The sequence below is a fragment of the Salmo salar genome, chromosome ssa29 (genome assembly GCF_905237065.1).
Source record: "Salmo salar chromosome ssa29, Ssal_v3.1, whole genome shotgun sequence".
Lineage (NCBI taxonomy): Eukaryota > Metazoa > Chordata > Actinopteri > Salmoniformes > Salmonidae > Salmo > Salmo salar.
The window spans coordinates 41,478,281-41,550,369 of NC_059470.1; the positions used below are offsets into that span (position 1 = coordinate 41,478,281).

The window sequence follows — 72,089 nt, forward strand, 5'->3', positions numbered from 1 at the left end:
ACTGTAGAAGATGTTATCGGGCTCCAGAGGGGCGCAGCGGTCTAAGGTACTCAGTGCTAGAGGCGTCACTACAGACCCTGGTTCGATTCCAGACTGTATCACAACCGGCCGTGATTGGGAGTCCCATAGAGCGGTGCACAATTGGCCCAGCGTCGTCCAGGTTAGGGTTTGGCCGAGGTAGGCTGTCATTGTAAGTAAGAATTTGTTCTTAACTGACTTGCCTAGTTAAATAAAGGTTAAATATCATTTATCATTTGGTTTTCAATGGAGAGGCTTGTCTTTTTGATAGAGAATCAACAGTATTTGTTTGATACTGAACATATTATCACTGCAGGAAAAGAAATCCCTTCGTTCATCCTATTGTTTCCTTGTTCTCAGCTAACCTCAGTAAGGACTGGCTTTACATGGACGTTACGCCCTCTGCTGGTTATAATGAGCCATTACATTTTATTAAAGGCAAACGGGACATTTTATTTCACCTTTATTTACCAGGTAGGCAAGTTGAGAAGAGGTTCTCATTTACATCAACACAGAGTTACACATGGAGTAAAACAAACATACAGTAGAAAAATAAGTCCATATACAATGTGAGCAAAGGAGGGATATCAACATTTACATTTTAGTCATTTAGCAGACGCTCTTATCCAGAGCGACTTACAGTTGTGAATGCATACATTTAATAAATTTCTCCGTACGGGTCCCCCGTGAGAATCGAACCCACAACCCTGGCGTTGCAAACACCATGCTCTACCAACTGAGCCACACGGGACCATGCAGGCATGCAGAGGAGACAAACGCATTCATCTGTTCTCTACCACTGCCTAGAGGCAGGGGAGGAGAAGAAAGGGGTAGGGACGGGGTATTATGGTGAGAGGAGGAGTAGGCAAGCGGACCGCTGTGAAGCAAGCAAGAATAACTCAGTTCTTATGGGTCATGGATTTTTGGAGTCTTTTCAGAATAAGACTCCCATCCCCTAAGCTTTGTAAATGAATAATTAGGGCAAAAGTGATGGGAAATGTGCAGAATTATCCATATATTTATACTATTTATATTTTTCACTGGACGTGCTACCTGTCCCAGAGCTGCTGTTTTCAACTCTCTAGAGACAGCAGGAGCGGTAGAGATACTCTCAAAGATCGGCTATGAAAAAGCCAACTGACACTTACTCTTGAGGTGCTGACTTGTTGCACCCTCTACAACCACTGTGATTATTATTATTTGACCCTGCTGGTCATTTATGAACATTTGAACATCTAGGCCATGTGCTGTTATAATCTCCACCCGGCACAGCCAGAAGAGGACTGGCCACCCCTCATAGCCTGGTTCCTCTCTAGGTTTCTTCCTAGGTTCTGGCCTTTCTAGGGAGTTTTTCCTAGCCACCGTGCTTCTACACCTGCATTGCTTGCTGTTTGGGGTTTTAGGCTGGGTTTCTGTACAGCACTTTGAGATATCAGCTGATGTAAGAAGGGCTATATAAATACATTTGATTTTGATTTGATTTTTGATACTAGTTATCATACAAAGAATAATTCAAGTATTTCTATAAAATATAATATGCATTTATTGCGCCGTATATAATTGTCTGTACGTTGTGTCACAGAAATAAAACAAAAATAAATTAAAAAAGAGAGAAGGGGGGGTCCATTCTACCCAGGAGCACTTCTAGTTCACACCCAGAATAAACTCGAAATAAACATCATCCTGTCAGTTTGGTGAAAGCCAATGTTCTATCAGTGATCAAATGTTTTCCCATGATTTAAAACCAAATGGTTCTGTCATAAAATAAGTCGTACTCGTCACGGAAAATGTCGTACTGGAGAGAAGAGGACCAAGGCGCAGCGAGACTGTGAATACTCATACTTTAATAGACTCAAGTAAGGCATCCACAGGAAAACAATAACACGACAGCAGCAACAGTTTGCAGGCTAAAAAAACGCAGTGCAAAACAACCACCCACAAACCCCAGTGACAAACAACTCCTACATATATGACTCCCAATCAGGAACCAACGATTCCCAGCTGTTCCTGATCAGGAGTCACAAGACACACACAAGACTGCGACGTCCTGACCCCCAAACTACTACACCAGCTCCATCTGCTGGTCAGGACGTGACAGTACCCCCCCCTCAAGGTGCAGACCCCGGAATGCACCTAACAACAACAACAAAAAACCACCAACAAAACAAAATCCCCAACAAAACCCATAAACAGTAACCCTAAACCATAAGGGAGGGAAGGGAGGGTGGCTGCCGTCAATGACGGCACTGTGCTACACCCTCCCTCCCCAACCCACCTATCCTGGAGGCGGCTCAGGCTCTGGCCGTTCCAGGCAGTCAGGCCACTCTGGCAGCTCGGGGCAGTCGGGGCAGTCTGGCAGCACGGGACAGTCGGGGCAGTCTGGCAGCTCGGGGCAGTCTGGCCACTCCGGCAGTTCGGGGCAGTCTGGCCACTCCGGCAGTTCGGGGCAGTCTGGCCACTCCGGCAGTTCGGGGCAGTCTGGCCACTCCGGCAGTTCGGGGCAGTCTGGCCACTCCGGCAGTTCGGGGCAGTCTGACCTCTCTGGCGACTGTTGACTGGCGGGCAGCTCTGACGACTGTTGACTGGCGGGCAGCTCTGACGACTGTTGACTGGCGGGCAGCTCTGACGACTGTTGACTGGCGGGCAGCTCTGACGACTGTTGACTGGCGGGCAGCTCTGGCGACTGTTGACTGGCGGGCAGCTCTGGCGACTGTTGACTGGCGGGCAGCTCTGACGACTGTTGACTGGCGGGCAGCTCTGACGACTGTTGACTGGCGGGCAGCTCTGGCGACTGTTGACTGGCGGGCAGCTCTGGCGACTGTTGACTGGCGGGCAGCTCCTGCCCCGTCAAACAGCCCTTGTGCCCCCCCCTAAAAAAATCTTGGGGGTGCCTCTCGGTCTCCCTTACCCGTCGTGTCTCCCAGTCCTCGCCAGCCTTCTTCCGCTGCTTGGTCCTGTGTTGGTGGGTGGTTCTGTCATAAAATAAGTCGTACTCGTCACGGAAAATGTCATACTGGAGAGAAGAGGACCAAGGCGCAGCGAGACTGTGAATACTCATACTTTAATAGACTCAAGTAAGGCATCCACAGGAAAACAATAACACGACAGCAGCAACAGTTTGCAGGCTAAAAAACGCAGTGCAAAACAACCACCCACAAACCCCAGTGACAAACAACTCCTACATATATGACTCCCAATCAGGAACAACGATTCCCAGCTGTTCCTGATCAGGAGTCACAAGACACACACAAGACTGCCACGTCCTGACCCCCAAACTACTACACCAGCTCCATCTGCTGGTCAGGACGTGACAGTTTCCCCGTGATTTAAATCAAATGTGGTGGAATTTATTTAATTAAATATGTGACTTCTGAAGGTAATTGGTTGCACCAGATCTTTTTTAGGGGCTTCATAGCAAAGGGGGTGAATATATATGCACCCACCACTTTCAGTTTTTTATTATTTTTTTTAAGTTATTTTTTTCACTTCACTACACCAATTTGGACTATTTTGTGCATGTCCATCATATGAAATCCAAATATATATTTTTTAAATTACAGGTTGTAATGCAACAAAATAGGAAAAACGCCAAGGTGGTGAATACTTTTGCAAGTCGGAAGTTTACATACACTAAGTTGACTGTGTCTTTAAACAGCTTGGAAAATTCCAGAAAATGATGTCATGGCTTTAGAAGCTTCTGATAGGCTAATTAACATCATTTGAGTCAATTGGAGGTGTACCTGTGGATGTATTTCAAGGCCTACCTTCAAACTCAGTGCCTCTTTGCTTGACATCATGGGAAAATCAAAAGAAATCAGCCAAGACCTCAGAAAAGAAATTCAGACTTCCACAAGTCTGGTTCATCCTTGGGAGCAATTTCCAAACGCCTGAAGGTACCACGTTCATCTGTACAAACAATAGTACGCAGGTATAAACACCATGGGACCACGCAGCCGTCATACCGCTCAGGAAGGAGAGGCGTTCTGTCTCCTAGAGATGAACGTACTTTGGTGCGAAAAGTGCAAATCAATCCCAGAACAACAGCAAAGGACCTTGTGAAGATGGAGGAAACAGGTACAAAAGTATCTATATCCACAGTAAAACGAGTCCTATATCGACATAATCTGAAAGGCCGCTCAGCAAGGAAGAAGCCACTGCTCCAAAACCGCCATAAAAAAGCCAGACTACGGTTTGCAACTGCACATGGGGACAAAGATGGTACTTTTTGGAGAAATGTCCTCTGGTCTGATGAAACAAAAATAGAAATGTTTGGCCATAATGACCATCATTATGTTTTGAGGGAAAAGGGGGAGGCTTGCAAGCCGAAGAACACCATCCCAACCGTGAAGCACGGGGGTGGCAGCATCATGTTGTGGGGGTGCTTTGCCGCAGGAGGGACTGGTGCACTTCACACAATAGATGGCATCATGAGGATGGAAAATTATGTGGATATATTGAAGCAACATCTCAAGACATCAGTCAGGAAGTTAAAGCTTGGTTGCAAATGGGTCTTCCAAATAGACAATGACCCCAAGCATACTTCCAAAGTTGTGGCAAAATGGCTTAAAGACAACAAAGTCAAGGTATTAGAACGGCCATCACAAAGCCTTGACCTCAATCCTATAGAAAATTTGTGGACAGAACTGAAAAAGCATGTGTAAGCAAGGAGGCCTACAAACCTGACTCAGTTACACCAGCTCTGTCAGGAGGAATGGGCCAAAATTCACCCAACTTATTGTGGGAAGCTTGTGGAAGGCTACCTGAAACGTTTGACCCAAGTTAAACAATTTAAAGGCAATGCTACCAAATACTAATTGAGTGTATGTAAACTTCTGACCCACTGGGAATGTGATGAAAGAAATAAAAGCTGAAATAAATAATTCTCTCTACTATTATTCTGACATTTCACATTCTTCAAATGAAGTGGTGATCCTAACTGACCTAAGACAGGGATTTTTTTTACTAGGATTAAATGTCAGGAATTGTGAAAAAAAAGTGAGTTTAAATGTATTTGGCTAAGGTGTATGTAAACTTCAGACTTTAACTGTATATTTAGGTTGCCCAAGTTTCAGGAGAGTGATTGAATTACACCTTGAAATATGACGAACTGTTGTGTCGATTAATAATCCTAGTGTCTGTATGTCAACATCCGAGCAGACTAAGGAGTGGAGAATGTATCGGAAGATGCATGTTTCATGTCCGTGGTCGAGGGAAGCTTTATCTCTACTAAAAGTTTTAAAAGTTTTAAAATTCTAAACCAACATTAATTTCCACATATTACGATTATTAATATATTATTAATAAATTGAAACATGTTATTGAAATGTCAACGGTACAATACTTTCTGGAGTATTATTTAGGCAGGTGGCCTAAATTATAATCCACTGAGTAGAGAAGACAAGCTGTGCTGATTCATGTATTACTGATATTTAAATGCTTTTGCAAAAGAGTGCCTTATAGACACTGTCCCCATTCGGTTTTTAGGCAAGTATGTCACGACTTCTACCGAAGTCGATTCCCCTCCTTGTTTGGGCGGTGCTCGGCGGTCGACGTCACCGGTCTTCTAAGCCATCACCGATCCATTTTTCATTATCCATTGGTTTTGTCTTGTTTCTTTTCACACCTGGTTCCAAATCCCATTCATTACCTGTTGTGTATTTAACCCTCTGGTTCCCCTCAGGGGCCTGTTGCACAAAACTAGGATAAGGGATTAAGCCAGGATATCTTGGTGATCCTGGCTCAATTGATCCGTAATCCGGTTGCACTAAAGATGGATAGGGGGCAGGAGGATATGTTATGGTATAAATTACCATGGAGATTTATTCTGTGGAGCTAGCCTGCTCCAGACCAGGCTAAATTCCAGGATCTATTTAATCTCATCCCTAATGTCAGTCAGCAGTCACCACAAATGGAAACCAATAGTTATTTCACTGCTCACTATACATTGTTATCACATAACTAGACCCACTGTCATTATTTAAACGTTTGTGATCATTAATTTCAATGATTTTGGATAAAAAATAATTTTTAGATTATGTTGCTATCATTAGATAATTTACAGTTTCCCATAGACTATAAGGCTATATATAAAATGATAGAATATTAGGGCCACAGAGGGGAAAAAAACACAAGTAATAATATTGTAACCGGTTGTTTTAAAGGAGGACAGTTGTTAAAATGACAGATGTGGGGCATTTCGTGAAATTGTACTTCAGTATGGTTTCATAAACAAAGACATGCTGATGTGCCAGAATATTAAGTATCACATTGTCATAAGTATCAAAACTGTAAAAACAATATGTAGCTTTTCTGCAGAAAGAACCAGCCTCATAAATTTATGACTTTATCCTTTTTCTTCAGTGTGGCCCTAGTACTCTGTCATATAAACAAATACACATTCCATATGAATATAAAAACACAATGTGTAACATTATGTTCCTTTATTGAATAAGGACAAAACAAAGCAGGTAAACCATCAGCTCCTTTCGAAACTGAAGTCACAGTGACTACAAGATGGAAAGCACAGAATCCAAGCATATTATACAAAATGATACATACACATTCAAAGGTCTGTATATAACACACCCTGCATGTCTGCACACTAAAATAAATGCAGGACAAATCCATACACATCAACTGAACAGACAAATGAATGGATGCAGTAGCCTCCCTGCAGCCTTGTATTACACACAGTATACCGCACAAACATCATAAGAGGCCAAATTCGTAAAAAAACGAACCCAAAAAAACCCAATTCCTCTGCCACCGCAGGACATATTTAACCAAAATTGAAAGCACACATACTAACTAAAATAATTCAACACATATTGGTCCCTCAGCAGCCGACCACTGTCGTCATCAGGGAAGATTGCCGGATTGTCCCAGTCCATGGCTGGTGGCACTCTGGGGGCCCTCTCCTTCCTCAGGCAGGCCACATTGTGGAGGACAGCACAAGCCACAGTAATATCACATGCCCTAACAGGGCTGACCCTTAATTTGTGAAGGCAGTGAAAGCGTGCCTTCAGGAGGCCAAAGGTCATTTCAACTCTGGCCCTGGTCCTGGCATGGGCATGGTTGTAGGCCTGCTGTGCTTCCTGGGGGTCTGTGAAAGGTGTCAGGAGAAAAGGCTGGCAGCCATACCCCCTGTCTCCCAGCAGCACACCAGAGAATTCACCTGTCAACACAAAATCTCATCATTACTACCTCATAAACACAGTGATATTCTTGACACAGCCATGATGGTTATAAATAGGGGTTGTGTGGCTTACCTTGTGATAGGCACTGATAGATTTCAGAGGCCCGAAAGATTCTGGAGTCATGGACTGAGCCAGGCCATTTTGCCACAACATTGCTGATCACACAGTCAGCATTGCAGACCATCTGAAATCATAAGATGAGGAATATTACACCAATCAATGCACATCACTGGCAATGCAGAGTGTTCGTCAATGGACAATATCAAAAAGTTATGTTCACCTGAACATTAATGCTGTGAAAGGATTTCCTATTCACAAAATCGGCCTCATGGGCACCTGAGGGGGCTTTTATCCTTATGTGTGTGCAGTCCACTGCACCAATGACATTGGGGAAACCTGTCACACAAAGTAATGAGTATCCTACTATGTGTTAACAGTTGTCCTGTAATTTGTAGATCCTCTTACCTGCAATCCTATAGAACTCCTCTTTGATGTCACAGAGTCTTCTGTGGCCAGGGAAGGAGATGAAGACATCTGCTAATGCTTGTTCCCATTCATTACCTGCTGTGTATTTAACCCTCTGTTTCCCCTCAGGTCTGAGATTGTTTGGTGTTATTGTGTTCGTGTTGTTTATTTAGGTGTGCGACGGGGTATGTGTACCCATGTTGATTTTTTTAATGTATTCTATTGTTGGAGTTTGTTTGAAAGTTTATTAAACTACTCCGCGCTTATATGAAGTTTGTTTCTCCTGCGCCTGACTTCCCTGCCACCTAAACACATGACCTTGACTAAGTAATGTATTAAAATGATGACAGCTGTGATGGAAACAGGAAGTTTCGGTACAATTTGATAAATGCAGACAGATCGTTTGTTGGACATGGTGCCATCTTCTTGCCGGTAAAATGTATTGTGCGAGAAATGGCGGTGGAAATGAATTCATGCGTAAATATTGATATAATAATCATCATATGGAAGTAAACTTGGAGTCACGTGATGTTTCAGTGTTGTGTGGTCCTCCCACAATGCCTCTGGAAAACCATGCTGTTTATTAGACTACAGATTAAATAAGTGATGAACTTCACAGGGTGATGAAAGTGCAGCGTTGGGGGTTGAAACAGGTCAATTCAACTGTGAGACTGTGAAGTAGAAATGCAAAGTACCTTAGAATACTTTAACCAATTACATCTCCTTATGCTCAGAAAGGTTAACGTGATGAGTTGTATAGGACAGAGGACTGGGTATGATGTTGAATCTTTCATCATGTTGCTTCAAATGTTCTCTCATATATACGCTTTCAGGTTTGAACAGTTACGGCGAGATGTGTGGATCGCTGTGTCAAACATATTTTACAATGTCCTACAGTTTGGAAGATGAGGGCTCCTGTAACAGTCTAGCTTCCGTCCCTCTTCCTCGCCCCAACCTGGGCTCGAACCAGGGACCCTCTGCACACATCAACAACTGACACTCCACGAAGCATCGTTACCCATCGCGCCACAAAAGCCGCGGCAGAGAAAAGGGGAACAACTACTTCAAGGTCTCAGAGCGAGTGACGTCACCGATTGAAACGCTATTAGCGCGCATCACCGCTAACTAGCTAGCCATTTCACTTCGATTCCCACGGGGGGCCAGTACGACAACAAAAAATAATATGCATGAAATGAAATGTATGCATTCACTACTGTAAGTCGCTCTGGATAAGAGCGTCTGCTAAATGACTAAAATGTAAAATGTACATTTTAGTAACCAATCAATGTTGTGGAAAACTTGATCCAAAGATTCAGGAAGACTATTTAATTGTATAATAGAAACATCTTTAAATGAAGGAGCTGCAGGGAAGAACTGGCAGTGTAAATGGTTACATGTCTCTTATAGCGAGAGGTTAATAATACAATCCGTTTGTTACAAGTTATTTATACAAGCAACGGTTCCAGAACACAATGGCAGTGTGTTAATAAGGTGCAAAGATATGCACGTTTCTGGACGATCCACCAATGCTGCTTTGTCGACACTTCCTGGGCCGTAGACCGGCGATCTGCGTCTCAGCATAATTTAGGACGCGCCACTGCTGAACGAGGTCAAGAAAAAAAAAGGAGGTCAAATATTGGGTGTTATTATACAGTGGAGTGTCTAAGGCCTACATTAAAAAAAAATATTTGTATAAAATACTTCACCTCATTTCTTATGTGCCCCTGACCCATCAGCCCATGGCATAACTTTAGGGGAAAAGGGTTGGACTGGATGGCCCCACTAGTCCATCTTGTTTCTCTCTCCTACTAGTTCACCATGCACTGTCGCTTCCTTTTCCTCCTGAAACATTTACCGGTGTGTGTTTGATGGTGACAATGTAAATGTGAAAAGCAATGCTGTGTTCATAGCATGTTTGTTCTATGGCTTTTGAAGGCAAAGTAATTGGACTGTTACTCGGTGAGTAATTCAATAGATATTGCCATTATAAACTGGTAATCAGCAACTGAACACATTGAACAATGTGGTCCCACCAGTGGAGTGGTGGGACAATACATTTTTTTATAATAATTTATAAATAAATGTATTAATTTATTCATTTAAAATAAAAAAAATGTTTTCAATTATTTGTCATAGAGTTTTGCTCTCGCTTTAAAAATGATTTATTTACAAGTTTTGGCGTTTTGATTTTGAAATCTTATTGTTGTTTATATTTCTATACATTTTGCTTTCAATTGTTTGGTTTTTGATTTCAGCATGCCTTATTTCACCCGTCCTCGAAAATATAATATTTACATTCTCGACTTTATTTTTCATGTTCACGATTTATTTTTATTTTGAATTTAATACATATGGCTTGAAATTGACCCCATAGACTTGCCTAGTTAAATAAAGGTTAGAAAGGGAGTACAGGAGGGGACTAAGAAGGCAACCCTGAGGGACCCACGTGTTGAGGACCAGCGTGATGGATGTGTTGTTGTCTACACAATCAGCTTAAATCCAATTTTGGACATACAAATTGCAGAGTACACAATTGTCTGTACAAATGCTAGTTACAGAGACTAGAGAGTCTACACCATAGGAGTGGTAGTTACAGAGACTAGAGAGTCTACACCATAGGAGTGGTAGTTACAGTCTACACCATAGGAGTGGTAGTTACAGTCTACACCATAGGAGTGGTAGTTACAGTCTACACCATAGGAGTGGTAGTTACAGAGACTAGATAGTCTACACCATAGGAGTGGTAGCTACAGTCTACACCATAGGAGTGGTAGTTACAGTCTACACCATAGGAGTGGTAGTTACAGTCTACACCATAGGAGTGGTAGTTACAGAGACTAGATAGTCTACACCATAGGAGTGGTAGTTACAGGGACTAGAGAGTCTACACCATAGGAGTGGTAGTTACAGTCTGCACCATAGGAGTGGTAGTTACAGTCTGCATCATAGGAGTGGTAGTTACAGGGACTAGAGAGTCTACACCATAGGAGTGGTAGTTACAGTCTACACCATAGGAGTGGTAGTTACAGTCTACACCATAGGAGTGGTAGTTACAGTCTACACCATAGGAGTGGTAGTTACAGTCTACACCATAGGAGTGGTAGTTACAGGGACTAGAGAGTCTACACCATAGGAGTGGTAGTTACAGTCTACACCATAGGAGTGGTAGTTACAGTCTGCACCATAGGAGTGGTAGTTACAGAGACTAGATAGTCTACAATAGTGGTAGTTACAGGGACTAGAGAGTCTACACCATAGGAGTGGTAGCTACAGTCTACACCATAGGAGTGGTAGCTACAGTCTACACCATAGGAGTGGTAGTTACAGTCTACACCATAGGAGTGGTAGTTACAGGGACTAGAGAGTCTACACCATAGGAGTGGTAGTTACAGTCTACACCATAGGAGTGGTAGTTACAGGGACTAGAGAGTCTATACCATAGGAGTGGTAGTTACAGTCTGCACCATAGGAGTGGTAGTTACAGTCTGCACCATAGGAGTGGTAGTTACAGTCTGCACCATAGGAGTGGTAGTTACAGGGACTAGAGAGTCTACACCATAGGAGTGGTAGTTACAGTCTACACCATAGGAGTGGTAGTTACGTAGAGAGTCTATACCATAGGAGTGGTAGTTACAGTCTGCACCATAGGAGTGGTAGTTACAGTCTGCACCATAGGAGTGGTAGTTACAGGGACTAGAGAGTCTACACCATAGGAGTGGTAGTTACAGTCTACACCATAGGAGTGGTAGTTACAGTCTACACCATAGGAGTGGTAGTTACAGTCTACACCATAGGAGTGGTAGTTACAGGGACTAGAGAGTCTATACCATAGGAGTGGTAGTTACAGTCTGCACCATAGGAGTGGTAGTTACAGTCTGCACCATAGGAGTGGTAGTTACAGGGACTAGAGAGTCTACACCATAGGAGTGGTAGTTACAGTCTACACCATAGGAGTGGTAGTTACAGTCTACACCATAGGAGTGGTAGTTACAGTCTACACCATAGGAGTGGTAGTTACAGAGACTAGATAGTCTACAATAGAGTGGGGGCTACAGAGACTAACTCAACAACTCTCCCCAGCAGGAAATAACCCGTCAGTATTGTGAAGTTAGTTCTGTTTGTTGTATCACCAGATGAACCATTACTCTGTAGGGTCACTGTTCTCCACTGTAGTTCTATTCCATATAACAACTACATAATAACTAGACGACACTTGTCTGAAGGTTAATTAGTACTACATGGTTAGAGTTAAAGAGTGTGAGACAGAGAGCACCTTTAAACCTAACCTCATTCATACCTTCTTGTTCAGAGGACAGAGAGAGAGAAAGAGAGAGAAAGAGAGGGAGAGAGAGAGAGGGAGAGAGAGGGAGAGACAGAGAGACAGAGAGAGAGGGGGAGAGGGAGAGACAGAGAGACAGAGAGAGAGAGGGAGAGGGAGAGAGAGAGAGAGAGACAGAGAGAGAGAAGAGAGAGAGAGAGAGAGAGAGAGGGAGGGAGAGAGGGAGCGAGAGAGAGAGAGACACAGAGAGAGAGAGAGAGAAGGGGGGAGAGAGAGAGAGAGAGAGAGAGAGAGAGAGAGAGAGAGAGAGAGAGAGAGAGAGAGAGAGAGAGAGAGAGAAAGGCTCAAGGCCGTAACACAGAACTGCCTGCTCAGCCGTCCTGGTCACCCTACCTCAGTAACTCTCTGGAACGTTACACTACAGCGTCCCAATGTGTGTTTAAAACACCTCTCGTTTGAGGAACCAGGATCTCCACAACTCTACTTTTAATATAAAATACTATAGTTGATGATTGTACCTGTATCAAGGTGAGAGGATCTGAAGAGAGAAAGTTCTTTTTTATTGGTCACCATCATAGTAGATCTGCTATTGGACTGCAGAGATTCCATCTGTGTCGTAAACGTTTCGCTGTAAACATTCTCTAGTCAGGTGCAATAAGGAAGGACAGAGGACTTTGGTCCGAGACGCTGGTTTGAAGCGGTACGTAACGTTTGTCTTGTGATGAGATCGACGCTCCTCTGACTGTGACAAGGAGAGACGACCAGCGGGCTTCACTAAAGGTAATGGCTAGATTGATAATAATTGTCTGATTTCTCTTAATATATGATATACAATAACAAACTCCTCGTTTGCATCAATGGACAAACAACTATCTGCTTTTTGATCTGTTTCGATGCCGTAGTGTTTCAGTCCACTGCTCTGGTGAACGGAGACTGATTCCTTCACAGTGCTCTGGTGAACGGAGACTGATTCCTTCACAGTGCTCTGGTGAACGGAGACTGATTCCTTCACAGTGCTCTGGTGAACGGAGACTGATTCCTTCACAGTGCTCTGGTGAACGGAGACTGATTCCTTCACAGTGCTCTGGTGAATGGAGACTGATTCCTTCACAGTGCTCTGGTGAATGGAGACTGATTCCTTCTCAGTGCTCTGGTGAACGGAGACTGATTCCTTCACAGTGCTCTGGTGAACGGAGACTGATTCCTTCACAGTGCTCTGGTGAATGGAGACTGATTCCTTCACAGTGCTCTGGTGAATGGAGACTGATTCCTTCACAGTGCTCTGTGGAACGGAGACTGATTCCTCTCCTGTGAGACTCTGTCCTCAACAATGAGTGTTATCTATGACAGCTGACTCTTCCATGTCGATCAGGTGTTTTGAGAGGTGCTGTGACATCATCGAGGGGTGCTGTGACATCATCGTCGGCCATGGAGGGGAGGAGTGTTCTGAGGCGTGCCCAATCTCTACGGAGCGTCTCTACGGGCGACGGAGACAAGCCCACCTGGGCGGAGGCGGGGTTTAGGGACAGGATGAAGTCCATCTCCGTATCTCAGATGTTGACCAGGTGAGAGGAACCAGGACCTTTACCATTTAACCACTAACTAAAATTACAGACTCCATTGGCACCAGGGTTTTTAAAGTCAAATCCAATTGAATTCATTCAATTCAGGAAGTAAACTGAAAATTACAATTCAATGAAAACATTCATTTTATTTTCAATGACTTTACAATAAACCGAAGAGGAGAAACTATTCATAAAAATAAAAAATAAAGTTGAATAAATGAAGACCCTGCTCAGCATCCTAGCAACACTGACGTATCAACGTCCGGGGAAAACTTCATCCCACTCCGAGTTACTTGAGCATTGCAATGTCTGTTTTGGTGAATAAGCTTACAGAGTATTGATGAAGGATTTCTCTTGTTCACCTAACAGATATCAAGCCAGCCCTTCAGTAGAGGTCCCTACTCTGAACCATGTGGAGCACAAGACTGAGGTAAAACATCACACCACATTTCATGTCATCAATTTCTGATTGTCGACTTTCTCGGGATGGACACAAAGCAGCGTCTGTCTTCTTCTGCTTCTTTCTCCACCAGATAACCCAACACCAGACCTCCTTCTCAACCGTCCGTGAGAAAACAAAGAGACAACTGGCAGAGAACGCACAGGAGCGCAAGATGGAGTCCCCGATGAGAAACAACGGAGTGAGAGAGGAAACCCGTGGGTCCACCAGCCTGTCAGGGTCCCAGAGGTCGACCAGCCTGTCAGGGTCCCAGAGGTCGACCAGTCTCTCCCGCAGTAAGTCCATGTCCAGTCTCCCTGGCCCCTCTCCCAGAGTCGACCCGGCCGGGAGTATCGGAGCCCTGAAGGCTCTCTTCGAGTCCAAGGTCACCAAGGAGAAGGTGAAGAGCATCATGGGAGCTGTAGACCAAACACCACCACGTCAGAAGATGGCAGCTGCGGCCCCAGCCGTCAACGGGTTGGTGGATGAGAGAGAGGGCCCTATAGAGGAGAAAGGGCCACTGACAGCTGTACCTTCAGCTGCACCTGCACCCCCGGCTAGAGACAAGGTCACTACACAGGTGAGCCAAACAAATCAAAACAATCAAATCACTTTTTTTTTGTCATATGCGCCGAATAAAACAGGTGTAGACTGTTACATGAAATGCTTACTGACGAGCCCGTTCCAAACAACGCAGAGTTAAAAAGTAAGACAAGAACATAAAGGAAATAGTAACAAAATAAAATAACAATAACATGGCTATATACAGGGAGTACCAGGTAATAACATGGCTATATACAGGGAGTACCAGGTAGTAACATGGCTATATACAGGAAGTACCAGGAAGTAACATGGCTATATACAGGAAGTACCAGGTAATAACATGGCTATATACAGGGAGTACCAGGTAGTAACATGGCTATATACAGGGAGTACCAGGTAATAACATGGCTATATACAGGGAGTACCAGGTAATAACATGGTTATATACAGGGAGTACCAGGTAATAACATGGCTATATACAGGAAGTACCAGGTAATAACATGGCTATATGCAGGGAGTACCAGGTAATAACATGGCTATATACAGGGAGTACCAGGTAATAACATGGTTATATACAGGGAGTACCAGGTAATAACATGGCTATATACAGGGAGTACCAGGTAATAACATGGCTATATACAGGAAGTACCAGGTAATAACATGGCTATATACAGGGAGTACCAGGTAATAACATGGCTATATGCAGGGAGTACCAGGTAATAACATGGCTATATACAGGGAGTACCAGGTAATAACATGGCTATATACAGGGAGTACCAGGTAATAACATGGCTATATACAGGGAGTACCAGGTAGTAACATGGCTATATACAGGGAGTACCAGGTAATAACATGGCTATATACAGGGAGTACCAGGTAATAACATGGCTATATACAGGGAGTACCAGGTAATAACATGGCTATATACAGGGAGTACCAGGTAATAACATGGCTATATACAGGGAGTACCAGGTAATAACATGGCTATATACAGGGAGTACCAGGTAGTAACATGGCTATATACAGGAAGTACCAGGAAGTAACATGGCTATATACAGGGAGTACCAGGTAATAACATGGCTATATACAGGAAGTACCAGGTAATAACATGGCTATATACAGGGAGTACCAGGTAATAACATGGCTATATACAGGGAGTACCAGGTAATAACATGGCTATATGCAGGGAGTACCAGGTAGTAACATGGCTATATACAGGGAGTACCAGGTAATAACATGGCTATATACAGGGAGTACCAGGTAATAACATGGCTATATACAGGGAGTACCAGGTAATAACATGGCTATATACAGGAAGTACTAGGTAATAACATGGCTATATACAGGGAGTACCAGGTAATAACATGGCTATATACAGGAAGTACCAGGAAGTAACATGGCTATATACAGGGAGTACCAGGTAATAACATGGCTATATACAGGAAGTACCAGGTAATAACATGGCTATATACAGGGAGTACCAGGTAATAACATGGCTATATACAGGGAGTACCAGGTAATAACATGGCTATATACAGGGAGTACCAGGTAATAACATGGCTATATACAGGGAGTACCAGGTAATAACATGGCTATATACAGGGAGTACTAGGTAATAACATGGCTATATACAGGGAGTACCAGGTAATAATATGGCTATATACAGGGAGTACCAGGTAATAACATGGCTATATACAGGGAGTACCAGGTAATAACATGGCTATATACAGGAAGGAGTACCAGGTAATAACATGGCTATATACAGGGAGTACCAGGTAATAACATGGCTATATACAGGAAGGAGTACCAGGTAATAACATGGCTATATACAGGGAGTACCAGGTAATAACATGGCTATATAAAGGGAGTACCAGTACTGAGTCAATGTGCAGGAGTACCAGGTAGTTGAGATAACTGAGGTAATATGCACAGTAGGTAGATGAGGTAATATGCACACTAGGTAGATGAGGTAATATGCACATGTAGGTTGGGGTAAAGTGACTTGTCAATCAGGATAGATAAATAACAGAGTAACAGCAGTGTATGTGAACAGTGTGAAAGTGGGTCGACCGGTGTGTGTGTGGGTTGCATCTAAATCCATGTGTGTGTGTTTTGTATGTGTGAGCGTATACAGTGTGTATGTGTTTGTGTGCATGCGTGTAAGTGTGTATGTGTGTATTGGATTGTCAGTGTAGTATGGGTGTGGGTAGAGTCCAGTCAGTGTGTGGGTAGAGTCCAGTCAGTGTGGGTAGAGTCCAGTCAGTGGGGGTAGAGTCCAGTCAGTGTGTGGGTAGAGTCCAGTCAGTGTGGGTAGAGTCCAGTCAGTGTGAGGGTAGAGTCCAGTCAGTGTGGGTAGAGTCCAGTCAGTGTGGGTAGAGTCCAGTCAGTGTGGGGGTAGAGTCCAGTCAGTGTGGGGGTAGAGTCCAGTGAGTGTGGGTAGAGTCCAGTCAGTGTGAGGGTAGAGTCCAGTCAATGTGGGTAGAGTCCAGTCAGTGTGGGTAGAGTCCAGTGAGTGTGGGTAGAGTCCAGTGAGTGTGTGGGTAGAGTCCAGTCAGTGTGGGTAGAGTCCAGTCAGTGTGGGTAGAGTCCAGTCAGTGTGTGGGTAGAGTCCAGTCAGTGTGGGTAGAGTCCAGTCAGTGTGTGGATAGAGTCCAGTCAGTGTGGGTAGAGTCCAGTCAGTGTGGGTAGAGTCCAGTCAGTGTGGGTAGAGTCCAGTCAGTGTGGGTAGAGTCCAGTCAGTGTGTGGGTAGAGTCCAGTCAGTGTGGGTAGAGTCCAGTCAGTGTGTGGGTAGAGTCCAGTCAGTGTGGGTAGAGTCCAGTCAGTGTGGGTAGAGTCCAGTCAGTGTGGGTAGAGTCCAGTCAGTGTGGGTAGAGTCCAGTCAGTGTGGGGGTAGAGTCCAGTCAGTGTGAGGGTAGAGTCCAGTCAGTGTGGGGGTAGAGTCCAGTCAGTGTGGGTAGAGTCCAGTCAGTGTGGGTAGAGTCCAGTCAGTGTGTGGGTAGAGTCCAGTCAGTGTGGGTAGAGTCCAGTCAGTGTGTGGATAGAGTCCAGTCAGTGTGGGTAGAGTCCAGTCAGTGTGGGTAGAGTCCAGTCAGTGTGGGTAGAGTCCAGTCAGTGTGGGTAGAGTCCAGTCAGTGTGTGGGTAGAGTCCAGTCAGTGTGGGTAGAGTCCAGTCAGTGTGTGGGTAGAGTCCAGTCAGTGTGGGTAGAGTCCAGTCAGTGTGGGTAGAGTCCAGTCAGTGTGGGTAGAGTCCAGTCAGTGTGGGTAGAGTCCAGTGAGTGTGAGGGTAGAGTCCAGTCAGTGTGAGGGTAGAGTCCAGTCAGTGGGGGTAGAGTCCAGTCAGTGGGGGTAGAGTCCAGTCAGTGTGGGTAGAGTCCAGTCAGTGGGGGTAGAGTCCAGTCAGTGGGGGTAGAGTCCAGTCAGTGTGGGTAGAGTCCAGTCAGTGGGGGTAGAGTCCAGTCAGTGGGGGTAGAGTCCAGTCAGTGGGGGTAGAGTCCAGTCAGTGTGGGTAGAGTCCAGTCAGTGTGGGTAGAGTCCAGTCAGTGGGGGTAGAGTCCAGTCAGTGGGGGTAGAGTCCAGTCAGTGGGGGTAGAGTCAAGTCAGTGGGGGTAGAGTCCAGTCAGTGTGTGGGTAGAGTCCCTTTAACTCAGTGAAAAACCACAGCATATGGTGTAGTAGTGTAGTGTACCCTATTAAACCCCTTTAACTCAGTGAAAAACCACAGCATATGGTGTAGTAGTGTAGTGTACCCTATTAAACCCCTTTAACTCAGTGAAAAACCACAGCATATGGTGTAGTAGTGTAGTGTACCCTATTAAACCCCTTTAACTCAGTGAAATACCACAGCATATGGTCTAGTAGTGTAGTGTACCCTATTAAACCCCTTTAACTCAGTGAAATACCACAGCATATGGTGTAGTAGTGTAGTGTACCCTATTAAACCCCTTTAACTCAGTGAAATACCACAGCATATGGTGTAGTAGTGTAGTGTACCCTATTAAACCCCTTTAACTCAGTGAAAAACCACAGCATATGGTGTAGTAGTGTAGTGTACCCTATTAAACCCCTTTAACTCAGTGAAATACCACAGCATATGGTCTAGTAGTGTAGTGTACCCTATTAAACCCCTTTAACTCAGTGAAATACCACAGCATATGGTGTAGTAGTGTAGTGTACCCTATTAAACCCCTTTAACTCAGTGAAAAACCACAGCATATGGTGTAGTAGTGTACCCTATTAAACCTTGGGATCTGGATAGGGTATGGTGAGAAGAATGAAGGGAGTCTGAAACCTTGAAGATTTAAAAAATAGTTTATCTGGTGTTTCTCTCTTCAATACAGTTTTCAGTTGTCTCTCTCTTATTAATCAACTGACTTGGCTACTCATTTAAAATTGTAAATAAACAAAAAATAAGTTGTAAAAAGGTATTAATTTTCATCTTATCTCATAGATACATTTTTATCATGTAATTCTCAACATATTATCCTTAAAACAGTTAGTTTTATGTTTCCATTTGTTTACACTGTGTGGACGTTCCTTGGTCCTGTCGCCATGACTACAACAGGCTAGCTTGACTGGAGCTAACTTTATCTGACGTTAGCTTCTATGCTAACAGACTTTTAAATTAAAACGTTGTTTAAAAAAAAATGACTATTATCAAATCAAATCAAATTTATTTATATAGCCCTTCTTACATCAGCTGATATCTCAAAGAGCTGTACAGAAACCCAGCCTAAAACCCCAAACAGCAAGCAATGCAGGTGTAGAAGCACGGTGGCTAGGAAAAAACTCCCTAGAAAGGCCAAAACCTAGGAAGAAACCTAGAGAGGAACCAGGCTATGAGGGGTGGCCAGTCCTCTTCTGGCTGTGCCGGGTGGAGATTATAACAGCACATGGGCTAGATGTTCAAATGTTCATAAATGACCAGCATTGTCAAATAATAATAATCATAGGAGTTGTCGAGGGTGCAACAAGTCAGTAACACAAGAGTAAGTGTCAGTTGGCTTTTTCATAGCCGATCTTTGAGAGTATCTCTACCGCTCCTGCTGTCTCTAGAGAGTTGAAAACAGCAGGTCTGGGACAGGTAGCACGTCCGGTGAATAGGTCAGGGTTCCAGCAGGTCTGGGACAGCAGGTCTGGGACAGGTAGCACGTCCGGTGAACAGGTCAGGGTTCCATAGCTGCAGGCAGAACAGTTGGAACTGGAGCAGCAGCACGGCCAGGTGAACTGGGGACAGCAAGGAGTCATCAAGCCAGGTAGTCCTGAGGCATGGTCCTAGGGCTCAGGTCCTCCGAGAGAAAGACAGAAAGAAAGAAAAAGTGAGAATTAGAGAGAGCATATTTAAATTCACACAGGACACCGGAAAAGACAAGAGAAATACTCCAGATGTAACAGACTGATCCTAGCCCCCCGACACATAAACTACTGCAGCATAAATACTGGGGCTGAGACAGGAGGGGTCAGGAGACACTGTGGCCCCATCCGATGATACCCCTGGACAGGGCCAAACAGGTAGGATATAACCCCACCCACTTTGCCAAAGCACAGCCTCCACACCACTAGAGGGATGTCTCCAACCACCAACATACCATCCCGGGACAAGGCCGAGTATAGCCCACAAAGATCTCCGCCACGGCACAGCCCAAGGGGGGGTGCCAACCCAGACAGGAAGACCACGTCAGTGACTCAACCCACTCAAGTGACGCACCCCTCCCAGGGACGGCATGGAAGAACACCAGTAAGCCAGTGACTCAGCCCCTGTAATAGGTTTTGAGGCAGAGAATCCCAGTGGAAAGAGGGGAACCGGCAAGGCAGAGACAGCAAGGGCGGTTCGTTGCTCCAGCCTTTCCGTTCACCTTCACACCCTTGGGCCAGACTACACTTATTCATAGGACCTACTGAAGAGATATGTCTTCAGTAAAGACTTAAAGGTTGAGACTGAGTCTGCGTCTCTCACATGGGTAGGCAGACTATTCCATAAAAATTGAGCTTTATAGGAGAAAGCCCTACCTCCAGCCGTTTGCTTAGAAATTCTAGGGACAATTAGGAGGCCCGCATCTTGTGACCGTAGCGTACGTGTAGGTATGTACGGCAGGACCAAATCGGAAAGATAGGTAGGAGCAAGCCCATGTAATGCTTTGTAGGTTAGCAGTAAAACCTTGAAATCAGCCCTTGCCTTATTATATCATTACACTCCACTTTTAACTTGGTGTTTCCTATCCTGTGCTTTATAACTCGTTCACCGTGTTGATAAGGTTTAAAATATGTTGTTTATCTGGTGCTAAATAACCAACATACCAAAAAATAATTTGTAAAAAGGTATTAATTTTCATCTTATCTCATAGATACATTTTTATCATGTAATTCTCAACATATTATCCTTAAAACAGTTAGTTTTATGTTTCCATTTGTTTACACTGTGTGGACGTTCCTTGGTCCTGTCGCCATGACTACAACAGGCTAGCTTGACTGGAGCTAACTTTATCTGACGTTAGCTTCTATGCTAACAGACTTTTAAATTAAAACGTCATTTAAAAAAAAAAGTACTATTATATCATTACACTCCACTTTTAACTTGCCATCCTGTGCTTTATAACTCGTTCACTGTGACGATAAGGTTTAAAACATGTTGTTTATCTGGTGTTTCTCTCTTCAGTTGGCTCTCATTCAACCGACTCACTGACTAGGCAGGTTAGTGTGAGAGTGAGAGCGCGTGAAGCAACCACTAGAGCGGGCCGAAAACAAACGCATCACCCCTTGACTATAAATACTGTAAATGATTACAACATGCCAGAGATTAAGCTACCATATATTTTACATTCTCCCATATATAATTAAGCAATAAGACACGAGGGGCTGTGCTGTATGGCCAATATACCGCGGCTTCTTAAGCACGACGCATCGCGGAGTGCCTGGATACACACCTTAGCCGTGGTAATATCTACCACGAACCCCCGAGGTGCCTTATTGCTATTATAAACTGGTTACCACTGTAATTAGAGCAGTAAAAATAAAAGTTTTATCATACCCGTGGTATACGGTCTGATCTACCAATCAGCATTCAGGGCTGGAACCACCCAGTTTATAATGTGTGGTTGTTCATTTCTTTACTATCAAATAAGGAGAGACAAACTTATCACACAAGTCAGAGTTATACTTAAACTAAACCTTTATTCACTTATTAGTAAGGGAGCAGGTCAATACAACGCACACATATAAAGTGAATCGATTGAGCGCTCTACGATAATGATGCCTGTTCGACGATTCACGCTCAGACGATTCGTTTAGAGGTGAATCACCCTCAGACGATTCGTTTAGAGGTGAATCACGCTCAGATGATTCGTTTAGAGGTGAATCACCCCCAGATGATTCGTTGAGAGCCCCTGAGACAAAAGTACAAAGGTCTTTTATAGCTAAGATACACACCTTTCAACCTACATGACGAACAACAGATGTATGGAATGGGTCACAAGGTTAAGATCTGTATGAAAGATACCTATAATTCATAGCGGACAGTATCTGCTGTGTCAACAGTTTTCATTGTGTAGAGACCAGTGTCTGGTCCTCCAACTCCACACTGGAGCCATGTCTCCCTGGTGAATCAAATCAAATCAAATGTTATTGATCACATACACATGGTTAGCAGGTGTTAATGCGAGTGTAGCGAAATGCTTGTGCTTCTAGTTCAGACCGTGCAGTAATATCTAACAAGTAATCTAACAATTCCCTAACAACTACCTTATACACACACAAGTGTAAAGGAATGAATAAGAATATTTACATATAAATATATGAATGAGTGATGGCCGAATGGCATAGGCAAGATGCAGTAGATGGTATAGAGTACAGTATATACATATGAGATGAGTAATGTAGGGTATGTAAACATTATATAAAGTGGCATTGTTTAAAGTGGCTAGTGATACATTTATTACATCAATTTTCCAATTATTAAAGTGGCTGGAGTTGAGTCAGTATGTTGGCAGCAGCCTCTCAATGTTAGTGATGGCTGTTTAGCAGTCTGATGGCCTGGAGATAGAAGCTGTTTTTCAGTCTCTCGGTCCCAGCTTTGATGCACCTGTACTGACCTCGCCTTCTGGATGATAGCGGGGTGAACAGGCAGTGGCTCGGGTGGTTGTTGTCCTTGATGATCTTTTTGGCCTTCCTGTGACATCGGGTGGTGTAGGTGTCCTGGAGGGCAGGTAGTTTGCCCCCGGTGATTCGTTGTGCAGACCTCACTACCCTCTGGAGAGCCTTCCGGTTATGGGCAGAGCAGCTGCCGTACCAGGCGGTGATACAGTCCGACAGGATGCTCTCGAATGTGCATCTGTAAAAGTTTGTGAGTGTTTTTGGTGACAAGCCAAATTTCTTCAGCCTCCTGAGGTTGATAGAGGTGCTGTTGCTCCTTCTTCACCACGCTGTCTGTGTGGGTGGACCATTTCAGTTTGTCCGTGATGTGTACGCCGAGGAACTTAAAACTCACCACCTTCTCCACTACTGTCCCGTCGATGTGGATGGGGGGATGCTCCCTCTGCTGTTTCCTGAAGTCCACAATCATCTTCTTTGTTTTGTTGACATTGAGTGTTAAGTTATTTTCCTGACACCACACACCGAGGGCCCTCACCTCCTCCCTGTAGGCCGTCTCGTCGTTGTTGGTAATCAAGCCTACCACTGTAGTGTCGTCTGCAAACTTGATGATTGAGGTGGAGGCGTGCTGGGCCACTCAGTCATGGGTGAACAGGGAGTACAGGAGAGGGCTGAGAACGCACCCTTGTGGGGCCCCAGTGTTGAGGATCAGTGGGGTGGAGATGTTGTTTCCTACCTTCACCACCTGGGGGCGGCCCGTCAAAAAGTCCAGGACCCAGTTGCACAGGGCGGGGCCGAGACCCATTTGCATCATCATGGTACGATATAGAACTGGAATACTCTTTAGGATTTATCAGCCAAAGACATCGTAAATCTTTTTTCTTCAACTTTCTAGCAAATGCAGCTAGCTAATTTAGCCTACTCAAACACCCGGCTCAAACAGAGAGGGATGCTATGTTAGCTAGCTGGTAATGGCTATCCAACATTGGAACTCTTCCAAGTCAAGGTAAGCTTTTGGTTTTATTCATTTATTGCCAATGGGGACCACCAGTATAACTGCTAAAGTGCTTTCTGACTGTACACTGTACTGCATGATTGTAGCGGGTTTACTAACGCGTTACTTCTCGAAGCTATGTTGACTATGACGGTAGCTAGCTAATATGGTGACAACGATGTAGGCTGTGTGTGTAGCGGTTAACGGTTATGGTATGAAGGTTTGGCTTGAAAAGGTGTTTTCGCCTGGTCACAGACAGCTCTTGTGTTGTGCAATGATGTTCACAAGCATAGGGAAAAGGTGAGAGATAGATGCATAGATGCCAAAAGGAATTATACAATGAGCAAAGTGTTCATGCTGTTTGTATGTGGCTGCTATGAAAGTGATCATGCTGTTTGTACGTGGCTGCTATGAAAGTGAACTGTGTTTGAGTGGGATCAGGGGTGTATTCATTCCGCCGATTCTGTCGAAAAACATTTCTTAAACGGAAGCAAACGGAACCAAACGGGGATAAACATACCTGCATTTGTCCAATAGAAACTCTCGTTTGCGACTTGGATTAATGATTACACCCTAGATCAGATAGATGCAGGCCAGAGTGTGCAAGGCGCTATTGAATGTGTCACTGTCTGTCACTTTGATTACTAACATTTGTCTCTCGACCTGTGCACCTACATTGTAAGCTTTCATTCGTAGGCTAGGTTGTAGCAACCTCGTGATGGGTACAGGGACTATTTGAGTATCATGTAGCAGCCTAAACCTGTAGATGTTACATTGAACTGGGTGAATGGAATATGAATGACAGCCATCCAATATGCTGTGATAGAAACAAGGCCCTGCTCATTAAAAAATATATTAGTCCTCCCTTGTATTAAACGAACACCACTGGTTTCACTGGGGTAGAAACATTTGCCAACAGGCATGTAAAATCCCTCCTCTAGGACAGTAATAATATATTTTTTAGGGCTAGGGGGCAGTACTCGGAAATTCGGATGAATGACGTGCCCAAAGTAAACTGCCTGTTACCCAGAACCTAGGATATGCATATAATTGGTAGTATTGGATAGAAAACACTGTGAATGACAGTCATCCAATATGCTATAATAGAAATAAGGCCATGCTCATTAAAAAACATGATCGTCCTCCCTGATCTTAAATGGCACGGACCCGCCACTGGTCTACAGGTCAGTGTGTGGAGGCTAGCCAATCTAAAGGTGCGTGTGTATTGATTAATCACTTTACTGGGTTAATATGGCTAGCAGAGGACAGTGTCCATGGTATTATTCCAGTTGTCATGGTATTATTCCAGTTGTCATGGTATTATTCCAGTTGTCATGGTATTATTCCAGTTGTCATGGTATTATTCCAGTAATCATGGTATTATTCCAGTTGTCATGGTATTATTCCAGTAACCATGGTACTGTTCTACTGCTAACATACCGTATCATGTCTGGTGGTTAGCAGTGAGACCATTACGAACTTTGTCATTTCTGTCCCCCTGAGGTCGGGAGAACGACGCGCTCAGAGAGGAGAAAGACCATCAGTGGTATCAATCTGGAAAAGATATCTACAGCATCTCAGGATGGTGAGTAACTACAGCGCTGTCCTAGTCATCATATCATGTGATTACGTTTCATCAGCAATGTACAAGATTATATATCGCGCGAAGGTCATATAGACCCCCACAACAGTCAACCTACTGTATCTACACTATATATACACAAAAGTATGTGGACACCCATTCAAATTAGTGGATTCGTCTTTTTCAGCTACACCCGTTGCTGACAGGTGTATAACATAGAGCACACAGCCATGCAATCTCCACAGACAAACATTGGCAGGAGAATGGCCTGTACTGAAGAGCTCAGACTTTCAACGTGGCACCGTCATAGGATGCCACCTTTCCAACAAGTCAGTTCGTAATTTCTGCCCTGCTAGAGCTGCCCCCGGCTGTTATTGTGAAGTGGAAACGTCTAGGAGCAACAACGGCTCAGCCGCGAAGTGGTAGGCTACACGAGCTCACAGAACGGGACCGCCGAGTGCTGAAGCGCGTAGCGCATAAAAATCCTGTCCTCGGATATGCGGATTTTTAACAGGGTCGTTAGCAATTAATTTTTAAGTGAACGCCAAGAATGTGCAAAGCTGTCATCAAGGCAAAGGGTGGCTACTTTGAAGAATGTCAAATCTAAAATATATTTTGATTTGTTTAACACTTTTTTGGTTACTACATGATTCCATATGTGTTATTTCATAGTTTTGATGTCTTCACTATAATTCTACAATATAGAAAATAGTAAATAGTAAAAATAAAGAAAAACCCTTGAATGAGTAGGTGTGTCCAAACTTTTGACTGGTACAGTATGTATGTACAGTGCATTCGTAAAGTATTCAGACCCCTTAACCTTTTCCACATTTTGTTACGTTACTGCCTTATTTAAAAATAAATAATACCCCAAAAAATGTCTCATCAAGCTACATACATAATGACAAAGCAAAAACGGCTTTTTTTGTGTGTGTGCAAAATGTATTACAAAGAAAATATGTGAAATATCACATTTATATAAGTATTCAGACCCTTTACTCAGTACTTTGTTGAAGCACCTTTTGCAGCGATTACAGCCTCGAGTCTTCTTGGGTATGACGCTACAAGCTTGGCACACCTGTATTTGGGGAGTTTCTCCCATTCTTCTCTGTAGATCCTTAGCAGATGTTAATGTGAGTGTAGTGAAATGCTTGTGCTTCTAGTTCAGACCATGCAGTAATATCTAACAAGTAATCTAACAAATTCACAACAACTACCTTATACACACAAGTGTAAAGGAATGAATAAGAATATTTATATATAAATATATGGATGAGCAATGGCCGAATGGCATAGGCAAGATGCAGTAGATGGTATAGAGTACAGTATATACATATGATATGTGTAATGTAAGATATGTAAACATTATTAAAGTGGCTAGTGATACATTTATTAAGTCAATTTATTTAAGTGGCTAGAGATTTGAGTCTCTATGTGGGCAGCAGCCTCTCTGTGTCAGGAAGTCCAGGACCCAGCTGCAGAGGGCAGGGTTGAGACCCAGGACCTTAAGCTTGATGATGAGCTTGGAGGGTACTATGGTGTTGAATGCTGAGCTGTAGTCGATGAACAGCATTCTTACATACAGTTGAAGTCAGAAGTTTACATACACCTTAGCCAAATACATTTAAACTCACTTTTTCCCAATTCCTGACATTTAATCCTAGTAAAAATTCCCTGTCTTAGGTCAGTTAGGATCACCACTTTATTTTAGGAATGTGAAATGTCAGAATAATAGTAAAGAGAATAATTTATTTCAGCTTTTATTTCTTTCATCACATTCCCAGTGGGTCAGAAGTTTACATACACTCAATTAGTATTTGGTAGCATTGCCTTTAAATTGTTTAACTTGGGTCAAAGGTTTCAGGTATCCTTCCACAAGCTTCCCACAATAAGTTGGGTGAATTTTGGCCCATTCCTCCTGACAGAGCTGGTGTAACTGAGTCAGGTTTGTAGGCCTCCTTGCTCGCACACGCTTTTTCAGTTCTGCCCACACATTTTCTATAGGATTGAGGTCAGGGCTTTGTGATGGCCACTCCAATACCTTGACTTTGTTGACCTTAAGCCATTTTGCTACAACTTTGGAAGTATGCTTGGGGTCATTGTCTATTTGGAAGACCCATTTGTGACCAAGCTTTAACTTCCTGACTGATGTCTTGAGATGTTGCTTCAATATATACAAATAATTTTCTTTCCTCATGATGCCATCTATTTTGTGAAGTGCACCAGTCCCTCCTGCAGCAAAGCACCCCCACCACATGATGCTGCCACCCCTGTGCTTCATGGTTGGGATGGTGTTCTTTGGCTTGCAAGCCTCCCCCTTTTTCCTCCAAACATAACGATGGTCATTATTGCCAAACAATTCTATTTTTGTTTCATCAGACCAGAGGACATTTCTCCAAAAAGTACGATCTTTGTCCCCATGTGCAGTTGCAAACCGTAGTCTGGCTTTTTAATGGCGGTTTTGGGGCAGTGGCTTCTTCCTTGCTGAGTGGCCTTTCAGGTTATGTCGGTATAGGACTTGTTTTACTGTGGATATAAATAATTCTGTACCTGTTTCCTCCAGCATCTTCACAAGGTCCTTTGCTGTTGTTCTGGGATTGATTTGCACTTTTTGCACCAAAGTACGTTTATCTCTAGGAGACAGAACGTCTCCTTCCTGAGTGGTATGACAGCTGCGTGGTCCCATGGTGTTTATACATGCGTACTATTGTTTGTACAGATGAACGTGGTACCTTCAGGCATTTGGAAATTGCTCCCTAGGATGAACCAGACTTGTGGAGGTCTACAATGTTTTTCTGAGGTCTTGGCTGATTTCTTTTGATTTTCCCATGATGTCAAGCAAAGACACACTGAGTTTGAAGGTAGGCCTTGAAATACATCCACAGGTACACCTCCAATTAACTCAAATGATGTCAATTAGCCTATCAGAAGCTTCTAAAGCCATGACATCATTTTCTGGAATTTTCCAAGCTGTTTAAAGCCACAGTCAACTTAGTGTATGTAAACTTCTGACCCACTGGAATTGTGATACAGTGAATTAAAAGTGAAATAATCTGTCTGTAAACAATTGTTGGAAAGATTATTTCTTTCATACACAAAGTAGATGTCCTAACTGACTTGCCAAAACTATAGTTTGTTAAAAAGAAATTTGTGGAGTGGTTGAAAAATGAGTTTTAATGACTCCAACCTAAGTGGATGTAAACTTCAGACTTCAACTGTAGGTATTCCTCTTGTCCAGATGGGTTAGGGCAGTGTGCAGTGTGATGGCGATTGCATCGTCTGTGGACCTATTGGGACGGTAAGCAAACTGAAGTGGGTCTAGGGTAACAGGTAGGGTGGAGGTGATATGATCCTTGACTAGTCTCTCAAAGCACTTCATGATGATAGAAGTGAGTGCTACGGGGCGATAGTCATTCAGTTCAGTTACCTTTGCTTTCTTGGGTACAGGAACAATGGTGGCCATCTTGAAGCATGTGGGAACAGCAGACTGGGATAAGGATTGGTTGAATATGTCCGTAAACACACCAGCCAGCTGGTCTGCGCATGCTCTGAGGACGTGGCTAGTGATGCCGTCTGGGCCGGCAGCCTTGCGAGGGTTAACACACTTAAACGTTTTACTCAAGTTGTCCACGGAGAAGGAGAGCCCACAGGCTTTTGTTAGCGGGCCGTGTCAGTGGCACTGTATTGTCCTCAAAGCGAGCAAAGAAGTTGTTTAATTTGTCTGATATACACGGCTGTGACTATAGTCGAAGAGAATTCTCTTGGAAGATAATGCGGTCGGCATTTGATTGTAAGGGATTCTAAGTCAGGTAAACAAAAGGACTTGAGTTCCTGTATGTTGTTGTGATCACACCACGAGTGGTTAATCATAAGGCATACAACCCCGCCCTTCTTCTTACCAGAGAGATGCTTGTTTCTGTCGGCGTGATGCGTAAAGAAACCAGGTGGCTGTACCGACTCTGACAACATATCCCGAGTGAGCCATGTTTCCGTGAAACAGAGAATGTTACAATCTCTGATGTCTCTCTGGAAGGCAACTCGTGCCCTAATATCATGTACCTTGTTTTCTAGAGATTGGACATTGGTGAGTAATATGCTAGGAATATGTCTTTGGGTTTTTATAAGCCAATAGATCTAGGGCTGAAGTGAGGTGAGATTCTTCTATAGACTCTACTGTGTGAATCACAGAGCCCTGATTCTTCTATAGACTCTACTGTGTGAATCACAGAGCCCTGATTCTTCTATAGACTCTACTGTGTGAATCACAGGGCCCTGATTCTTCTATAGACTCTACTGTGTGAATCACAGAGCCCTGATTCTTCTATAGACTCTACTGTGTGAATCACAGAGCCCTGATTCTTCTATAGACTCTACTGTGTGAATCACAGAGCCCTGATTCTTCTATAGACTTACTGTGTGAATCACAGGGCCCTGATTCTTCTATAGACTCTACTGTGTGAATCACAGAGCCCTGATTCTTCTATAGACTCTACTGTGTGAATCACAGAGGCCCTGATTCTTCTATAGACTCTACTGTGTGAATCACAGAGCCCTGATTCTTCTATAGACTCTACTGTGTGAATCACAAGGCCCTGATTCTTCTATAGACTCTACTGTGTGAATCACAGAGCCCTGATTCTTCTATAGACTCTACTGTGTGAATCACAGAGCCCTGATTCTTCTATAGACTCTACTGTGTGAATCACAGAGCCCTGATTCTTCTATAGACTCTACTGTGTGAATCACAGAGCCCTGATTCTTCTATAGGCTCTACAACATTTGCATAGAAGAAGCAATCTCTTCTTTTCGACAAGTATGTGCTGTCTTTAAGAAATGAATGACTTTATTCTTGAGGCAGAAAGTGGCTGTGGAATCTGACTTTGTGGCTGTAGAATCTGACTTTGTGGCTGTGGAATCTGACTTTGTGGCTGTGGAATCTGACTTTGTGGCTGTGGAATCTGACTTTGTGGCTGTGGAATCTGACTTTGTGGCTGTGGAATATGACTTTGTGGCTGTGGTATCTGACTTTGTGGCTGTGGTGTCAGACTTTGTGGCTGTGGAATCTGACTTTGTGGCTGTGGAATCTGACTTTGTGGCTGTGGAATCTGACTTTGTGGCTGTGGAATCTGACTTTGTGGCTGTGGTATCTGACTTTGTGGCTGTGGAATCTGACTTTGTGGCTGTGGAATCTGACTTTGTGGCTGTGGAATCTGACGTTGTGGCTGTGGAATCTGACTTTGTGGCTGTGGAAACTTTTGGCTGTGGAATCTGACTTTGTGGCTGTGGAATCTGACTTTGTGGCTGTGGAATCTGACTTTGTGGCTGTGGTATCTGACTTTGTGGCTGTGGAATCTGACTTTGTGGCTGTGGAATCTGACGTTGTGGCTGTGGTATCTAGTGGAAACCAGACGGGAGGCAAAGAATGATGAGGAAGTGAATGAGTTTTTGGTGACGAGTGAGACAAAGCGAATCAATAAAGTTTTTAGTGACAGCCAGCTTTGAAATCAGGATATTTTGTGTTATGGTTTGGTTATCACCAATAAATTACTACAGTAGTGAATTCAGCTGTAAGCTAACACAGAAAGTTACCCTTACAATTAGAGCTGGAAGCTACCGGTTTCGTCTTGCATTGGAAAGTGTTCTAGCCTGTAGGGACATTGTTTTGTGAACAGCGATTAACAGTTCTACATGCTGTGTTGCATTATTCAAGTTTGTTAACTTGTGTACCACATGATTGGGGACTGGGGAACTAATGCAGGCCAGACAGCTGCAGCAGTGAATGAGCCAGGGGAGCAGGCTGTTGGCTCTATAAAGGCCCTGCAGCAGTGAATGAGCCAGTGGAGCAGGCTGTTGGCTCTATAAAGGCCCTGCAGCAGTGAATGAGCCAGTGGAGCAGGCTGTTGGCTCTATAAAGGCCCTGCAGCAGTGAATGAGCCAGGGGAGCAGGTTGTTGGCTCTATAAAGGCCCTGCAGCAGTGAATGAGCCAGGGGAGCAGGCTGTTGGCTCTATAAAGGCCCTGCAGCAGTGAATGAGCCAAGGGAGCAGGCTGTTGGCTCTATAAAGGCCCTGCAGCAGTGAATGAGCCAAGGGAGCAGGCTGTTGGCTCTATAAAGGCCCTGCAGCAGTGAATGAGCCAGTGGAGCAGGCTGTTGGCTCTATAAAGGCCCTGCAGCAGTGAATGAGCCAGTGGAGCAGGCTGTTGGCTCTTAGCTCTATAAAGAGGCTGCGCTGTGTCAGGGGAAAATTACATAATTACCTGATTTGTTTGATATTAATAGTAAAGTGTTATTTATTTAACTAAGGATAAGACTGGCCTGCTAAGGCTGAGTTTTATGGTGTCCACTCTAGCACCCTGCAGTTAGTCTGGGCGTTAAGGAAATGGATTTTGCTAGCGAAAGCTTGAGCTGACAATGGACTTGGTGATAAAAATCTAAAAGCTGGCATTCTATAGATAAGATGTGGTGTGTGTGTGTGTGTGACCCGAGATAGAGAGAGCCTGGAAGAGTTTAGAACAATGTCTCATTGTCTCATCTTCCTGGCATCTGGGAAACTAAGCCGGGTTGGAAGCAAAACAATATCCCGTGCAGATAACCAGGAGATGGACCAAGGTGGCTTATGGGAACGGTAGAAATGACTGACTGAGCATTTAAGGCCTATATAAGATCTCAGTTTTTTTCATTATCAGTTAAGCTCTCAGCAACACAACTTAGTGTGTGGTCGACGGTTTTATTATTGCAATAATTAATCGATGTTGAATAAAGATGATCGTTTGAATAATTGTCCAAGTTTCTCTCAGTACTGACATTTCCACTACTGCCTGACAAAGACTTGGTCCTCTCAATCACCTGAGACACATTTGGCAGAAGTACCGAACATAACAAAAATTCTAGTACCGAACCGACCAAAGACACTACAGCATGAAGATGGGCAGAAACTGCTTGTCCAATAGAAATCCCCGATCACACTTGTAGGCGATGTCATGGCAGCGTTGGCTAGCTAAGCTCATACGTAGAAACACGTCATCGGGTCTAACTGTCGTCTCGTGTGCAGGCCATCAAATCAAAGGCAGTCCGTCGATATAAAGTTGTTTTTTGACGAAGATGAAAACGTGTCAGTTTGTCACTTTCACGAGGTTGGAGTAAAAACATGTTCAACTATTTAAGACATGGGCTCAAATCTAGGTTGTGCTTTTAGATTTGAAGAAAATGAACAACTAAGGAAGAATTCTTCACTTCTCTCATTGACTTCTCAAATCCCAAACTCCAGCCTGCTCTGTTTGGTCTGTTTCGCAAGCGTTCCCAGAAGTCTCACCATGTTACGCCTCTGGGTTTAGAAACTCTTGTGAGTGGACGGATACATAATAGGTTAGGGTTACACACAGTACATTAAGATACGCTATCATCACAATGAAAGTGGTGTAAAACTGTGAAATGGTGTAAATTTGCTGCGCATCACAGCTAAGAATGTCTTGTAAGATATCAATGGGAAAGTGTGTGCAAAAAAAAAAAAAAAAAAAGCTTTCTGTCCCTCTGATGTTTCCGTAGATGACAAGAGGAAGTCGATCTCAGACCTCAGAGACGCCAGTTCCTCCTCCTCCTTCAACCCGGACAGGGAGAAACCGGTCGCTTCCGTCTCTGTCAGAGCCATATCTGCCCTCTATCTGTCCAAGGTAGCAGCTGCAGAGTCAACAGTATGTACTCCTTCCCTCGCTCCTCTGAGATGTTAGAGATGTTACAGTATTTTATCTATGAGCTATAGAACTATGTCCATCTTATCTCAAGGATCTATAGATCAGGACTTTTCCAACCCTGTTCCTGGAGAGATACCATCCTGTAGGTTTTAAGTCCAACCCTGTTCCTGGAGAGATACCCTCCTGTAGGTTTTAACTCCAACCCTGTTCCTGGAGATCTACCATCCTGTAGGTTTTAACTCCAACCCTGTTCCTGGAGATCTACCTTCCTGTAGGTGAGGTGGAGTGTGCTCTCCAGGAACATGGTTGGTGTTAAAACCTACAGGAGGGTGAATCTCCAGGAACAGGGTTGGAGTTAAAACTTACAGGAGGGTGAATCTCCAGGAACAGGGTTGGGGAGTCCTGCTATAGCTCTATGTCTGTCTTCTGTAGGATCTATATATATATATATATATATATATATATATATATATATATATATCTGTCTTAGACAGTGCTGTACTCTGGTGTCAGAAAACATCAAGGCCTCTGGTCTCCACAACACACAGAAATCATCAAGGCAGGTCACTGAGAAGCCAGTAGTAAAATATACAGCACTATAACTGTTATGTAATGATAGTGATTATCAATACATATAATTATTATTATATTAGTTTGTCATATTGAACTGATTTTATGATATTTCCCTGCAGGCTCAAGATCCATCCTCTCCAACCAAGAGAGGAGTGAAACCATCCAAGGTAGGCAGAGGAGTCCTGTTGTCTTCTTAAGCGTCTCAGAGTTGGCATGACAAGGTGCAAGGTGTATTTTAGAAGGATTGTTTGTTTGGCTTGCAGGTAATGTTGTGTTGTTGTTGATTTTGTTGCAATATAATGGTATTTTGTCAAACCATAACCATACAAACATAGACAAATATGGATAAGCCTGCTTTCACTGAGGACTGCGACTTACGGCACCGATTGTTTTGGAGTTCAGCTAACAGAATGTTTGGAGTTCAACTAACAGAATGTTTGGAGTTTAACTAACAGAATGTTTGGAGTTTAACTAACAGAATGTTTGGAGTTCAACTAACAGAATGTTTGCAGTTTAACTAACAGAATGTTTGGAGTTTAACTAACAGAATGTTTGGAGTTCAACTAACAGAATGTTTGGAGTTCAGCTAACAGAATGTTTGCAGTTTAACTAACAGAATGTTTGGAGTTTAACTAACAGAATGTTTGGAGTTCAGCTAACAGAATGTTTGGAGTTCAACTAACAGAATGTTTGGAGTTCAACTAACAGAATGTTTGGAGTTCAACTAACAGAATGTTTGGAGTTCAACTAACAGAATGTTTGGAGTTCAACTAACAGAATGTTTGGAGTTCAACTAACAGAATGTTTGGAGTTCAGTTAACAGAATGTTTGGAGTTCAGCTAACAGAATGTTTGGAGTTCAACTAACAGAATGTTTGGAGTTCAACTAACAGAATGTTTGGAGTTCAACTAACAGAATGTTTGGAGTTCAACTAACAGAATGTTTGGAGTTCAGCTAACAGAATGTTTGGAGTTCACCTAACAGAATGTTTGGAGTTCAACTAACAGAATGTTTGGAGTTCAACTAACAGAATGTTTGGAGTTCAACTAACAGAATGTTTGGAGTTCAGCTAACAGAATGTTTGCAGTTTAACTAACAGAATGTTTGGAGTTCAGCTAACAGAATGTTTGCAGTTCAACTAACAGAATGTTTGGAGTTCAACTAACAGAATGTTTGGAGTTCAACTAACAGAATGTTTGGAGTTCAACTAACAGAATGTTTGGAGTTCAACTAACAGAATGTTTTGGAGTTCAACTAACAGAATGTTTGGAGTTCAACTAACAAAATGTTTGGAGTTTAACAGAATGTTCGGAGTTCAGCTAACAGAATATGACTTGGTTTGTAGAGGATGTGTGCAAAGGAGTATCTTAGTGACTTGTTTGGAGCTGGGGTTGGAGCTGGGGTTGGGGTATGGGGAAACATGAAGAGAACATCCAGCTTTGTTTGAGCAGCCATTGGATAGCCAGAACATTCATGAGGAGAGGGTTAACAGAGCCACGGACAAAGTGGAGAGGGCTGATGATGCTCATGGGGAACTTACTGAGTGTGAGGAGGAGGAGTTGGTCACATTGGACGTCCAGTCTGCTAAGAGGCTGTTTGAGAGCCAGCAGCTCGACACCCTGTTGGCCAGCCAAGATTCACTTGTAGCCCTGAACAAGGCCATCGTGTCGGAGGACAAGTGGGGAGCAATTCATAAGAGAAAACAAGTGTTTGAGAAAAGAAGCAGTGAGACAGTACAGAGAGTCATCAAAAGCATATTTGTTTTAGAAAATCCTGGAGGTGAGGAGAAGCTCTGGATGTCTGATGTAACAATGCACACACTTAGTGAGGGTTCTCCACAGTCAAACACGTCTTTGGGAGAAAGGTCCAGCTGCAGCATGAAGGGTTCTCCACAGCAAACACATCTTTGGGAGAAAGGTCCAGCTGCAGCATGAAGGGTTCTCCACAAACACATCTTTGGGAGAAAGGTCCAGCTGCAGCATGAAGGGTTCTCCACAGTCAAAGACGTCTTTGAGAGAAAGGTCACAGTGAGCTTCAACAGCAGATGTTGACGTTGAAACTAGTCTAACAAGTCAAAAGTGTCACAGTGCACTCAACTTGAAAACAGTTCCCTTTCAGAGAAATAAACACAACAGGATGTCTAGGAACCAAAGCCCCAGAATAACCCTTCACCTCCGGGTGACTTAGCTCCAGACAGAAGGTTCCAGGAGGACATGTTGGTGTTAGAGGCTACTGTTAGGAACAGAGCTCAGCTGTTTGACTCCGCGCTGTTCAACCTGATCAACCACCTAGAACAGAGTAGAGACAGTGGCAGAGAGCGTCATCAACACAACGAACTCTCTCCATCACTTCAACGCCATCCACCTCCACGGATCCATCATCGAGGCTAGTGATACAGGAAGTGGTCAGAAGGCTAGGTACGGGCTGACCTCCGTCCTGAGGCCAGAGATTGAACAGAATGAGGTGGCTGACGGCAGGGTTAAGAACTTTATACTCCAGCTGTTGCCTCGGGACAACCCTTAAAGCCTCAGGTAGTTTACCTGAAGAAGGACAAGCAGGGGAACGTGGAGGTCACCATGGTGACAGTACCTGTCTCTCAGGTACATCTGGTTTTAAGGATAAAGAGTTCAAAACAGCTAACATTCTCCAACTAATTGGAGGACATCCTCAGTCAGGACAGCTCTCTGAGGAAAGGAGTAGTTATACAGGAGGCTGGTCAGGAACGGGCTGAGGTCAACGTTAACTCCCTGTACAACCACTCTGAAGGAGAGGTGGAGAGGTACCTCCCACCCGCAGGGACAGAGGGTGGAGACAAACGTCCTTAGACGTAGCTGCAGGAAGGAGACAAGAATTCAACAGGGACTAGTGACGTAAGGAGAGGCGATGCAAAGTCAACTGTCAGCTGTGTCTTGGACACCAGTCAGGACCTCTCAGCCACAGCCTATTACAGACATGAGGTCAAGGGGAATGTCAAAGTTATTTAGGAGCTGCGTTGAGAAGGGTGATCTGGAATATCTCAAGACCCTGCAAGTCCAGCCAGGGAGGAGGAGGAGGAACTCCTCCAGAACCAGACTGACATTGTAACGGGTGTCTACACAGAGCCAAAGACACATTATCTTCAACAACAACCAGAGGACTCTATGGAGCAGAATGATCCGGAGTCCCAGTCGATGTGAAGAAACTGAAGAGCATGTTCTCAGCCAACCAGAGCTGTGTCCAACAAAAGGATCATCCACTTTGCCAAGGACCGGCAGGCCAAAGTACCATACCTGCAAAGAGGAATGGTTCTGCAGGACGTGACATCAACACACCTAGACACTCACCTGGGCCGGTGAAGAATCAGAGCTTGAGACACTCACCTGGGCCGGTGAAGAATCAGAGCTTGAGACACTCACCTGGGCCAGTGAAGAATCAGAGCTTTGGACACTCACCTGAGCCAGTGAAGAATCAGAGCTTGAGACACTCACCTGGGCCAGTGAAGAATCAGTGCTGTTTTGAATTAAATAAAATTGCACCTACACACTGAAGAAGGCAGTAAAGCCAAAACGTATGTGTACCCAATCCCAGATGCAGTAAAACATTTAAAACATTGACTAATGAAGTAAGCTTTATGCAACATATTTTTGAGTGCAAACCCATTAGACCTCTTTGAAGGAGATGCTAAGGCGTGACGCTGAAGACTCAGGTTAAACACATGACCTCAATGTATTGTCCCAGAAGACACCTGGCCACCCCGAGAAACAGAAGGAAGAGATCGTAGTGGAAATGCTGGATGAGGAAGACGACATCTCAAACCTCCAGGCTGCCATCTACACCCACCAACAAGCCACCATGAAGGCCAAGGCCCTTCAAGAGAAACAGGTCAAAGCTGTTCAAAATGTGGCACTAGAGAAACAGGTCAAAGCTGTTCAAAATGTGGTACTAGAGAAACAGGTCAAAGCTGTTAAACAGGTCAAAGCTGTTAAACAGGTCAAAGCTGTTCAAAATGTGGCACTAGAGAAGCAGGTCAAAGCTGTTCAAAATGTGGTACTAGAGAAACAGGTCAAAGCTGTTCAAAATGTGGCACTAGAGAAGCAGGTCAAAGCTGTTCAAAATGTGGCACTAGAGAAGCAGGTCAAAGCTGTTCAGCAGGTCAAAGCTGTTAAACAGGTCAAAGCTGTTAAACAGGTCAAAGCTGTTCAACAGGTGGCACTACATTTTGATTGAGGAAATGATGACGCTCTGCCTTATCTAAAAAAAAAAAAACACTACAAGTCAGATTGGTGACACTGGGGACACGCCCGACACAGCTCTGAGAGGCTACACAAAACGCTAACACTCAGCCGGGCCGGTGCGAGGCTACACAAAACGCTAACACTCAGCCGGGCCGGTGCGTAGCAAGGAACAGCCCGGCGACCTGCCACTGACAACTGACCCGCCCCCCTGCGCTTCTCTCTCGCTCTTCACATTCAACGAGAGACAGACATGCCACCAGAGGTCTCTTCACAGTCCCCAAGTCCAGAACAGACTATGGGAGGCGCACAGTAATACATAGAGCCATGACTACATGGAACTCTATTCCACATCAGGTAACTGATGCAAGAAGTAGAATCAGATTTAAACAACAGATTAAAAATACACCTTATAGAACAGCAGGGACTGTGAAGAGACACAAACATAGGACAGACACATGCATACACACACATGATAACATACACACAATAACATACGAGCTATACACACATGGATTTTGCGTTGTAGATATGTGGTAGTAGAGTAGAAGGCTGAGGGCACACAGTGTGTTGTGAATTCTGTAATGAATGTATTGTAATGTTTAAAAAAGTGTATGACTGCATTAATTTTTCTGGACCCCAGGAAGAGAAGCTGCTGCCTTGGCAGGAACTAATGGGGATCCATAATAAACCCCAGGAAGAGTAGCTGCTGCCTTGGCAGGAACTAATGGGGATCCATAATAAACCCCAGGAAGAGTAGCTGCTGCCTTGGCAGGAACTAATGGGGATCCATAATAAACCCCAGGAAGAGTAGCTGCTGCCTTGGCAGGAACTAATGGGGATCCATAATAAACCCCAGGAAGAGTAGCTGCTGTCTTGACAGGAATTAATGGGGATCCATAATAAACCCCAGGAAGAGTAGCTGCTGTCTTGACAGGAACTAATGGGGATCCATAATAAACCCCAGGAAGAGTAGCTGCTGCCTTGGTAGGAACTAATGGGGATCCATAATTAACCCCAGGAAGAGTAGCTGCTGCCTTGGCAGGAACTAACGGGGATCCATAATAAACCCCAGGAAGAGTAGCTGCTATCTTGACAGGAACTAATGGAGATCCATAATAAACCCCAGGAAGAGTAGCTGCTGCCTTGGCAGGAACTAATGGGGATCCATAAAAAATACAAATATCTTAGTGTTTTATTGTATCAGAAAATACCCTAAAATATTTATAATCAGCCAGTAGTGTTCTGATGGTATTGAACCAGCCAGTGGTGTCCTGATGGTATTGAATCAGCCAGTAGTGTCCTGATGGTATTGAATCAGTCAGTAGTGGAGTGTCCTGATGGTATTGAATCAGCCAGTAGTGTCCTGATGGTATTGAATCAGCCAGTAGTGTCCTGATGGTATTGAACCAGCCAGTGGGAGTGTCCTGAGGGTATTGAATCAGCCAGTAGGGTGTCCTGATGGTATTGAATCAGCCAAGTGGTGTCCTGATGGTATTGAATCAGCCAGTAGTGGAGTGTCCTGATGGTATTGAATCAGCCAGTGGTGTTCTGATGGTATTGAATCAGCCAGTAGTAGTGTCCTGATGGTATTGAATCAGCCAGTAGTGTTCTGATGGTATTGAATCAGCCAGTAGTGGAGTGTCCTGATGGTATTGAATCAGCCAGTAGTGTCCTGATGGTATTGAATCAGCCAGTAGTGTCCTGATGGTATTGAATCAGCCAGTAGTGGAGTGTCCTGATGGTATTGAATCAGCCAGTAGTGTCCTGATGGTATTGAATCAGCCAGTGGTGTTCTGATGGTATTGAATCAGCCAGTAGTGTCCTGATGGTATTGAATCAGCCAGTAGTGTCCTGATGGTATTGAATCAGCCAGTAGTGTCCTGATGGTATTGAATCAGCCAGTTGGAGTGTCCTGATGGTATTGAATCAGCCAGTAGTGTCCTGATGGTATTGAATCAGCCAGTAGTGTCCTGATGGTATTGAATCAGCCAGTAGTGTCCTGATGGTATTGAATCAGCCAGTAGTGTCCTGATGGTATTGAATCAGCCAGTAGTGTCCTGATGGTATTGAATCAGCCAGTAGTGGAGTGTCCTGAGGGTATTGAATCAGCCAGTAGTGGAGTGTCCTGATGGTATTGAATCAGCCAGTAGTGTTCTGATGGTATTGAATCAGCCAGTAGTGTCCTGATGGTATTGAATCAGCCAGTAGTGTCCTGATGGTATTGAATCAGCCAGTAGTGGAGTGTCCTGATGGTATTGAATCAGCCAGTAGTGTCCTGATGGTATTGAATCAGCCAGTAGTGTTCTGATGGTATTGAATCAGCCAGTAGTGGAGTGTCCTGATGGTATTGAATCAGCCAGTAGTGGAGTGTCCTGATGGTATTGAATCAGCCAGTAGTGTCCTGATGGTATTGAATCAGCCAGTAGTGTCCTGATGGTATTGAATCAGCCAGTAGTGTCCTGATGGTATTGAATCAGCCAGTAGTGGAGTGTCCTGATGGTATTGAATCAGCCAGTAGTGTCCTGATGGTATTGAATCAGCCAGTAGTGTCCTGATGGTATTGAATCAGCCAGTAGTGTCCTGATGGTATTGAATCAGCCAGTAGTGTCCTGATGGTATTGAATCAGCCAGTAGTGTCCTGATGGTATTGAATCAGCCAGTAGTGTCCTGATGGTATTGAATCAGCCAGTAGTGTTCTGATGGTATTGAATCAGCCAGTAGTGTTCTGATGGTATTGAATCAGCCAGTAGTGTCCTGATGGAATTGAACCAGCCAGTAGTGTCCTGATGGTATTGAATCAGCCAGTAGTGGAGTGTCCTGATGGTATTGAATCAGCCAGTAGTGGAGTGTTCTGATGGTATTGAATCAGCCAGTAGTGTCCTGATGGTATTGAATCAGCCAGTAGTGTCCTGATGGTATTGAATCAGCCAGTAGTGGAGTGTTCTGATGGTATTGAATCAGCCAGTAGTGGAGTGTCCTGATGGTATTGAATCAGCCAGTAGTGTCCTGATGGTATTGAATCAGCCAGTAGTGTCCTGATGGTATTGAATCAGCCAGTAGTGGAGTGTCCTGATGGTATTGACTCAGCCAGTAGTGTCCTGATGGTATTGAATCAGCCAGTAGTGGAGTGTTCTGATGGTATTGAATCAGCCAGTAGTGGAGTGTCCTGATGGTATTGAATCAGCCAGTAGTGTCCTGATGGTATTGAATCTGCCAGTAGTGTTCTGATGGTATTGAATCAGCCAGTAGTGTTCTGATGGTATTGAATCAGCCAGTAGTGTCCTGATGGTATTGAATCACCCAGTAGTGGAGTGTCCTGATGGTATTGAATCAGCCAGTAGTGTCCTGATGATATTGAATCAGCCAGTAGTGGAGTGTCCTGATGGTATTGAATCAGCCAGTAGTGGAGTGTCCTGATGGTATTGAATCAGCCAGTAGTGTCCTGATGGTATTGAATCAGCCAGTAGTGGAGTGTTCTGATGGTATTGAATCAGCCAGTAGTGTCCTGATGGTATTGAATCAGCCAGTAGTGGAGTGTTCTGATGGTATTGAATCAGCCAGTAGTGTCCTGATGGTATTGAATCAGCCAGTAGTGGAGTGTCCTGATGGTATTGAATCAGCCAGTAGTGTCCTGATGGTATTGAATCAGCCAGTAGTGTTCTGATGGTACTGAATCAGCCAGTAGTGTCCTGATGGTATTGAATCAGCCAGTAGTGTCCTGATGGTATTGAATCAGCCAGTAGTGGAGTGTCCTGATGGTATTGAATCAGCCAGTAGTGGAGTGTCCTGATGGTATTGAATCAGCCAGTAGTGGAGTGTCCTGATGGTATTGAATCAGCCAGTAGTGGAGTGTCCTGATGGTATTGAATCAGCCAGTAGTGGAGTGTCCTGATGGTATTGAATCAGCCAGTAGTGGAGTGTCCTGATGGTATTGAATCAGCCAGTAGTGGAGTGTCCTGATGGTATTGAATCAGCCAGTAGTGTCCTGATGGTATTGAATCAGCCAGTAGTGTTCTGATGGTATTGAATCAGCCAGTAGTGTTCTGATGGTATTGAATCAGCCAGTAGTGGAGTGTCCTGATGGTATTGAATCAGCCACTAGTGTCCTGATGGTATTGAATCAGCCAGTAGTGTTCTGATGGTATTGAATCAGCCAGTAGTGGAGTGTTCTGATGGTATTGAATCAGCCAGTAGTGTTCTGATGGTATTGAATCAGCCAGTAGTGGAGTGTCCTGATGGTATTGAATCAGCCAGTAGTGTCCTGATGGTATTGAATCAGCCAGTAGTGTTCTGATGGTATTGAATCAGCCAGTAGTGGAGTGTTCTGATGGTATTGAATCAGCCAGTAGTGTCCTGATGGTATTGAATCAGCCAGTAGTGGAGTGTCCTGAGGGTATTGAATCAGCCAGTAGTGTCCTGATGGTATTGAATCAGCCAGTAGTGTCCTGATGGTATTGAATCAGCCAGTAGTGTCCTGATGGTATTGAATCAGCCAGTAGTGTCCTGATGGTATTGAATCAGCCAGTAGTGGAGTGTCCTGATGGTATTGAATCAGCCAGTAGTGTCCTGATGGTATTGAATCAGCCAGTAGTGGAGTGTCCTGAGGGTATTGAATCAGCCAGTAGTGTTCTGATGGTATTGAATCAGCCAGTAGTGTCCTGATGGTATTGAATCAGCCAGTAGTGTCCTGATGGTATTGAATCAGCCAGTAGTGTTCTGATGGTATTGAATCAGCCAGTAGTGTTCTGATGGTATTGAATCAGCCAGTACTGTTCTGATGGTATTGAATCAGCCAGTAGTGTTCTGATGGTATTGAATCAGCCAGTAGTGTCCTGATGGTATTGAATCAGCCAGTAGTGGAGTGTCCTGATGGTACTGAATCAGCCAGTAGTGGAGTGTCCTGATGGTACTGAATCAGCCAGTAGTGTCCTGATGGTATTGAATCAGCCAGTAGTGTTCTGATGGTATTGAATCAGCCAGGAGTGTCCTGATGGTATTGAATCAGCCAGTAGTGTCCTGATGGTATTGAATCAGCCAGTAGTGTTCTGATGGTATTGAATCAGCCAGTAGTGTCCTGATGGTATTGAATCAGCCAGTAGTGTCCTGATGGTATTGAATCAGCCAGTAGTGTCCTGATGGTATTGAATCAGCCAGTAGTGTCCTGATGGTATTGAATCAGCCAGTAGTGTTCTGATGGTATTGAATCAGCCAGGAGTGTCCTGATGGTATTGAATCAGCCAGTAGTGTCCTGATGGTATTGAATCAGCCATAAGTGTCCTGATGGTATTGAATCAGCCAGTAGTGGAGTGTCCTGTTGGTATTGAATCAGCCACTAGTGTCCTGATGGTATTGAATCAGCCAGTAGTGGAGTGTCCTGATGGTATTGAATCAGCCAGTAGTGTCCTGATGGTATTGAATCAGCCAGTGGTGTCCTGATGGTATTGAATCAGCCAGCAGTGTCCTGATGGTATTGAATCAGCCAGTAGTGTTCTGATGGTATTGAATCAGCCAGGAGTGTCCTGATGGTATTGAATCAGCCAGTAGTGTCCTGATGGTATTGAATCAGCCAGCAGTGTCCTGATGGTATTGAATCAGCCAGTAGTGGAGTGTTCTGATGGTATTGAATCAGCCAGTAGTGGAGTGTCCTGTTGGTATTGAATCAGCCACTAGTGTCCTGATGGTATTGAATCAGCCAGTAGTGGAGTGTCCTGATGGTATTGAATCAGCCAGTAGTGTCCTGATGGTATTGAATCAGCCAGTAGTGTTCTGATGGTATTGAATCAGCCAGTAGTGTCCTGATGGTATTGAACCAGCCAGTAGTGTCCTGATGGTATTGAATCAGCCAGTAGTGTTCTGATGGTATTGAATCAGCCAGTAGTGGAGTGTCCTGATGGTATTGAATCAGCCAGTAGTGTTCTGATGGTATTGAATCAGCCAGTAGTGGAGTGTCCTGATGGTATTGAATCAGCCAGTAGTGTCCTGATGGTATTGAATCAGCCAGTAGTGTCCTGATGGTATTGAATCAGCCAGTAGTGTTCTGATGGTATTGAATCAGTCAGTAAGGTATTGAATCAGCCAGTAGTGTTCTGATGGTATTGAATCAGCCAGTAGTGTTCTGATGGTATTGAATCAGCCAGTAGTGGAGTGTCCTGATGGTATTGAATCAGCCAGTAGTGTCCTGATGGTATTGAATCAGCCAGTAGTGTCCTGATGGTATTGAATCAGCCAGTAGTGTTCTGATGGTATTGAATCAGTCAGTAAGGTATTGAATCAGCCAGTAGTGTTCTGATGGTATTGAATCAGCCAGTAGTGTTCTGATGGTATTGAATCAGCCAGTGGTGTCCTGATGGTATTGAATCAGCCAGTAGTGTTCTGATGGTATTGAATCAGCCAGTAGTGGAGTGTTCTGATGGTATTGAATCAGCCAGTAGTGTTCTGATGGTATTGAATCAGCCAGTAGTGGAGTGTCCTGATGGTATTGAATCAGCCAGTAGTGTTCTGATGGTATTGAATCAGCCAGTAGTGGAGTGTTCTGATGGTATTGAATCAGCCAGTGGTGTCCTGATGGTATTGAATCAGCCAGTAGTGTTCTGAGGGTATTGAATCAGCCAGTAGTGGAGTGTTCTGAGGGTATTGAATCAGCCAGTAGTGGAGTGTCCTGATGGTATTGAATCAGCCAGTAGTGTTCTGATGGTATTGAATCAGCCAGTAGTGGAGTGTTCTGATGGTATTGAATCAGCCAGTGGTGTCCTGATGGTATTGAATCAGCCAGTAGTGTTCTGAGGGTATTGAATCAGCCAGTAGTGGAGTGTTCTGATGGTATTGAATCAGCCAGTAGTGTTCTGATGGTATTGAATCAGCCAGTAGTGGAGTGTCCTGATGGTATTGAATCAGCCAGTAGTGTCCTGATGGTATTGAATCAGCCAGTAGTGTCCTGATGGTATTGAATCAGCCAGTAGTGTCCTGATGGTATTGAATCAGCCAGTAGTGTCCTGATGGTATTGAATCAGCCAGTAGTGTTCTGATGGTATTGAATCAGCCAGTAGTGTCCTGATGGTATTGAATCAGCCAGTAGTGTCCTGATGGTATTGAATCAGCCAGTAGTGTCCTGATGGTATTGAATCAGCCAGTAGTGTTCTGATGGTATTGAATCAGCCAGTGGTGTTCTGATGGTATTGAATCAGCCAGTAGTGTTCTGATGGTATTGAATCAGCCAGTAGTGTTCTGATGGTATTGAATCAGCCAGTAGTGTCCTGATGGTATTGAATCAGCCAGTAGTGTTCTGATGGTATTGAATCAGCCAGTAGTGTCCTGATGGTATTGAATCAGCCAGTAGTGGAGTGTTCTGATGGTATTGAATCAGCCAGTAGTGGAGTGTCCTGATGGTATTGAATCAGCCAGTAGTGGAGTGTCCTGATGGTATTGAATCAGCCAGTAGTGTCCTGATGGTATTGAATCAGCCAGTAGTGGAGTGTCCTGATGGTATTGAATCAGCCAGTAGTGTCCTGATGGTATTGAATCAGCCAGTAGTGTCCTGATGGTATTGAATCAGCCAGTAGTGTCCTGATGGTATTGAATCAGCCAGTAGTGTCCTGATGGTATTGAATCAGCCAGTGGAGTGTCCTGATGGTATTGAATCAGCCACTAGAGTGTCCTGATGGTATTGAATCAGCCAGTAGTGGAGTGTCCTGATGGTATTGAATCAGCCAGTAGTGTCCTGATGGTATTGAATCAGCCAGTAGTGTCCTGATGGTATTGAATCAGCCAGTAGTGTCCTGATGGTATTGAATCAGCCAGTAGTGTTCTGATGGTAATGAATCAGCCAGTAGTGGAGTGTTCTGATGGTATTGAATCAGCCAGTAGTGTCCTGATGGTATTGAATCAGCCAGTGGAGTGTCCTGATGGTATTGAATCAGCCAGTAGTGTCCTGATGGTATTGAATCAGCCAGTAGTGTTCTGATGGTATTGAATCAGCCAGTAGTGGAGTGTTCTGATGGTATTGAATCAGCCAGTAGTGTTCTGATGGTATTGAATCAGCCAGTAGTGTCCTGATGGTATTGAATCAGCCAGTAGTGTTCTGATGGTAATGAATCAGCCAGTAGTGGAGTGTCCTGATGGTATTGAATCAGCCAGTAGTGTCCTGATGGTATTGAACCAGTCAGTAGTGTGTTCTTAACTGACTTGCCTAGTTAAATAAAGGTTAAATAAAAAAAACAGAGAACAACTTGTCTTTGATTTGTTTAATTGAAAATGCATTTTAATATGATCACAATTGTTTTTATATATCTTTTATGTGTTTCATTTTGATTCTTTAAAGTGTGTGATTTAATTAAACATTTGTTTTCTTACTTTTTTTTGGAAAGAATTGTAATAAGATGCTGTTGGTCTATTTCTACCATCTGTTGTTATTATCAACAACAAGCTGGACCACCTTGTCACGTTGCAACAGGAGTCAGATCTCTAGTCTAAGAACACAGATTCATAGAGGCCATTCATTGTTTTCATTCTTTGACTTCATCATTAAACAATTAGCGTTTCTCTAGTTCATCTTTACAGCTGTTTGCCAAAATGACGCTAACTTTCCCAAAATTATATTGTTTTCCAGAAATCCTGGTTGGAGGATTACAGATTTCTCTGCTTATTCCCTTACGATTCTGGGAATCTTCCAACCAGTATTTCATAAAAATCTGGGAATTTTGATAAGGTTAGCGTAATTTTGGTAAGGTTAGCGTAATTTTGGTAAGGTTAGCTTAATTTTGGTAAGGTTAGCGTAATTTTGGTAAGGTTAGCGTAAGGTTAGCGGAGTTTTGGTAAGGTTAGCGTAATTTTGGTAAGGTTAGCGTAATTTTGGTAAGGTTAGCGTAATTTTGGTAAGGTTAGCGGAGTTTTGGTAAGGTTAGCGTAATTTTGGTAAGGTTAACGGAGTTTTGGTAAGGTTAGCGGAGTTTTGGTAAGGTTAGCGGAGTTTTGGTAAGGTTAGCGTAATTTTGCTACCCTAATCACGTTAGTGTAATAACACCCATCCCTGTCCCTCCAGTTCCTGCCATGTAAACAGGAGGTGTGTTCATCCTGTCTGAAGCCAGTCTATCCTATGGAGAAAATGGTCGCTGATAAATTCATATTTCACAAGAACTGTTTCTGCTGTAAACACTGTCAGAAGAAGCTCAGGTGAGACAATGTGATCAGCTCAACATTGGAAAGTAATCAAACATATGTCATCCATCTTGATTATTCACCCAACCCTCAATGAATGTAAATTCATCACCCACAGTGTGTGTGTGTGTGTGTGTGTGTGTGTGTGTGTGTGTGTGTGTGTGTGTGTAGCATGCACAGCTATGCCCCTCTGTACGGGGAGTTCTACTGTGTATTCCACTACCAGCAGCTGTTCAGGAGGAAAGGGAACTACGACGAGGGTTTTGGACACACCCAACACAAAGACCGCTGGCTGCAGAGAACCAATGAGACGCCAGGGTCTAACTGCACTGATGTCATATAGAGCTCCCTGATTGGTGAGTTTAGTGACCACACAGACAGTTTAGTGTCCACACAGACAGTTTAGTGAACACACAGACAGTTTAGTGTCCACACAGACAGTTTGACCACACAGACAGTTTACTGTCCACATAGACAGTTTAGTGTCCACACAGACAGTTTAGTGTCCACACAGACAGTTTAGTGAACACACAGACAGTTTAGTGTCCACACAGACAGTTTGACCACACAGACAGTTTACTGTCCACATAGACAGTTTAGTGTCCACACAGACAGTTTAGTGTCCACACAGACAGTTTAGTGAACACACAGACAGTTTAGTGTCCACACAGACAGTTTGACCACACAGACAGTTTAGTGTCCACATAGACAGTTTAGTGTCCACACAGACAGTTTAGTGTCCACACAGACAGTTTAGTGTCCACACAGACAGTTTAGTGACCACACAGACAGTTTAGTGTCCACACAGACAGTTTAGTGTCCACACAGACAGTTTAGTGTCCACACAGACACAGTACAAGGTGTTTATCTATCATTTAGTGATTGTAAGGTAGTAACTGTATAAAGTGTGGGACAGTTTCGTTTTTATGGAGAGGAAAACTGGTAAAAGTGTGATGTTTTGTGTGTTCTCAGCTGACGTGGTGACCATGACAACACTGAATCACAGCATCTTTGGAGTCCCCTGGGTTATGTACTCCGTGTACATACTGTATACACTGAGTCGCTTGACAGTAATCAGCATCAGAGTGCATTTTATGGACACAATTACAGAGAAATTATATGATGTTTTATTTCTGAGACAAGATCTCTCCTGATTCTGATTTCATCTTATCCATATCAGCAAATTATTGGGAATTTTGGTATCATATTAGTATCCCCGTTAGCTGTTGCGAAAGTAGTAGCTACTCTTCCTGGCGGTCCACACAGAACATGAAACATAATACAGAACATGAATAGACAAGAACAGCTCAAGGACAGAACTACAACAATTAAAAAATGTGACACCTAGCCTACATATCAATACACACACACACTATCTGGGTCCAATAGCCTACATATCAATACATACGCACACTATCTGGTCCAATAGCCTACATATCAATACATACACAAACTATCTGGGTCCAATAGCCTACATATCAATACACACACACAAACTATCTGGGTCCAATAGCCTACATATCAATACACACACAAACTACCTGGGTCCAATAGCCTACATATCAATACACACACACAAACTATCTGGGTCCAATAGCCTACATATCAATAGATACACAAACTACCTGGGTCCAATAGCCTACATATCAATACATACACAAACTATCTGGGTCCAATAGCCTACATATCAATAAACACACAAACTATCTGGTCCAATAGGGGAGAGGCGTTGGGCCGTGAGGTGTTGCTTTATCTGTTTTTTAAACCAGGTTTGCTGTTTATCTGAGCAACATGAGATGGAACAGAGGTCCCTGCAGTAATGGCTCTATATAATACTGTACGCTTTCTTGAATTTGTTCTGGATTTGGGGACTGTGAAAAGACCCCTGGTGGCATGTCTGGTGGGGTAAGCGTGTGTGTAAGTTGACTATGCAAACAATTTTGAATTTTCCACACAAAATGTTTCTTATAAAAAGAAGAAGTGATGCAGTCAGTCTCTCCTCAACTCTTAGCCAAGAGAGACTGGCAGCATAGTATTTATATCAGCCCTCTGATTACAATGAAGAGCAAGACGTGCCGCTCTGTTCTGGACCAGCTGCAGCTTAACTAGGTCTTTCCTTGCAGCACTGTACCTCACAACTGGACAATAATCAAGATTAGACAAAACTAGAGCCTGCTGAACTTTCTTTTTGGAGTGCAGTGTCAAAAAAGCAGAGCATCTCTTTGTTACGGACAGACCTCTTCCCATTGATTCTATAGGTTTTGACCTTGTTGACAGATTACATTCTAAGGTAACGCCAAGTAATTTAGTCTCCTCAACTTGTTCAACAGCCACACCATTCATTGCCAGATTCTGCTGAGGTCTAGAACTTAGGGAGTGATTTGTACCAAATAGAATGCTCTTAGTTTTAGAGATGTTCAGGACCAGTTTATTACTGGCCACCCATTCCAAAACAGACTGCAACTCTCTGTTAAGGGTTTCAGTGACTTCATTAGCTGTGGTTGCTGATGCGTATATGGGTGAAACATCAGCATACATGGACACACATGCTTTGTTTAATGCCAGTGGCAGGTCATTGGTAAAAATAGAAAAGAGTAGAGGCCTAGAGAGCTGCCCTGTAGTACACCACACTTTGTAGGTCTGCTGTTAGAACCAGTAAAGGCTGCTTTACCACTCTTGGGTAGCGGAATGACTTTGGCTTCCCTCCAGGCCTGAGGACAAAGACTTTCCTCTAGGCCCAGAGTAAAGATATGCCAGATAGGAGTGGCTATAGAGTCAGCTACCATCCTCAGTAGCTCTCCATCTAAGTTGTCAATGCCAGGAGGTTTGTCATTATTGATCGATAACAATAATTGTTCCACCTCTCCCACACTAACTTTATGAAATACTAAATTCCAATGCTTTTCTTTCATTATTAGTTATTTTATGCATGAATATGATGACTCACTGTTTATTGTGGGCATTTCCTGCCTAAGTTTGACCACTTTGACTGTGAATTAATCATTAAAATAATTGGCAACATCAAATTCGATGAAAGTTGAATTTGTCTTTCTTACAGTACTCCAAAGTGTTTTCCCATCATTCTTTATAACATTGATCTTGGGGTTGGAATGGAAATGAAGCTTTATGAAAACAGCATGCTGGTGTTGTAACTTTTATTTCTCTTTAATTTTGAAATGTTCACCGATATCAAAATGATTTTTTTTGTTTGTGATGTAAATAATGCATTATGTCATGTCATTAATTTCATAATTCAATTCATCTTTTTTTTTTCTTTGAAAATGTCTCTCAAACAGTGAAGTTTGAGATCTGAATATCAATCTGTTATCTTTATTGTTCATAAAGATAACTACACTAGATATCTACACTATAGATACACTAAGTATGTGGACACCGCTTCAAATGAGTGTTTTCGGTTATTTCAGCCACACCCGTTGCTGACAGGTGTATAAAACCGAGCACACACCCATGCAATCTCCATAGACAAACACTGTCAGCAGAATGGCCTTACTGAAGAGCTCAGTGACTTTCAACTTGGCACCGACATAGGATGCCACCTTTCCAACAAGTCAGTTCGTCAAATTTCTGCCCTGCTAGAGCTGCACCAGTCAACTGTAAGTGATGTTATTGTGTCGTTATTGTGAAGTGGAAATGTCTAGGAGCAACACAGGCTCAGCTGTGAAGTGGTAGGCCACACAAGCTCACAGAACGGGACAACCGAGTGCTGAAGCGCATAAAAATTGTCTGTCCTAAGTTGCTTCCAGAAGCAGTTTGGAACTTAAACTGCTTCTGGAAGCAACATCAGCACAAGAACTCTTTGTCGGGAGCTTCACGAAATGTGTTTCCGTGGCCGAGCGTCGGCTGGAGTGGTGTAAAGCTCGCCACCATTGGACTCTGGAGCAGTGGAAATGCATTCTCTGGAGTGATGAATCACGCTTCACCATCTGACAGTCCGACAGTCAAATCTGGGTTTGGCAGATGCCAGGAGAAAAGCTTTCTGCCGTAATGCATAGTGCCAACTGTAAAGTTTGGTGGAGGAGGAATAATGGTCTGGGGCAATTTTCATGGTTTGGGCTAGGCCCCTTAACGCTACAGCATACAATGACATTCTAGACGATTCTGTGCTTCCAACTTTGTGGCAACAGTTTGGGGAAGGACCTTTCCTGTTTCAGAATGACAATGCTCCCATGCACAACGCAAGGTCCATACAGAAATGGTTTGTTGAGATCGGTGTGGAAGAACTTGACTGGCCTGCACAGAGCCCTGACCTCAACCCCATCGAACACCTTTGGGATGAATTGTAACGCAGACTGCGAGCCAGGGCCTAATCACCCAACATCAGAGCCCGACCTCACTAATGCTCTTGTGGCTAAATGGAAGCAAGTCCCTGCAGCAATGTTGCAACATCTAGTGGAAAGCCTTCCCAGAATAGTGGAGGCTGTTATAACAGCAAAGGGGGGGACCAACTCCATATTAATGACTTCCCAGAATAGTGGAGGCTGTTATAGCAGCAAAAGGGGGGACCAACTCCATATTAATACCCATGATTTTGGAATGAGATGTTCGATGAGCAGGTGTCCACATACTTTTGGTGATGTAGTGTACTTGATATTTATACCTAATCAAGATAATCACATTTTGTAAAGCTCAAGCTAAAGTAATAAACATTTACATTTTTGTGATCATCGTTTTTCAGTTTTTTTCCATGTTCATGATTCAACTTGTCAGGAGTTCTAGAATCAAAACATAAAAGTACTAATATATATGTTATATTATATATATTGTAAGTATTAAACTTGATCCACATTTCTAAATACTTGGAATCTAAATATGTTGATATCAATACAGTTAAAATGCTTATATTTTCATCATCCTATGAAGTATCTATTCTTACTGTTGTCTCAAACAATAACACCCAACGATCCACCCAACCCAACCATCATAGAAACATGGAAAATAACTACATTTTGAGGAACAGAATCAGAACTAACATTAGCCATACTGTTATGGAACATAAGCGTTATTTTAAAAAGCACGGGAACTGGTTATTACATTTATTTTACGTTCCAGGCAACGAAGCGCCTTACGCTTCTTTACTGACGTTTACTGCCACCGGCCATATTCAACGGGTGTTGTACACTTTAGCTTTAGACATGTAGCTAGCTAGGTAAACAATGAACCTAACTAGGTAAACAATGAACCTAACTAGGTAAACAATGAACCTAGCTAGGTAAACAATGAACCTAGCTAGGGAAACAATGAACCTAACTAGGTAAACAATGAACCTAACTAGGTAAACAATGAACCTAACTAGGTAAACAATGAACCTAGCTAGGTAAACAACGTGTAAGATCACACACATCACATAACGTTAGCTAACGAGCCAGCCAGCTAACGTTAGCTAGCTAAACAACAATAAACATAGTGCCAAATCATGTCGTTACTACCCTGCTTGAATCTTCAGGGAGCTAACCAACAAGGTTAAATGTTAGCTAGCTAACATTAGGCTATAGCTAGCCAAGCAAACGGTTCTGGAATACGAATAATAACATCTTACATGTAATGTTAGCTAGGGAGCCAGCCAGCTAACGTTAGCTAGCTAGCTAACAGTACACTTTAGCTTTAGACATGTAGCTAGCTAGGGAAACAATGAACCTAGCTAGGGAAACAATGAACCTAGCTAGGGAAACAATGAACCTAACTAGGTAAACAATGAACCTAGCTAGGGAAACAATGAACCTAGCTAGGTAAACAATGAACCTAGCTAGGGAAACAATGAACCTAGCTAGGGAAACAATGAACCTAGCTAGGTAAACAATGAACCTAACTAGGTAAACAATGAACCTAACTAGGTAAACAATGAACCTAGCTAGGTAAACAATGAACCTAGCTAGGGAAACAATGAACCTAACTAGGTAAACAATGAACCTAACTAGGTAAACAATGAACCTAACTAGGTAAACAATGAACCTAACTAGGTAAACAATGAACCTAGCTAGGTAAACAACGTGTAAGATCACACACATCACATAACGTTAGCTAACGAGCCAGCCAGCTAACGTTAGCTAGCTAAACAACAATAAACATAGTGCCAAATCATGTCGTTACTACCCTGCTTGAATCTTCAGGGAGCTAACCAACAAGGTTAAATGTTAGCTAGCTAACATTAGGCTATAGCTAGCCAAGCAAACGGTTCTGGAATACGAATAATAACATCTTACATGTAATGTTAGCTACGGAGCCAGCCAGCTAACGTTAGCTAGCTAGCTAACAGTACACTTTAGCTTGAAATGAAATGACTTTCTGTCAAAATTAGAAAAGTGTACTGTTGACTAACCCCATACCTTACACATTTGCGCAACCGGGGCATTCAAATGTGGCTGTAATGGAAACTAATGGGACTGTAGTGACTGCTGGTATTAATATCCAGGCTGTAATGGAAACTAATGGGACTGTAGTGACTGTTAGTATTAATATCCAGGCTGTAATGGAAACTAATGGGACTGTAGTGACTGTTAGCATTAATATCCAGGCTGTAATGGAAACTAATGGGACTGTAGAGACTGTTAGCATTAATATCCAGGCTGTAATGGAAACTAATGAGACTGTAGTGACTGTTAGCATTAATATCCAGGCTGTAATGGAAACTAATTGGACTGTAGTGACTGTGTTGGCATTAATATCCAGGCTGTAATGGAAACTAATGGGACTGTAGTGACTGTTAGCATTAATATCCAGGCTGTAATGGAAACTAATGGGACTGTAGATACTGTTAGCATTAATATCCAGGCTGTAATGGAAACTAATGGGACTGTAGAGACTGTTAGCATTAATATCCAGGCTGTAATGGAAACTAATGGGACTGTAGTGACTGTTAGCATTAATATCCAGGCTGTAATGGAAACTAATGGGACTGTAGAGACGTGTTGGCATTAATATCCAGGCTGTAATGGAAACTAATGGGACTGTAGTGACGTGTTAGCATTAATATCCAGGCTGTAATGGAAACTAATGGGACTGTAGTGACTGTGTTAGCATTAATATCCAGGCTGTAATGGAAACTAATGGGACTGTAGTGACTGTTAGCATTAATATCCAGGCTGTAATGGAAACTAATGGGACTGTAGAGACTGTGTTGGCATTAATATCCAGGCTGTAATGGAAACTAATGGGACTGTAGTGACTGTTAGCATTAATATCCAGGCTGTAATGGAAACTAATGGGACTGTAGAGACTGTTGGCATTAATATCCAGGCTGTAATGGAAACTAATGGGACTGTAGTGACTGTTAGCATTAATATCCAGGCTGTAATGGAAACTAATGGGACTGTAGAGACTGTTAGCATTAATATCCAGGCTGTAATGGAAACTAATGGGACTGTAGAGACTGTTAGCATTAATATCCAGGCTGTAATGGAAACTAATGGGACTGTAGAGACTGTTGGCATTAATATCCAGGCTGTAATGGAAACTAATGGGACTGTAGAGACTGTTAGCATTAATATCCAGGCTGTAATGGAAACTAATGGGACTGTAGAGACTGTTAGCATTAATATCCAGGCTGTAATGGAAACTAATGGGACTGTAGAGACTGTGTTGGCATTAATATCCAGGCTGTAATGGAAACTAATGGGACTGTAGTGACTGTGTTGGCATTAATATCCAGGCTGTAATGGAAACTAATGGGACTGTAGAGACTGTGTTGGTATTAATATCCAGGCTGTAATGGAAACTAATGGGACTGTAGTGACTGTGTTGGTATTAATATCCAGGCTGTAATGGAAACTAATGGGACTGTAGTGACTGTTAGCATTAATATCCAGGCTGTAATGGAAACTAATGGGACTGTAGTGACTGTTAGCATTAATATCCAGGCTGTAATGGAAACTAATGGGACTGTAGAGACTGTTAGCATTAATATCCAGGCTGTAATGGAAACTAATGGGACTGTAGAGACTGTTAGCATTAATATCCAGGCTGTAATGGAAACTAATGGGACTGTAGTGACTGTTAGCATTAATATCCAGGCTGTAATGGAAACTAATGGGACTGTAGAGACTGTTAGCATTAATATCCAGGCTGTAATGGAAACTAATGGGACTGTAGTGACTGTTAGCATTAATATCCAGGCTGTAATGGAAACTAATGGGACTGTAGTGACTGTTAGCATTAATATCCAGGCTGTAATGGAAACTAATGGGACTGTAGAGACTGTGTTGGCATTAATATCCAGGCTGTAATGGAAACTAATGGGACTGTAGTGACTGTGTTGGTATTAATATCCAGGCTGTAATGGAAACTAATGGGACTGTAGTGACTGTTAGCATTAATATCCAGGCTGTAATGGAAACTAATGGGACTGTAGAGACTGTTAGCATTAATATCCAGGCTGTAATGGAAACTAATGGGACTGTAGTGACTGTTAGCATTAATATCCAGGCTGTAATGGAAACTAATGGGACTGTAGAGACTGTTAGCATTAATATCCAGGCTGTAATGGAAACTAATGGGACTGTAGTGACTGTTAGCATTAATATCCAGGCTGTAATGGAAACTAATGGGACTGTAGTGACTGTTAGCATTAATATCCAGGCTGTAATGGAAACTAATGGGACTGTAGAGACTGTGTTGGCATTAATATCCAGGCTGTAATGGAAACTAATGGGACTGTAGTGACTGTGTTGGTATTAATATCCAGGCTGTAATGGAAACTAATGGGACTGTAGTGACTGTTGCTTTTAATATCCAGGCTGTAATGGAAACTAATGGGACTGTAGAGACTGTTAGCATTAATATCCAGGCTGTAATGGAAACTAATGGGACTGTAGTGACTGTTAGCATTAATATCCAGGCTGTAATGGAAACTAATGGGACTGTAGAGACTGTTAGCATTAATATCCAGGCTGTAATGGAAACTAATGGGACTGTAGAGACTGTTAGCATTAATATCCAGGCTGTAATGGAAACTAATGGGACTGTAGAGACTGTGTTGGTATTAATATCCAGGCTGTAATGGAAACTAATGGGACTGTAGTGACTGTTAGCATTAATATCCAGGCTGTAATGGAAACTAATGGGACTGTAGTGACTGTTAGCATTAATATCCAGGCTGTAATGGATACTAATGGGACTGTAGTGACTGTTAGCATTAATATCCAGGCTGTAATGGAAACTAATGGGACTGTAGAGACTGTTAGCATTAATATCCAGGCTGTAATGGAAACTAATGGGACTGTAGAGACTGTGTTGGCATTAATATCCAGGCTGTAATGGAAACTAATGGGACTGTAGTGACTGTTAGCATTAATATCCAGGCTGTAATGGAAACTAATGGGACTGTAGAGACTGTTAGCATTAATATCCAGGCTGTAATGGAAACTAATGGGACTGTAGAGACTGTTAGCATTAATATCCAGGCTGTAATGGAAACTAATGGGACTGTAGTGACTGTGTTGGCATTAATATCCAGGCTGTAATGGAAACTAATGGGACTGTAGAGACTGTTAGCATTAATATCCAGGCTGTAATGGAAACTAATGGGACTGTAGAGACTGTGTTGGTATTAATATCCAGGCTGTAATGGAAACTAATGGGACTGTAGTGACTGTTAGCATTAATATCCAGGCTGTAATGGAAACTAATGGGACTGTAGAGACTGTTAGCATTAATATCCAGGCTGTAATGGAAACTAATGGGACTGTAGTGACTGTTAGCATTAATATCCAGGCTGTAATGGAAACTAATGGGACTGTAGAGACTGTGTTGGCATTAATATCCAGGCTGTAATGGAAACTAATGGGACTGTAGAGACTGTGTTGGCATTAATATCCAGGCTGTAATGGAAACTAATGGGACTGTAGTGACTGTGTTGGTATTAATATCCAGGCTGTAATGGAAACTAATGGGACTGTAGTGACTGTTGGTATTAATATCCAGGCTGTAATGGAAATTAATGGGACTGTAGTGACTGTTAGCATTAATATCCAGGCTGTAATGGAAACTAATGGGACTGTAGTTACTGTTAGCATTAATATCCAGGCTGTAATGGAAACTAATGGGACTGTAGAGACTGTTAGCATTAATATCCAGGCTGTAATGGAAACTAATGGGACTGTAGAGACTGTGTTGGTATTAATATCCAGGCTGTAATGGAAACTAATGGGACTGTAGTGACTGTTAGCATTAATATCCAGGCTGTAATGGAAACTAATGGGACTGTAGTGACTGTGTTGGCATTAATATCCAGGCTGTAATGGAAACTAATGGGACTGTAGTGACTGTTAGCATTAATATCCAGGCTGTAATGGAAACTAATGGGACTGTAGAGACTGTTAGCATTAATATCCAGGCTGTAATGGAAACTAATGAGACTGTAGTGACTGTTAGCATTAATATCCAGGCTGTAATGGAAACTAATTGGACTGTAGTGACTGTGTTGGCATTAATATCCAGGCTGTAATGGAAACTAATGGGACTGTAGTGACTGTTAGCATTAATATCCAGGCTGTAATGGAAACTAATGGGACTGTAGTTACTGTTAGCATTAATATCCAGGCTGTAATGGAAACTAATGGGACTGTAGAGACTGTTAGCATTAATATCCAGGCTGTAATGGAAACTAATGGGACTGTAGTGACTGTTAGCATTAATATCCAGGCTGTAATGGAAACTAATGGGACTGTAGTGACTGTTAGCATTAATATCCAGGCTGTAATGGAAACTAATGGGACTGTAGTGACTGTTAGCATTAATATCCAGGCTGTAATGGAAACTAATGGGACTGTAGTGACTGTGTTGGCATTAATATCCAGGCTGTAATGGAAACTAATGGGACTGTAGTGACTGTTAGCATTAATATCCAGGCTGTAATGGAAACTAATGGGACTGTAGTGACTGTTAGCATTAATATCCAGGCTGTAATGGAAACTAATGGGACTGTAGAGACTGTGTTGGCATTAATATCCAGGCTGTAATGGAAACTAATGGGACTGTAGTGACTGTTAGCATTAATATCCAGGCTGTAATGGAAACTAATGGGACTGTAGAGACTGTTGGCATTAATATCCAGGCTGTAATGGAAACTAATGGGACTGTAGTGACTGTTAGCATTAATATCCAGGCTGTAATGGAAACTAATGGGACTGTAGAGACTGTTAGCATTAATATCCAGGCTGTAATGGAAACTAATGGGACTGTAGAGACTGTTAGCATTAATATCCAGGCTGTAATGGAAACTAATGGGACTGTAGAGACTGTTAGCATTAATATCCAGGCTGTAATGGAAACTAATGGGACTGTAGAGACTGTTAGCATTAATATCCAGGCTGTAATGGAAACTAATGGGACTGTAGAGACTGTGTTGGTATTAATATCCAGGCTGTAATGGAAACTAATGGGACTGTAGTGACTGTTAGCATTAATATCCAGGCTGTAATGGAAACTAATGGGACTGTAGTGACTGTTAGCATTAATATCCAGGCTGTAATGGAAACTAATGGGACTGTAGTGACTGTTAGCATTAATATCCAGGCTGTAATGGAAACTAATGGGACTGTAGAGACTGTGTTGGCATTAATATCCAGGCTGTAATGGAAACTAATGGGACTGTAGTGACTGTTAGCATTAATATCCAGGCTGTAATGGAAACTAATGGGACTGTAGTGACTGTGTTGGTATTAATATCCAGGCTGTAATGGAAACTAATGGGACTGTAGTGACTGTTAGCATTAATATCCAGGCTGTAATGGAAACTAATGGGACTGTAGAGACTGTTAGCATTAATATCCAGGCTGTAATGGAAACTAATGGGACTGTAGTGACTGTTAGCATTAATATCCAGGCTGTAATGGAAACTAATGGGACTGTAGAGACTGTGTTGGCATTAATATCCAGGCTGTAATGGAAACTAATGGGACTGTAGAGACTGTTAGCATTAATATCCAGGCTGTAATGGAAACTAATGGGACTGTAGAGACTGTTAGCATTAATATCCAGGCTGTAATGGAAACTAATGGGACTGTAGAGACTGTGTTGGCATTAATATCCAGGCTGTAATGGAAACTAATGGGACTGTAGTGACTGTGTTGGCATTAATATCCAGGCTGTAATGGAAACTAATGGGACTGTAGAGACTGTGTTGGTATTAATATCCAGGCTGTAATGGAAACTAATGGGACTGTAGTGACTGTGTTGGTATTAATATCCAGGCTGTAATGGAAACTAATGGGACTGTAGTGACTGTTAGCATTAATATCCAGGCTGTAATGGAAACTAATGGGACTGTAGTGACTGTTAGCATTAATATCCAGGCTGTAATGGAAACTAATGGGACTGTAGAGACTGTTAGCATTAATATCCAGGCTGTAATGGAAACTAATGGGACTGTAGAGACTGTTAGCATTAATATCCAGGCTGTAATGGAAACTAATGGGACTGTAGTGACTGTTAGCATTAATATCCAGGCTGTAATGGAAACTAATGGGACTGTAGAGACTGTTAGCATTAATATCCAGGCTGTAATGGAAACTAATGGGACTGTAGTGACTGTTAGCATTAATATCCAGGCTGTAATGGAAACTAATGGGACTGTAGTGACTGTTAGCATTAATATCCAGGCTGTAATGGAAACTAATGGGACTGTAGAGACTGTGTTGGCATTAATATCCAGGCTGTAATGGAAACTAATGGGACTGTAGTGACTGTGTTGGTATTAATATCCAGGCTGTAATGGAAACTAATGGGACTGTAGTGACTGTTAGCATTAATATCCAGGCTGTAATGGAAACTAATGGGACTGTAGAGACTGTTAGCATTAATATCCAGGCTGTAATGGAAACTAATGGGACTGTAGTGACTGTTAGCATTAATATCCAGGCTGTAATGGAAACTAATGGGACTGTAGAGACTGTTAGCATTAATATCCAGGCTGTAATGGAAACTAATGGGACTGTAGTGACTGTTAGCATTAATATCCAGGCTGTAATGGAAACTAATGGGACTGTAGTGACTGTTAGCATTAATATCCAGGCTGTAATGGAAACTAATGGGACTGTAGAGACTGTGTTGGCATTAATATCCAGGCTGTAATGGAAACTAATGGGACTGTAGTGACTGTGTTGGTATTAATATCCAGGCTGTAATGGAAACTAATGGGACTGTAGTGACTGTTGCTTTTAATATCCAGGCTGTAATGGAAACTAATGGGACTGTAGAGACTGTTAGCATTAATATCCAGGCTGTAATGGAAACTAATGGGACTGTAGTGACTGTTAGCATTAATATCCAGGCTGTAATGGAAACTAATGGGACTGTAGAGACTGTTAGCATTAATATCCAGGCTGTAATGGAAACTAATGGGACTGTAGAGACTGTTGGCATTAATATCCAGGCTGTAATGGAAACTAATGGGACTGTAGAGACTGTGTTGGTATTAATATCCAGGCTGTAATGGAAACTAATGGGACTGTAGTGACTGTTAGCATTAATATCCAGGCTGTAATGGAAACTAATGGGACTGTAGTGACTGTTAGCATTAATATCCAGGCTGTAATGGATACTAATGGGACTGTAGTGACTGTTAGCATTAATATCCAGGCTGTAATGGAAACTAATGGGACTGTAGAGACTTGTTAGCATTAATATCCAGGCTGTAATGGAAACTAATGGGACTGTAGAGGACTGTGTTGGCATTAATATCCAGGCTGTAATGGAAACTAATGGGACTGTAGTGACTGTTAGCATTAATATCCAGGCTGTAATGGAAACTAATGGGACTGTAGAGACTGTTAGCATTAATATCCAGGCTGTAATGGAAACTAATGGGACTGTAGAGACTGTGTTGGCATTAATATCCAGGCTGTAATGGAAACTAATGGGACTGTAGTGACTGTGTTGGCATTAATATCCAGGCTGTAATGGAAACTAATGGGACTGTAGAGACTGTGTTGGCATTAATATCCAGGCTGTAATGGAAACTAATGGGACTGTAGAGACTGTGTTGGCATTAATATCCAGGCTGTAATGGAAACTAATGGGACTGTAGAGACTGTGTTGGCATTAATATCCAGGCTGTAATGGAAACTAATGGGACTGTAGAGACTGTGTTGGCATTAATATCCAGGCTGTAATGGAAACTAATGGGACTGTAGAGACTGTGTTGGTATTAATATCCAGGCTGTAATGGAAACTAATGGGACTGTAGTGACTGTGTTAGAATTAATATCCAGGCTGTAATGGAAACTAATGGGACTGTAGTGACTGTTAGCATTAATATCCAGGCTGTAATGGAAACTAATGGGACTGTAGAGACGTGTTAGCATTAATATCCAGGCTGTAATGGAAACTAATGGGACTGTAGAGACTGTGTTGGCATTAATATCCAGGCTGTAATGGAAACTAATGGGACTGTAGTGACTGTGTTGGTATTAATATCCAGGCTGTAATGGAAACTAATGGGACTGTAGTGACTGTGTTGGCATTAATATCCAGGCTGTAATGGAAACTAATGGGACTGTAGTGACTGTTAGCATTAATATCCAGGCTGTAATGGAAACTAATGGGACTGTAGAGACTGTTAGCATTAATATCCAGGCTGTAATGGAAACTAATGGGACTGTAGAGACTGTTAGCATTAATATCCAGGCTGTAATGGAAACTAATGGGACTGTAGAGACTGTTAGCATTAATATCCAGGCTGTAATGGAAACTAATGGGACTGTAGAGACTGTGTTGGTATTAATATCCAGGCTGTAATGGAAACTAATGGGACTGTAGTGACTGTTAGCATTAATATCCAGGCTGTAATGGAAACTAATGGGACTGTAGTGACTGTGTTAGCATTAATATCCAGGCTGTAATGGAAACTAATGGGACTGTAGTGACTGTTAGCATTAATATCCAGGCTGTAATGGAAACTAATGGGACTGTAGAGACTGTGTTGGCATTAATATCCAGGCTGTAATGGAAACTAATGGGACTGTAGAGACGTGTTAGCATTAATATCCAGGCTGTAATGGAAACTAATGGGACTGTAGTGACTGTTAGCATTAATATCCAGGCTGTAATGGAAACTAATGGGACTGTAGTGACTGTTAGCATTAATATCCAGGCTGTAATGGAAACTAATGGGACTGTAGAGACGTGTTAGCATTAATATCCAGGCTGTAATGGAAACTAATGGGACTGTAGTGACGTGTTAGCATTAATATCCAGGCTGTAATGGAAACTAATGGGACTGTAGTGACTGTTAGCATTAATATCCAGGCTGTAATGGAAACTAATGGGACTGTAGAGACTGTGTTGGCATTAATATCCAGGCTGTAATGGAAACTAATGGGACTGTAGAGACTGTTAGCATTAATATCCAGGCTGTAATGGAAACTAATGGGACTGTAGAGACTGTTAGCATTAATATCCAGGCTGTAATGGAAACTAATGGGACTGTAGAGACTGTTAGCATTAATATCCAGGCTGTAATGGAAACTAATGGGACTGTAGAGACTGTTAGCATTAATATCCAGGCTGTAATGGAAACTAATGGGACTGTAGAGACTGTGTTGGTATTAATATCCAGGCTGTAATGGAAACTAATGGGACTGTAGTGACTGTTAGCATTAATATCCAGGCTGTAATGGAAACTAATGGGACTGTAGTGACGTGTTAGCATTAATATCCAGGCAGTAATGGAAACTAATGGGACTGTAGTGACTGTTAGCATTAATATCCAGGCTGTAATGGAAACTAATGGGACTGTAGAGACTGTGTTGGCATTAATATCCAGGCTGTAATGGAAACTAATGGGACTGTAGAGACTGTGTTAGCATTAATATCCAGGCTGTAATGGAAACTAATGGGACTGTAGTGACTGTGTTAGCATTAATATCCAGGCTGTAATGGAAACTAATGGGACTGTAGTGACGTGTTGGCATTAATATCCAGGCTGTAATGGAAACTAATGGGACTGTAGAGACTGTTAGCATTAATATCCAGGCTGTAATGGAAACTAATGGGACTGTAGTGACTGTTAGCATTAATATCCAGGCTGTAATGGAAACTAATGGGACTGTAGTGACTGTTAGCATTAATATCCAGGCTGTAATGGAAACTAATGGGACTGTAGAGACTGTGTTGGCATTAATATCCAGGCTGTAATGGAAACTAATGGGACTGTAGAGACTGTGTTAGCATTAATATCCAGGCTGTAATGGAAACTAATGGGACTGTAGTGACTGTTAGCATTAATATCCAGGCTGTAATGGAAACTAATGGGACTGTAGAGACTGTTAGCATTAATATCCAGGCTGTAATGGAAACTAATGGGACTGTAGAGACTGTTAGCATTAATATCCAGGCTGTAATGGAAACTAATGGGACTGTAGTGACTGTGTTAGCATTAATATCCAGGCTGTAATGGAAACTAATGGGACTGTAGTGACTGTTAGCATTAATATCCAGGCTGTAATGGAAACTAATGGGACTGTAGTGACTGTGTTAGCATTAATATCCAGGCTGTAATGGAAACTAATGGGACTGTAGTGACTGTGTTAGCATTAATATCCAGGCTGTAATGGAAACTAATGGGACTGTAGTGACTGTTAGCATTAATATCCAGGCTGTAATGGAAACTAATGGGACTGTAGAGACTGTGTTGGCATTAATATCCAGGCTGTAATGGAAACTAATGGGACTGTAGTGACTGTTAGCATTAATATCCAGGCTGTAATGGAAACTAATGGGACTGTAGAGACTGTGTTAGCATTAATATCCAGGCTGTAATGGAAACTAATGGGACTGTAGTGACTGTTAGCATTAATATCCAGGCTGTAATGGAAACTAATGGGACTGTAGTGACTGTTAGCATTAATATCCAGGCTGTAATGGAAACTAATGGGACTGTAGTGACTGTTAGCATTAATATCCAGGCTGTAATGGAAACTAATGGGACTGTAGTGACTGTTAGCATTAATATCCAGGCTGTAATGGAAACTAATGGGACTGTAGAGACTGTGTTAGCATTAATATCCAGGCTGTAATGGAAACTAATGGGACTGTAGTGACTGTGTTGGTATTAATATCCAGGCTGTAATGGAAACTAATGGGACTGTAGTGACTGTTAGCATTAATATCCAGGCTGTAATGGAAACTAATGGGACTGTAGTGACTGTGTTAGCATTAATATCCAGGCTGTAATGGAAACTAATGGGACTGTAGAGACTGTTGGCATTAATATCCAGGCTGTAATGGAAACTAATGGGACTGTAGTGACTGTTAGCATTAATATCCAGGCTGTAATGGAAACTAATGGGACTGTAGAGACTGTTAGCATTAATATCCAGGCTGTAATGGAAACTAATGGGACTGTAGAGACTGTGTTGGTATTAATATCCAGGCTGTAATGGAAACTAATGGGACTGTAGTGACTGTTAGCATTAATATCCAGGCTGTAATGGAAACTAATGGGACTGTAGTGACTGTTAGCATTAATATCCAGGCTGTAATGGAAACTAATGGGACTGTAGTGACTGTTAGCATTAATATCCAGGCTGTAATGGAAACTAATGGGACTGTAGTGACTGTTAGCATTAATATCCAGGCTGTAATGGAAACTAATGGGACTGTAGAGACTGTGTTGGTATTAATATCCAGGCTGTAATGGAAACTAATGGGACTGTAGTGACTGTTAGCATTAATATCCAGGCTGTAATGGAAACTAATGGGACTGTAGAGACTGTGTTGGCATTAATATCCAGGCTGTAATGGAAACTAATGGGACTGTAGTGACTGTTAGCATTAATATCCAGGCTGTAATGGAAACTAATGGGACTGTAGTGACTGTGTTGGCATTAATATCCAGGCTGTAATGGAAACTAATGGGACTGTAGTGACTGTTAGCATTAATATCCAGGCTGTAATGGAAACTAATGGGACTGTAGTGACTGTTAGCATTAATATCCAGGCTGTAATGGAAACTAATGGGACTGTAGAGACTGTTAGCATTAATATCCAGGCTGTAATGGAAACTAATGGGACTGTAGTGACTGTTAGCATTAATATCCAGGCTGTAATGGAAACTAATGGGACTGTAGTGACTGTTAGCATTAATATCCAGGCTGTAATGGAAACTAATGGGACTGTAGAGACTGTGTTGGCATTAATATCCAGGCTGTAATGGAAACTAATGGGACTGTAGAGACTGTTAGCATTAATATCCAGGCTGTAATGGAAACTAATGGGACTGTAGTGACTGTGTTGGTATTAATATCCAGGCTGTAATGGAAACTAATGGGACTGTAGTGACTGTTAGCATTAATATCCAGGCTGTAATGGAAACTAATGGGACTGTAGTGACTGTTAGCATTAATATCCAGGCTGTAATGGAAACTAATGGGACTGTAGAGACTGTTAGCATTAATATCCAGGCTGTAATGGAAACTAATGGGACTGTAGTGACTGTTAGCATTAATATCCAGGCTGTAATGGAAACTAATGGGACTGTAGAGACTGTTAGCATTAATATCCAGGCTGTAATGGAAACTAATGGGACTGTAGAGACTGTGTTGGTATTAATATCCAGGCTGTAATGGAAACTAATGGGACTGTAGTGACTGTTAGCATTAATATCCAGGCTGTAATGGAAACTAATGGGACTGTAGTGACTGTTAGCATTAATATCCAGGCTGTAATGGAAACTAATGGGACTGTAGTGACTGTTAGCATTAATATCCAGGCTGTAATGGAAACTAATGGGACTGTAGTGACTGTTAGCATTAATATCCAGGCTGTAATGGAAACTAATGGGACTGTAGTGACTGTTAGCATTAATATCCAGGCTGTAATGGAAACTAATGGGACTGTAGAGACTGTGTTGGTATTAATATCCAGGCTGTAATGGAAACTAATGGGACTGTAGTGACTGTTAGCATTAATATCCAGGCTGTAATGGAAACTAATGGGACTGTAGAGACTGTGTTGGCATTAATATCCAGGCTGTAATGGAAACTAATGGGACTGTAGTGAATGTGTTGGTATTAATATCCAGGCTGTAATGGAAACTAATGGGACTGTAGTGACTGTTAGCATTAATATCCAGGCTGTAATGGAAACTAATGGGACTGTAGAGACTGTGTTGGCATTAATATCCAGGCTGTAATGGAAACTAATGGGACTGTAGTGACTGTGTTGGTATTAATATCCAGGCTGTAATGGAAACTAATGGGACTGTAGTGACTGTTAGCATTAATATCCAGGCTGTAATGGAAACTAATGGGACTGTAGTGACTGTTGGTATTAATATCCAGGCTGTAATGGAAACTAATGGGACTGTAGTGACTGTTAGCATTAATATCCAGGCTGTAATGGAAACTAATGGGACTGTAGAGACTGTTAGCATTAATATCCAGGCTGTAATGGAAACTAATGGGACTGTAGTGACTGTTAGCATTAATATCCAGGCTGTAATGGAAACTAATGGGACTGTAGTGACTGTGTTGGCATTAATATCCAGGCTGTAATGGAAACTAATGGGACTGTAGTGACTGTTAGCATTAATATCCAGGCTGTAATGGAAACTAATGGGACTGTAGTGACTGTGTTGGCATTAATATCCAGGCTGTAATGGAAACTAATGGGACTGTAGTGACTGTTAGCATTAATATCCAGGCTGTAATGGAAACTAATGGGACTGTAGAGACTGTTAGCATTAATATCCAGGCTGTAATGGAAACTAATGGGACTGTAGAGACTGTGTTGGTATTAATATCCAGGCTGTAATGAAAACTAATGGGACTGTAGTGACTGTTAGCATTAATATCCAGGCTGTAATGGAAACTAATGGGACTGTAGAGACTGTGTTAGCATTAATATCCAGGCTGTAATGGAAACTAATGGGACTGTAGAGACTGTGTTGGTATTAATATCCAGGCTGTAATGGAAACTAATGGGACTGTAGAGACTGTTAGCATTAATATCCAGGCTGTAATGGAAACTAATGGGACTGTAGTGACTGTTAGCATTAATATCCAGGCTGTAATGGAAACTAATGGGACTGTAGAGACTGTGTTAGCATTAATATCCAGGCTGTAATGGAAACTAATGGGACTGTAGAGACTGTTAGCATTAATATCCAGGCTGTAATGGAAACTAATGGGACTGTAGTGACTGTGTTGGCATTAATATCCAGGCTGTAATGGAAACTAATGGGACTGTAGTGACTGTGTTGGCATTAATATCCAGGCTGTAATGGAAACTAATGGGACTGTAGTGACTGTTAGCATTAATATCCAGGCTGTAATGGAAACTAATGGGACTGTAGAGACTGTTAGCATTAATATCCAGGCTGTAATGGAAACTAATGGGACTGTAGTGACTGTTAGCATTAATATCCAGGCTGTAATGGAAACTAATGGGACTGTAGTGACTGTTAGCATTAATATCCAGGCTGTAATGGAAACTAATGGGACTGTAGAGACTGTTGGCATTAATATCCAGGCTGTAATGGAAACTAATGGGACTGTAGTGACTGTTAGCATTAATATCCAGGCTGTAATGGAAACTAATGGGACTGTAGTGACTGTGTTAGCATTAATATCCAGGCTGTAATGGAAACTAATGGGACTGTAGAGACTGTTAGCATTAATATCCAGGCTGTAATGGAAACTAATGGGACTGTAGAGACTGTTAGCATTAATATCCAGGCTGTAATGGAAACTAATGGGACTGTAGAGACTGTTAGCATTAATATCCAGGCTGTAATGGAAACTAATGGGACTGTAGTGACTGTGTTAGCATTAATATCCAGGCTGTAATGGAAACTAATGGGACTGTAGAGACTGTGTTAGCATTAATATCCAGGCTGTAATGGAAACTAATGGGACTGTAGAGACTGTTAGCATTAATATCCAGGCTGTAATGGAAACTAATGGGACTGTAGTGACTGTTAGCATTAATATCCAGGCTGTAATGGAAACTAATGGGACTGTAGAGACTGTGTTAGCATTAATATCCAGGCTGTAATGGAAACTAATGGGACTGTAGAGACTGTGTTGGCATTAATATCCAGGCTGTAATGGAAACTAATGGGACTGTAGAGACTGTTAGCATTAATATCCAGGCTGTAATGGAAACTAATGGGACTGTAGAGACTGTTAGCATTAATATCCAGGCTGTAATGGAAACTAATGGGACTGTAGAGACTGTTAGCATTAATATCCAGGCTGTAATGGAAACTAATGGGACTGTAGTGACTGTGTTAGCATTAATATCCAGGCTGTAATGGAAACTAATGGGACTGTAGTGACTGTTAGCATTAATATCCAGGCTGTAATGGAAACTAATGGGACTGTAGTGACTGTTAGCATTAATATCCAGGCTGTAATGGAAACTAATGGGACTGTAGAGACTGTGTTGGCATTAATATCCAGGCTGTAATGGAAACTAATGGGACTGTAGTGACTGTGTTGGCATTAATATCCAGGCTGTAATGGAAACTAATGGGACTGTAGAGACTGTTGGCATTAATATCCAGGCTGTAATGGAAACTAATGGGACTGTAGTGACTGTTAGCATTAATATCCAGGCTGTAATGGAAACTAATGGGACTGTAGAGACTGTTAGCATTAATATCCAGGCTGTAATGGAAACTAATGGGACTGTAGTGACTGTTAGCATTAATATCCAGGCTGTAATGGAAACTAATGGGACTGTAGTGACTGTGTTGGCATTAATATCCAGGCTGTAATGGAAACTAATGGGACTGTAGTGACTGTTAGCATTAATATCCAGGCTGTAATGGAAACTAATGGGACTGTAGTGACGTGTTAGCATTAATATCCAGGCTGTAATGGAAACTAATGGGACTGTAGTGACTGTTAGCATTAATATCCAGGCTGTAATGGAAACTAATGGGACTGTAGAGACTGTTAGCATTAATATCCAGGCTGTAATGGAAACTAATGGGACTGTAGAGACTGTGTTGGCATTAATATCCAGGCTGTAATGGAAACTAATGGGACTGTAGAGACTGTTAGCATTAATATCCAGGCTGTAATGGAAACTAATGGGACTGTAGTGACTGTTAGCATTAATATCCAGGCTGTAATGGAAACTAATGGGACTGTAGAGACTGTTGGCATTAATATCCAGGCTGTAATGGAAACTAATGGGACTGTAGTGACTGTTAGCATTAATATCCAGGCTGTAATGGAAACTAATGGGACTGTAGAGACTGTTAGCATTAATATCCAGGCTGTAATGGAAACTAATGGGACTGTAGAGACTGTTAGCATTAATATCCAGGCTGTAATGGAAACTAATGGGACTGTAGAGACTGTGTTGGTATTAATATCCAGGCTGTAATGGAAACTAATGGGACTGTAGTGACTGTTAGCATTAATATCCAGGCTGTAATGGAAACTAATGGGACTGTAGAGACTGTGTTGGTATTAATATCCAGGCTGTAATGGAAACTAATGGGACTGTAGTGACTGTTAGCATTAATATCCAGGCTGTAATGGAAACTAATGGGACTGTAGTGACTGTTAGCATTAATATCCAGGCTGTAAAGGAAAATAATGGGACTGTAGAGACTGTTGGCATTAATATCCAGGCTGTAATGGAAACTAATGGGACTGTAGTGACTGTTAGCATTAATATCCAGGCTGTAATGGAAACTAATGGGACTGTAGAGACTGTGTTGGCATTAATATCCAGGCTGTAATGGAAACTAATGGGACTGTAGAGACTGTGTTGGTATTAATATCCAGGCTGTAATGGAAACTAATGGGACTGTAGTGACTGTTAGCATTAATTTCCAGGCTGTAATGGAAACTAATGGGACTGTAGTGACTGTTAGCATTAATATCCAGGCTGTAATGGAAACTAATGGGACTGTAGTGACTGTTAGCATTAATATCCAGGCTGTAATGGAAACTAATGGGACTGTAGTGACTGTTAGCATTAATATCCAGGCTGTAATGGAAACTAATGGGACTGTAGTGACTGTGTTGGCATTAATATCCAGGCTGTAATGGAAACTAATGGGACTGTAGTGACTGTTAGCATTAATATCCAGGCTGTAATGGAAACTAATGGGACTGTAGTGACTGTTAGCATTAATATCCAGGCTGTAATGGAAACTAATGGGACTGTAGAGACTGTTAGCATTAATATCCAGGCTGTAATGGAAACTAATGGGACTGTAGTGACTGTGTTGGCATTAATATCCAGGCTGTAATGGAAACTAATGGGACTGTAGTGACTGTTAGCATTAATATCCAGGCTGTAATGGAAACTAATGGGACTGTAGAGACTGTTAGCATTAATATCCAGGCTGTAATGGAAACTAATGGGACTGTAGAGACTGTTAGCATTAATATCCAGGCTGTAATGGAAACTAATGGGACTGTAGAGACTGTTAGCATTAATATCCAGGCTGTAATGGAAACTAATGGGACTGTAGAGACTGTGTTGGTATTAATATCCAGGCTGTAATGGAAACTAATGGGACTGTAGTGACTGTTAGCATTAATATCCAGGCTGTAATGGAAACTAATGGGACTGTAGTGACTGTTAGCATTAATATCCAGGCTGTAATGGAAACTAATGGGACTGTAGAGACTGTGTTGGCATTAATATCCAGGCTGTAATGGAAACTAATGGGACTGTAGTGACTGTGTTGGTATTAATATCCAGGCTGTAATGGAAACTAATGGGACTGTAGAGACTGTGTTGGTATTAATATCCAGGCTGTAATGGAAACTAATGGGACTGTAGTGACTGTTAGCATTAATATCCAGGCTGTAATGGAAACTAATGGGACTGTAGTGACTGTGTTAGCATTAATATCCAGGCTGTAATGGAAACTAATGGGACTGTAGTGACTGTTAGCATTAATATCCAGGCTGTAATGGAAACTAATGGGACTGTAGTGACTGTTAGCATTAATATCCAGGCTGTAATGGAAACTAATGGGACTGTAGAGACTGTTAGCATTAATATCCAGGCTGTAATGGAAACTAATGGGACTGTAGTGACGTGTTAGCATTAATATCCAGGCTGTAATGGAAACTAATGGGACTGTAGAGACTGTTAGCATTAATATCCAGGCTGTAATGGAAACTAATGGGACTGTAGTGACTGTTAGCATTAATATCCAGGCTGTAATGGAAACTAATGGGACTGTAGAGACTGTTAGCATTAATATCCAGGCTGTAATGGAAACTAATGGGACTGTAGAGACTGTGTTAGCATTAATATCCAGGCTGTAATGGAAACTAATGGGACTGTAGAGACTGTGTTGGCATTAATATCCAGGCTGTAATGGAAACTAATGGGACTGTAGAGACTGTTAGCATTAATATCCAGGCTGTAATGGAAACTAATGGGACTGTAGAGACTGTTAGCATTAATATCCAGGCTGTAATGGAAACTAATGGGACTGTAGAGACTGTGTTGGCATTAATATCCAGGCTGTAATGGAAACTAATGGGACTGTGGAGACTGTGTTAGCATTAATATCCAGGCTGTAATGGAAACTAATGGGACTGTAGAGACTGTGTTAGCATTAATATCCAGGCTGTAATGGAAACTAATGGGACTGTAGTGACTGTGTTAGCATTAATATCCAGGCTGTAATGGAAACTAATGGGACTGTAGAGACTGTGTTAGCATTAATATCCAGGCTGTAATGGAAACTAATGGGACTGTAGAGACTGTTAGCATTAATATCCAGGCTGTAATGGAAACTAATGGGACTGTAGAGACGTGTTAGCATTAATATCCAGGCTGTAATGGAAACTAATGGGACTGTAGTGACTGTGTTGGCATTAATATCCAGGCTGTAATGGAAACTAATGGGACTGTAGAGACTGTTAGCATTAATATCCAGGCTGTAATGGAAACTAATGGGACTGTAGAGACTGTGTTAGCATTAATATCCAGGCTGTAATGGAAACTAATTGGACTGTAGAGACTGTTGGCATTAATATCCAGGCTGTAATGGAAACTAATGGGACTGTAGAGACTGTTAGCATTAATATCCAGGCTGTAATGGAAACTAATGGGACTGTAGAGACTGTTAGCATTAACATCCAGGCTGTAATGGAAACTAATGGGACTGTAGAGACTGTTAGCATTAATATCCAGGCTGTAATGGAAACTAATGGGACTGTAGTGACTGTGTTGGTATTAATATCCAGACTGTAATGGAAACTAATGGGACTGTAGAGACTGTTAGCATTAATATCCAGGCTGTAATGGAAACTAATGGGACTGTAGTGACTGTTAGCATTAATATCCAGGC

At 42.5% G+C, this 72,089-nt stretch overlaps 1 protein-coding gene and 1 long non-coding RNA gene across 4 annotated transcripts; one reads left to right on the forward strand and one right to left on the reverse strand.

The window, feature by feature from the left end:
• Positions 1-7,349: 7,349 nt before the first annotated feature.
• On the reverse strand, positions 7,350-12,614 carry LOC123731540 (uncharacterized). 3 transcript variants are annotated; one of them, XR_006762706.1, is made up of 4 exons: positions 12,477-12,614; positions 9,386-9,521; positions 7,680-9,279; positions 7,350-7,398 (listed from the first exon to the last, which is right to left on the reverse strand). It is a non-coding gene; the product is annotated as an uncharacterized lncRNA (long non-coding RNA). The 3 variants fall into 3 exon arrangements; XR_006762707.1 differs by lacking the exon at positions 7,350-7,398 and having other exon boundaries at positions 7,618-9,276; XR_006762705.1 differs by lacking the exon at positions 7,350-7,398 and having other exon boundaries at positions 7,618-9,279.
• On the forward strand, positions 12,604-48,316 carry LOC106590690 (uncharacterized). The gene is made up of 10 exons (XM_045710746.1): positions 12,604-12,738; positions 13,331-13,523; positions 13,893-13,953; positions 14,057-14,542; positions 25,086-25,167; positions 32,710-32,855; positions 33,548-33,595; positions 46,680-46,810; positions 46,967-47,151; positions 47,768-48,316. Exons 2-9 carry the CDS (start codon positions 13,387-13,389, stop codon positions 47,136-47,138), a joined length of 1,263 nt encoding a protein of 420 aa, XP_045566702.1. The 5' UTR covers positions 12,604-12,738; positions 13,331-13,386; the 3' UTR covers positions 47,139-47,151; positions 47,768-48,316.
• Positions 48,317-72,089: the final 23,773 nt, after the last annotated feature.

Coding starts and splice junctions, on each gene's coding strand:
- LOC106590690 (XM_045710746.1), top strand. CDS start 13,387: ATGGAGGGGAGGAGTGTTCTGAGGCGTGCCCAATCTCTACGGAGCGTC. Junction 13,524..13,892: donor GTATCTCAGATGTTGACCAG/GTGAGAGGAACC, acceptor TTCACCTAACAG/ATATCAAGCCAGCCCTTCAG. Junction 46,811..46,966: donor CACTGTCAGAAGAAGCTCAG/GTGAGACAATGT, acceptor GTGTGTGTGTAG/CATGCACAGCTATGCCCCTC.